Genomic DNA, 72,089 nt, shown 5'->3' with positions numbered 1-72,089 from the left:
ATGCCCGTTGTAAAACACCTATCAATGAGAGAAGCTGAATTTAGCACTATTAATAAATTTAGCTAAAAGGGAAGAAAATTCTCTCAGTATTTATGATTTTTGCTTTGGACTCCAGATTTTTTTTCTTTGAAAAATTATTTCCTACTATGTACGAATAAAATCTTGTTTTTGAAATTATTTTTTTTAATATTTTTTCAATGCGGTACATAAATTATATTGAAAGGAAAAGACTTAAAGGAATTTTGTAGAGTTAGAGATCAATCATTTTAGGAAAAAAGTTCACATCATTACTTTTTATTCATTTAGGTAGGGAAACGTATTTTTAAGAAAGTCTTTGAATGTTAACATCATTAGATTTTACAAAGTTTCTACAATAAAATTGGACTCAGTATACGGAAAATTGAATTTGTTTCTGTGCCTTTGACTTCAAATGCCACTGCACGAATACAAAAAAATACAAACACATAGTAAATTCGAGTTCGTTCATTCTACAGGTCAATGCGATCAGTTGGATTTGATGTGTTTTATACATCGGAAAGATTTCAGTAAAAACAAATGTCTTAAGAAAATAACAATTTTCAAAATATATGTTTCTTTAGAAATAGTTTTAGAGTTGATTTGCAGAGCACGAAGAAAATTTGAAGGACACATTAGTGTTTTCTGAAAGTACTTTTTTATTTTGTGGTATGCACAATAGTTAAAATATCTATACACCGAATATAAAAATTCTTGGGGGGAAAATCTGATAAATTTAAGTATTGATAAGTAAACATTTCTGTCTAAATAAACTGATAGAGTTAAAAGTATATTATCACACTAATATTTGGAATTAAAAGTTTAAAAAAATTAAACTGTCAAGCAAATTTATTTGCAGAAATCTGTAAATAACATTTAAATATTTTCAGAAGTTATCAAACATTTTCAAAATGTTTGATAACTCTTCTTACTCTTTATCTTTGTATTGTTACGAAATTTCAGGGGGGGTTCGTTTGGATAGTGGGGGTTATATGGTGTGAAGAACGCTCAATCACAAGGCGGCAGTAGAAATTAAAACAACGACGTTTATTTACACGAAGACACACAGGACATCACAAAGGCTATAACTATATACAGCACAGAAGACGATTATCTTCAGCCGAGACGTCCAGCATACAACAGTATACACAGCAGCTCTACTCCGTCGCTACTCCGCTAGTCACTGGCAGACGAGTTCTTCACCGTCGCTTTCGACTACTCTTCGACTCCACTGGTTCACGACTCAATTCACGACCGCCCGGCAGCTTCGGATGCGTCCTTTTATAGGTCTCAGGAGGCGGGGCTAGAAGCCTCTCAACCAATCAGGAACGTTCGAAGCGTATCTCCGTTCCTACTGGACGGTTCGGGAAAATTCTCGATGTTTCGGGTATAATCTATTTTGGCGCCAAAGTCGCCAAATTCGTCGCCAAATGGTCGCCAAGTTTGTCGCCAAGCTCTGGGAACCAGCTCCTATGGAACCAGCTATGCTGGGAAATCGCATCACAGGTTCGTAACAGTATCTTTGTATCTTTTATCATTCTTATTTCAAATTTTTGTAAAATTTACTTGTAACATCACCGTCAGGTGGCACTACCAGTTTATTTATATTTATTTTATTCGCACTTGTAATCAGTGAGATTATCATTCGCACTTGTAATCAGTATAAAAATTCGTACTTGTGCAAAGCGAAAAAGGCGTTTTGCTTTTCAACGATTCCCTAACTATTTTGTAATAGCACTCAGACAAATTGTACATGCTATTCAAAAATATGTAAATGTTAGTATAGATTCTTTTAACGAAGCTTCATTATATTCATTGAACTTTACTAATATATCAATATCTTTCTGAATATTCAGAAATAAAAAAACTTGTGATAGATTCAAGATATGCTTTCAACTACAGCAACATAACAATTCTTTATCTTTAAATAAATTGAACTTCACTTTCAAACTTAAAATTTCCGTTAAAAGCGAAAAAAGAGAATAATTTTCAGTACTCAATTTAAGAAATATAAAACTAAATGGATTTTAAAACACAAACTTCGTTCATAGACAAAGAAAAGATCCTTGGAACTGGTGATAAGAGTACTGTATAATTCACATGCTAATATTAATTGCTCTTTCGTAAATGATATTTAATCTTCCGAGAAATACTATTGCAGTAGAATTTGGTTGCAATATTTCATTTCTTATATTAATTGATATTCCTCCTCTCAAGCGAAATCAATGATTATAATTTTAATCAAAACTTTTTATTCGTTATATAGAAATTATTTCGATTTACAGAAATTGTTTTCCTGTTATCAATCTACAATGTGACCTTGTGCAGTTATTTGAATCTCAGCATTTTCTCCTACACTTGTTCATGTGTATCTTTCGGAAAGACACCAAGATATCAAAAAAGTAATGTAGTTCCCTTCCTGAAATAAATATACAATGCGAACTGGACAGTTTTGTCCGTTTCTTAATCAAAGAAGAAAGCGATTATTTGAAGAACAGAAAAAAATAGTAATAATACAAAAGCCATTCCAAATTTCATTTAAGTGGTTTTAAACTCTATTTTCACGGCAAATTTATTTATTTATTTAAATAACTAGTTTTCTGAATCTTTATGAGTTGCGTTTCAAAATAGATAATATATTTTAATATATGGATAATAAGTTTTAACTAAAAAATAAATTCTGTTCTTTTATAATTTCATTGCTACCTGAACTAAATGAAACATAAATGTAAAAAATATGTAACATTATTAGCACAAGATATTGTATGATATCTCTACAATGTTTTACGATATTTTAAATGCCGGCCAATGTCGAAAACATATCGCGACAATGTTGTTGAGTATTTTGTACTAACAGGGAAGGTAGAGAAGTAAAGCTCAGTATTGGTGATTCCTAAATCTTCAATATTTTTTAATAATTAGAAGGATTATGTGAAATCTAGAATTCAATCGAATCTAATTACAGTTAGCAAGACTCATTATTTAAAAGTCATGAATATTTCATAGAATTAAAGATAAATATTTTCCTTTCCTTTAATAAATTCAAACAAATTTTTGCCCCTATATAATCATATAAAGGCACAACTTACGGTTTCGTAAAATTCATTACTAGAGAAATCTCATAAAAATAGTTAGTTCGAAATTAATAAATTCTCATTTCTTGACTTTGAAACAATGTTTTTTAGAAAGCCATTGGAATCGTATAAAACTCATAAAAGTTCGATAATCTTAATATATCTGCTCTATCAAAAGGAAATATATCTATTGCCTCTAGCTTTTTAAAAGAAAAAAAAGAATGATATTCTTGTGATTTAATTAGTAAAGTGACTAATTACTTCATGAGAAACTATTCACGACAAAACATTTTTTATGTGTTCATATGATGTTTATCTCAATTACCTTAAGCCTAAATTCTTTTTAATAGAAGACAGGGATATGAAAAATTACGCTTTGTTGAAATAATGTTACCCACTTCCAGCGAAATGGCAATAATTACAACTAGAAAAATTGAAAGATCCTACCTTGGAAATAAGAAGACGTAAGAGAAAAATTACCATAACTTGGGTTCCTACGCCATCTCTAATTAGTAAGAAACTTTTATAAGTATTTTCCCACTTTGTTATTGAACATAAAAAAAATCTAGAACATCAGCTTTTAATTTCACTTTAACACACTGAAAGATTGCCTTTACGTAACAAAAATGATGAATACTCTTTTTTAAAGAAATGAATAACTGTTTCTGTTTTTCTAACGTTTTTGTTATGTCATTAGGGTTTCTGAGATCTTCATAATTCCTTTTTAATGAGTATTTCGTTTAGCTAAAGTAATTGCTTTGTATTCGATTACTTCGTATTTCATGGAAAATCGATATGGAGTGATCTCCATGAAACTTGCTTGTATACTTATTAATTAAATATACATATTATTAACTACATGCCATTGACGAATAATTGCTACGAAAGAGCCCATTAGCTAGCATTCATTTACTATTATAACTAGAATTCTGTTTGTTAACTCCTCACACAACACAACGACGGACTCATACCACATCCATTTTGTTTATTATCTCTACTATATCACTCCTAAAAATAACCACGTCATATTAGAAACACACTTTTATTACAACACAACTCAGAACAGAGAAAAATATACATCAACACATTGCTTCACATGATTACATTGAGTCACGTGATCAGGTGGGATGGAGAAAAGCGCGCGAACACTGTTATTATACAAACACCAGAAACCGAATATCTTTTTTCTGACCAATTGAAACCAAAACGTGACCCAGAATCACCAACGTAGTTTTGGAAATGCATAACCGAATTTCATATATTTCAGTCATTGAATTTTTGAGTAATCGCCTTTATATGCTTGTGCGCGTACAGACCGGTAGATGATATTTAGAACGATTTCGTTCCAAATTCGATAAACATCTACACTTTAGATGTTAATTATGTGTACCAAATTTTATGTACTTCGCTGTCTTCGTTTTATACTTATCGTGTTAAATTATATATGGGCAGCCATACAAATGAATTTACTCTGAATGCATTTCGTTCAAAATTTGTAAGAAATTTACAAATATAGTGCTAAGTTCATAAATCAAATTTCGTCCATCTAGATCAAAGCCTTTGAGTTATGCTGTTCATAGACAAATAGACCAACATAATTTCTAATTGAGGAAAGTTTGAAACGTGGGAAATCGTTTAAAACTCGAGTCCGAATTTTTTTTAAGATTATCTTAGTAGACTTTCTCTACGAGAAAGTAAAAATTATAGAAGATTTGAGCCTCTACTTTGAATGCTTGTTCAACTTTCTTTGAAAGAATGTTTCACTCAGCAAGCGGATATATATATTTTTTTTCTTTTTCGGTTTAAAAGGATGCTTTCTTAGAAAAAAATTAAAAGGAATTGGAATCGTCAATTCGAAGTCAGCAAGATAATATTTCAAGCAGGATTCATTTTCTGGCTTGATTATTTTGGCAGTTTTTTTTTTTTTTTTTGTACTATTGAATGCTTATTTCTTAATTTTTTACATCATGCAATCAAAAGGACGCAAGTCTCAAAACAATATAATATTTTTTTAATATTTAAAATTTAAAACATTTTAAAATATTAGTTTAAAAAAATTGAAAAAAATTAATATTTAGTTTTGCTTTGTAACAAAGAAAAGGTTTTGTCAAAAATTATATTTAAACGTGATTTTAAAAGTGTTATTAGTAATTGCATGCAAATTCAATTGTTATTATTGATATGCATTTTTAAAAATTATAAATAGTTTGAATGTGATAATATGTGCTGAATTTATTGGTAGAAAATATTGGAATTAATTTTCATTATTTATTATTTAATTTATCAAGAATACAATTCATGCAGTAATAAATAAAATATTTTATTGCTAACATCGTCTCAAAGTTATTTTATGATATAGGCAAGAAATCAATGTTTCAATATTCAATCAATAAATATTTCACAAATTTAATTTGTAAAAGATAAAATTATTGCTTATGTATATTTTAAGGTGTCACATTTTATAAATGAAATAAATGCAGGGATATTGCGTTATATATAAATTTTATTCTACTCCAAAAAAGAAGAAAGTGTGATTCATGAATTTCATGTCGAACTATTAACCATTTGACTATTAGCTGTTTTAAATTAAAACGCTTCACGTAAACAGCATGAGCCCGGTAGCGATCGCTGGGGACTGACCAGATAGCTTGCGCCATTCGCATGTAAGTGCCCATAGAACAAACCATGGGTTTTTGCTAGACTCAGGTATATTTCCATAGAAGTGAAAGTGCTAAAATGGTTGAATATATCAGTTTTACTTTTCACCATAAAACATTAATAAATCTTTTATGTAACCCTTTATTATAAGTACAATGGTGCAGTGTATATCTTGGACTATGCTAAGCTAAATTTAATATTAAAAAATTTTTAAATCTATATATTGAAAATATTTCGGATAATGCAAGAAACTAATCCCCCCAACTTCAAGCGTTGGTCCAACTTTACCAAGTTTTGTTTAATATGAGAACTCATGACTTCTAGATATGTCATCAATGACTACTTGTTTCTCATCGTCCACCATTTTTGAGCTAAATCCGAAAAAAATATATTATTTTATAGTATATTCTATACTGGAAATAAACATAATATAATCATAACATAATCCTTCAGTCTCAATCACAGGTCAAATTTCGACAATTCTTTCTCATACAAAATCTCAAAGCCATTAAATATATTATCAATGGTTTCCTACTCCCCTTCATTCTCCATTTTTTAAGGTATTTAAAAGCTTTGTGTGGTCCATACTCATCAAATGAGAAATTTCGATAGTTAATTTATCCTTTATGCGTATATAGCGAACCTATCAGAGTGCTCTTTGTCTATTGTTCAGGAATATTGTACATGAAAATAAAATTAATAAATTAACGTGCTAAGTCATGCATCATCGAAATTTATTGATATTATTAAACTAATACTTTTATTATAGTGGATGAATAGCTGCTCACCGAAAACAGTTAGAATAAATTAAATTACGTAAAAAACATTTAATTAAAAAATTATCATTGAATGCCATTATAACGGCGCAGTTTAAAGATTAAATCTATAATTAAACTGCTGTTTCTTTTGAAACTTTGGGTTTTTTTAATTTTAATTTAATAATTAGAAATCTTTACAAATAATGTAATTATTTTTAATTAATTATTTTAATTCATTTTAAACTTTAATTTGTTTTTAATGAAGGCCATTTCAATTAATATTTATTCTATCTCCATAAAATTACATTGATTATTGACTGTCTTGCTTTGAATCTGTGGAAATAATTAAAGAGCTTGTAGATCTATACAACGATTAGAGAATAAAAGTTATTCTCCTTGAAAACATCCTACTTCCTTTAAATATCATATATGAATAATGGAACATTTCAACCATTATATTGTTTAACATTGTCCTCATCAGAAAGAGATTAAATGAAATTAGAAAAGTAATTAAAAGAAAAATTCTTTAGAGTCTGGATGAAAGGGAATGTATAATTACTCCTCTTTCCAAAAACAAATAACCTAATGTATTTATAAAAAAGTTTAATTATAGCAAACATTTCGTAGAATAGAAAGAGTTTTTGTAGCCCAGATACAGGATTTCAACGGAATTCAACATAGTTCACTCAACAAAAACAACGCATTAAGATTCTCTTTCGTACTTGCCTTTTCTCCTCTTTTTTTGCGGTTGGTTTCTCATAGAAAATCATTTATACAGTTCTTTACACAGACATTGAGAAGCAATCAACTTAACTAATACTTTCATTGATAGTATCATCTTTTCCATTATTTATAAATAATTTCATTGAGTCTACTTTTCAATTAGATCGATGTACTAATATTTGTTTCATATCTGTTGGGAACTGAAAATTGAATAATTGTTTTCAAATATATTGGTTCAAATTCCCTCACGACGTTTTGCTGTTTCTATGTATATATGTTTTGTTGTTTTTAAATAGCTCCGTTGCCTAGCGACTGTTTCTATGTATATATGTTTTGCTGTATTTAAATAGCGCTGTTGCCTAGCGACGGAAACTGATCGATGCAATAATATGCATGTTATATCGTTACATTTGATGAATTCTGCTGTGGATAAAGAACGGGAACTTGAGGCTATAGGAAAATATGACCCATGAGAGTGCTGGAATTACTGACGGGAAAAGAAGGCAAAGTTAGGACTGTAAAGCTGAGAACTGAAAATCGGGTTTTCCTGTGCCCAATTCAGAGAATTACCCTTTAGAACTCCCAAGTAATGATTCTATTTTTCAGGCTCAAAGACTAGTAGGCATTCAAGATACTAATGTTGAGAAAGCTGCCGGTGGATTCTCACTCAATTTCCGATGTTCCTTAGCACCGAGTTGAAATTCCTTGCGCTTCTGGAGTTTCCGCTGATCTTTACTCAGTTTCTGATTCTCCAATCGGTCTACAACATTCGGCTGCATCTCCTCATGATACTGCAGTTACTAGAAGTGGTCGCCTCGTAAAGAAACCCCAGAGGTTTTGAGCCTTCCTTTGACAGCTCAAAAGGAGGAAGATGTTCGGAACTGAAATGAATTGAATAATTGTTTTCAAATAGCACCGTTGCCTAACGACGTGTTGATTTTTCTATGTATATAGGTTTTGTTGTTTTTAAATAGCGCCGTTGCCTAGCGATGTGTTACTGTTTCTACGTATATATGTCTTGTTGCTTTTAAATAAAGTTGTACTGTACTGTTCTGTTTTTTTAGCAAGTGTTGTGTATTTTAATTGAATCAACCGCCGTAAAGGCATCGGGTAGATTCAAGTGCCTCATTAAAAATGAGAAGATTTATTTAGATATATTTTATTTGCTTTGAAGATATTTTCACTTAAAAATATCAGCAACATTACATTAAATATAAACTTCTCAACAATTCTTACCAACTAAATTGATTTAAAAAAATCTAAACAATCCTGTTGTCACATTTTTATAAAAAGTAAGTCATATAACTCGTTTAAAATTGGCAAACAATTTTTTGAATTATTATAATAATAAGTAATTTCATTTGAATGTGTATGATAGGAAGCCAGAAAAATATCTGGCTTGATGGCAACATTAGCGAATATGAATTACTAGCCGTATAAAATTCGTAAGATCGGTGAATTTCCCATCAGCAAAATCGAATGAATTCATGCTTTATGAAATATCGATGAAGATCATACCCTCCGTCAGTCACGGAATTTCTATAGTAACTACATAAATCGGAAAATTTGCCATCAGCAAAATTCGAAGGCATTCATACGTTATGAAGACCATATAAATAAAGATCATACCCACCAATATTTACGGAATTTCCGTAGTAGCTACATAGATTGGTGCGCTTCCAACAGCATAATCGAAGGCATTCATGCATTATGAAGATCATATCCTCCAACAGTTACGGAATTTTCATAGTAACTACATACATTGATTGCTAAAATCAAAGGCATTCACGCCCTATCGATGAAGACCATACCCTCCAAAAGTCACGGAATTTCTGTATTTGCTAAGTAAACTAGGTGAAAAATACGGAGTTACGAATATACAGTGAAAAATTAAGGAAAATTACAAAGGCGGATATATGATGAAAATTACAAAAAACGCCGAAACTGCTCCCTTCCTCGTTCCTCGTTCACAGTGACATAAGTGGTGAAAGAATTTCCAGAATTAGAAAAACCCCAATAAGAATCTTATTTCAGAATAAATACATAAACACAGGAGTCGCAGTTCATTATAAAATATGTATTGGAATTTGTTACGCTATTAAATTAAGCAATGTTTGAAAAAGATTAAAAGTTTTTATTATTTAGTGAAAAAATTATGAATGGCTTACAAATAGTGTTAATTTATTTGATCAACAAAATTGTACTGAGTGATTTTTTTAGAAAAATTATTTCACTTATATATTTAGTTAATAATGAGTATGTAGTGATTGGATTTTGAAGCGTTAGGAAATAAACGTTCATAGATGGTGCTAGACAACTAGCGCGAATGTAATTAAAAGAGTGATGTCATTCGAGTGTTTGCTCTTGGAAAAGAAGGAGTTACTGAGCAGAGTAATTCGAACGAATCTGCAATAAATTTGTTGTTAAGTTTTCTATTTGCCTATTTATTCAAAGCACTCACGAACCAGCCACGACAGAGTATCTGCTAATTCATTTTAAAGAATGCTTGAAAATATTTGATTTAATTAATTAAAATTCTTAGGATATATCCATGCTTCAGTGATCTGTCAATACTACGTCATATGCAATATATTGTAAGAAGTGCTAGTGATGACTGAGTAAGCAATATTGGAATGGAATGATGAAGACAGCCATAGTATGTTAGACCAATCTGTGAGAAAAAATTACCATGACCATACAAAAAAAAAAACTAATCCTGAACTCATTTAATTTTCAACCGTGCATTGTCCATTAAGAAAACCATAGTATGGTTCAACGTCTTCGATGAAAGGAACTATCATAACAATGTTGTTTGATTCCTTTTTATTATTTTTTTTTTATTTTCTTATATGAAATACACAGAAACATATAATTGTAATCATTAAAAAAAATCAGCGTCAACATTTTTATGAATCTCCTTAAATGATGGAGCACATAACGTGATTCCATTTTATTCTTTTTTATCTCCTTGTACGAAATACATAGAGACAAATCACAGTAATCGTAAAAAACAATCGATTTCAAGATTTTTATGTATCGGAGTAAAACCACAGTTTTTGGAACTCTTATCTTTGCCATTTGTGAATTTGATAGCCAAAAAAGTAATAAGCTAAATTGATGAAATAAATTTTGATATATAGATATTATGTCAAAATTGCAGATGTGGACGAAATTTTTAAAAAATTTAGTGTATGCACACTCAAACGTATACATATATGAAGCCCCAAGAAGTGGAACAAGGGTTTATCGTCACAAATATTGAACCTAGATACATACATTTCGTTAAAAAATTTCAATAAATAAAAGAATAATTGTATGAATTCATATTCAGAAGATATATGGATTGATAATAAAATGCTTTAAAAATTAAATTTTTATGCAACTACCAAATTGTAAAATTAACTGTTAGTATAATGTTTATATTAGTTATCTACGCACATACAATGTTTTACATTTCAATTCACAAAATTTGCAGAGCTATGTTTATTTTTAAGTTTAGCAGGCAAATTTAGACAGAAATATTTATTTCAGAAATGCAATTTTATCCAATACAAAAGAAATAACACAGACAAATATTTCTCTATTATCATATCATTTAATGATCATGAATAAAAAGAAATTTGTTAATCACGCATAGTGTTGTTCATTTTGTTCACTAATATTTGCGCGTTTGATTTAATAAAAGAGAATTGAAATTTGTGAACTGATCGTTTAAGATATCTCAGAGAAACAATGGAATTCCGAACAAGAAAATAAAATTCTTTGCACACAGTTTTGTGCGTGCTATTAAGTTTTCCAAAAGAATGGGCTATATAAAACGTAATAAGGAAAGTTCTGAAATGCTATGGATAATCGTAATGATAGCCCAGTTATAAAAGAAAATAAACAGCATTTCCTTTTAGGTACGGTTTAGTGATTGCTAGCTATAGGATTCTTACTTTCCCGTGGAAGATGAGGTGCTACCACGTGATACAGAAATTGACATTTTGTCTTTTTCTTTCAAGTTTTCCACAAGTAAGCGCATGAACAGTCAATTGAGAACACAACATTATAAACGAAAGTGCCGCGAACACTTCTGCGTGGCATCTGCATAGTATTCGTGGAATCTATAGATAATTATAATCAGATCCTGACCAATGCTACAATTTCCAATTAGGTCGAACTTCAGAATGAATCGAGTATTTCATTCTTTAGAAATATAATCCGAACAGACAAATGTCGCTTTAATTGAGATGGAAGCATCAGTTGTCAAAACGATCACTTTTAGAACTATGGAAATTCATTCTTAATATAAGAGTTTTGTCATCATTGACAATTTTCTATTTCATTGCAGAGTGACATTATTAGAAATTTATTTTTATTTTACTCAGTAATATGTTGAATAATGCTCGATATAACAAATTTTTCATCGCTTACATTCCTGTGTATATCTCCGCCTAATCTAGATATAGCAAAACGTGGTGGAAGTATTCAGAAAAGACTGTCGTAATGTCAAAGATGAGGAACTGGAAAATATTTTATAAAAAAATAGTTCTATGTAGGAGTCGAAGATGCTTATTTCGAGCATGTTTTCATATATATATATATATATATATATATATATATATATATATATATATGTGTGTGTGTGTGTGTGTGTGTGTGTGTGTGTGTGTGTGTGTGTGTGTGTGTGTGTGTGTGTGTGTGTGTAATATTATTTTTTGTGAAGCATGATGCAGTTTGAAGACAATGAAGATACTTTTAATTTCGTGACGTCGTTTTATTTCATTTTGAAGAAGCAAGCATATGTACAAGCGACGAGCACACAGAACGACACAGAAAGGAATGAGGAAAAGCTCTTGGACATTTTATCCCTGGTCTTATATAACCTATGATTTTGATAGGGAAAATACTTCTTTACAGTGCTAATGTATTATGAGATTTCGATAGGGATTTTCGTTATACGGGTGGACAAGGTATGGGAAACACAGGGAGATTTTAAAAAAGAATTTGCTTGGTCAGCGGTATGTTATCTCTTCACGCGTAGTGTGGGAAAGTTAGATTTTAGCTGATTCAACAATTTAACAAAGCTTCTCTTGAATTAATTAAATAGAGACAGTGGAATTGGATCACGAAATAAGAGAATATTTTAGAATGAAGTTACTATGAGCTAAATTAAGATAAAATCTTGAAAATTAATTAAATTGAAATTAGAGTTAAAATATCATTACATATATATATATATATATAGTATTTTAAAAAGAAATTAATAAATAAATTGTTATTTTCCGAATTGGCCCATTTAATAACCTATTACACTACATGTATTAACTTTGAAATATACTACGAAAGACTCATTCTTACAGAGTCTCAGATATGGAAAAATATTTTTAGAAAAAAGATTTGCCTTTTAATATCTTTGCAAATTTTGAAGATAGAAACTTGAAGCTTTGTGTGATTATAGACGAATGTAAGGAAAAAATTTTGCCAATTTATATTTTTTCAATAGGGGATCCTTATAAAAATTTAATTTTGGAACTTTTTACTGTTAAACTTTGCAAAAACGGAAATGTTTGCAAACAAATTATTCCCATATTTAATACAACTTTTTGATTGTAAATATATGTTTATGTACAACACTGAGGAAGATAAACGGTTTTTCAACATTTTGGGACACCATGTATATATAAATATGTAAACTGTCTTTCATTATGATATATGCATTTACGTATCTTTTCATTAGAAGGTTATATTCTATTTAAGTGACATCTGCATTCGGAATTATGTTACAGAACACGCTTCCGTCGTTTAATATTACCAATAAAATTCTAGGCAACTTTTGTTTATTAGCTAAAAATGCATCATTTACCCATATGTGGCTTTAATTAAAACAATTCCGCATCTTCTTTATTAATGTATCTTGTTGAATTGACATTGATTGATCAAATGTGAAATTGAATCTGTGTTATAAAATTTTCACCGGAAAAAAACAATTAGACTTTGTTTAATTAAAGTTCACAAAAAATAATTTATTATTTTTTGTGAATATCTCTAAAATGTACATTCTTACGCTCCAAAGTATATGTGTAAGTTTGGTAACTCTAGGTCAAGTACTAAAAGACAGTCGTTAATTCTTGTAAAATACTAAAACTCTTACTTAACTCATGTAAAGCACTAAAACTCTTATTTAACTCATGTAAAGTATTAAAATTCTTATTTAACTCATGTAAAGTATTAAAACTCTTATTTAACTCATGTAAAGTACTAAAACTCTTATTTAACTCATGTAAAGTACTAACACTCTTATTTAACTCATGTAAAGTACTAACACTCTTACTTAATTCATGTAAAGAACTAAAAGACGCACGTTCATTTACGCATGCAGATATACATTGGCTTTTTTTATTAATCCCTTTACCTATAATCTTGATTCCGAAGACGCATATCGAAATATTGAATAGATGGTACAACACACTCTTTAATTTTAAATCTGCAATAAAGTTTTAAGTAATTTAAAATGCAAAAACCACTTAAAACGCTACAATATCTCATACGCCCTTCTATTATTATAAAAAATTTTTAAAAAATGTCATAAACAAGGTATGTCATCTAATTAGAAAATTAAGTAAAAACGTAGGTCGAGATGTCAATATAGATTGAAACAAAAGAAGCTTCAACAATACTAAATAGCATCTGAAATAATAGTATCTCAATTGTTTCAGTCTCTACAATTATAGAGATTAAAACAATTGAAATATTTAATAAACGAAGTAGATAAGAAGGTGTTTGTTCAGATCTTTCTGTGCAACAAGGAATGCCTCTTATCAATGAAGACTACTCACATTCTGAACAATGATAAATAGCTTTCCCATGGGTGCAACACAGAACTCAGAGGACACCTCAATCCCAGCGGTTATCCATCTTTCTGCCATTCTTTGAACTGTCGCAGTAAGTAACCCTAGAGGCTATGTTTATCTTCATCTGTACTCTAATGGTCCAAGTCGCACTCTAAGGCTTTAATATTTACTATATTTACTTTCTAGGGAATAGTTTTAAGTTTCAAATAATCCCCTTTTTAAATTTTTCGTCTATGAAGTATAGAAGAAGTATTGCCAGAAACAAACAATTTATATTTGAAATTTAGACTAATCTCCAGATTTCAGACCTCTCTGAATCCGAAAACCCCCTTTTTTGTATGTCTGTCTGTGAACATGATGACTCAGAAGCGCTTTGAGCTAGATGGCTGAAATGTAGTATATGGAATTATGATTAGATTTATAGATTTCTGTTAAATTTTGAACGAAATCCATTCACAGGGAGTCTGTGCCCCTGGCCCTTCAAATGCAAGTAATAACTACAAAAGTCGATAACTACAAAACTCGGAGAGGTAGGAAAATAATATTTAATACACAAGTTGAGCATCTGAAAAATAGATAGATATCAAATTTTGAACCGAATATGTCAAACAGTTGACCATCTGTCGGTCTGTTTTTCCTCTTGTATGTAAACACAATGACTAAAATCAAAGTATGTTATTTTGTGACATCAAATGTAGTTTTGTATTATTTTTTGGCGTCAGTAGGCCAACAAATGTGGCAACAAATTCATATTATCGCTAGAGATTCAGTAAAAAATACTAGATTCCTACCAGAGATCTGCATTTTGTAATTTTCGCTCACCTGACAAGAAATTCGTGGTCTCACCGAAGTCCATATTTTTATGCGGAGGAAGGGAATAAGTGATAAATTTTCGATTAGACCTTCTCGCTGGTTTTCCATGATCTCGTTTCATCATATATATATATATATATATATATATATATATATATATATATATATATATATATATATATATATATATATATATATATATATATATATATATATATATATATATATATAGAGAGAGAGAGAGAGAGAGAGAGAGAGAGAGAGAGAGAGATTTATGTATAGATAGATAGATTTATATATATGTAACATTATTTTGGTTGAAGCAGAGTGCAGGTTTGAAGACATAGACGAGACGTTGTATTTTTAATTTCGTTTTATTCTCTCTTTAATATCCATCTCGGGAAAGCAATTTATTTACAAGCAGACGCAGCGTGACATAAAAGCAGAAGTAAGAAAGAAGGGCGAAACAAAGGATCACTAGTCTTATATAACATAGGATTTCCGGCCATGTGCCGATGAAATACATATGTTGACCTTTGACAAGGGCAACGGAAGTATCACTTTCATTTGATACGTAGTACTGATGGCGCATTAGTTTTACAGAGGAATTAATTAAACAGAAAGTGGAATTGGATCAAGAAATAGGAGAATATTTTTAGAATAAAGTTACTATGGGTAAATTAAGATAAAATCTTGGAAATTAATTAAATTGAAATTAGAATTAAAATATCATTACATATATATAGATATATTTATATATATAGATAGATATAGATTCTGCCAGACTATTTTCGAAATTTAAAATTTTCTTGTTTAGGTTAGAATAGGTATATAATGAAAACTATTAATAATCCCTGTTTTTTTATAATGAATCACTCATGAAGTTACTTAGGCTCTTAAACTCATATCATGTAAAGTAGCAAAAAGGAATTTCCAAAAAATATACATTTGATTTGATTTTTTGAAAGCTGCTATACTCGAGTTCAACTTTTAGTAATTTAAGGTATGAAGGTATGAATAATTAAGGTCTATGAAAATATTATTAATGAAACAGATAACTAAAATTAGATAGATATAGAATTTCTTTTAATTTTCTGTGTAATATACTACACTCATTGTAACATTCTGTCTCTCATTAACATTGTATTTAAATCTTAAACTAATTTAAATTTTTCAGAGAGGGAACCATTTCTTTTTAACAAATTTCACAGTTACTGCTACTGTTTTGCATGAAGGTAACAATATCAACATCTCTGAAAGAATATACCAAAATATCACATAACATGCATAGCAACAAGATCATATTCAACAACGTCCAAGCACGCCTTCACTGTTCTTGCACAAAACATGATTAATAAGCATTACCTGCTCTTTAATTCAAGAAAGAAATATTAAGCAAGAAGATTATGCACCTTTTTTCATTAGTTGTTTCCACGACCAAGATCTCTTTACAAGGTGTTAGTTTTTGACGTGTTATTTTATCCTCACGGAGAAAAGACGAGAAGTTTTTTCATTAAATTAAGCTGACTCGCGATCGATGAAATTATTATACTGGGGTTGGTTTCGTGTTTTCTTCTTATTATCTTCTCGAGTTAATTAGGTAGGTTGCGGGAGAAAAAAAGGTGAATTTACTTTAAACTTTAGCTCCGTGAAGTTGATATTGTTACCTTGTATCATATATGCGATTATTTTTTTTCCTTTTATTTTTAATATCATTTTTAGTTATGTAACAAATCAAAAGTTGGGTTATAAGGCTGGAAAAGTCACAGCTACATTTTATTGCCATCCATTTTTATTTAAAGGCTAATACAATTATCTAATAGTTTATTTTATTCAATGTTTTACCAGGCAAAGCCAAAATTGAAACATGGTAACGTATTCGTTCTCCTTAAATTTGATGACCTTTGAGAACCTTGAGAGTAATTAATTTTTGAAAGTTTTTTCGAAGTTTATTGGTTTATGCAGTATTTTACACTGGAGGAAGAATATTGAAGGAACAGTCATAAAAAAGTGTTTGATTCTAATTCTATTAAGTAAAATTTAATGAAAGCTTGTTGGTACTTGTTGAAATTGAAACATGATAATATATTCACTCTCCTTAAATCTGATTACCTGTGAGAGCACTTATTATTAATTTTTGAAATTTATTTTCAACGTATATTGATTTAGTGCAACATTTTACAATGCTGAAAGAAAACTGAAGGAACAGTCATTAAAAATTATTTTACTCTAATTCTATTAAGTAAAGATTAATGAAAATTAGCTTGTTGGTACCTGAAGGTCAATGCCTTCAGGTTGATACTTAAAGATAGAACAGCATTTTATACTGGCGAGATAAAATTAAACCAACGCCATAAAAAAAGTGTTTTGTGCTAATTCTATTAAGTGAAGATTAATGAAATTAGCTTTTTGGTATCTGAAGGCCAATGCTATCTCCATAGGAATTTGTTTCATTTATGCAAAAGTGTGAAAATGTTTTCACTTGTTCTCTTGACACTTATGAAAAAGAGTGTAAATGTGTGCTTGAAATTCTATTTTCAAAGATAGTGCTAGGCATTGAAGAAAAAGAAGGCGGGACCTGTTATTGAAATTGCATTTGACGGAATATGAGAAATGGTGTGCGACGCAGATATTAGAAAAAAGTCTAAAAAGATCTAAACATTGCCAAAAAGATCAAGAGTCTGTAAATGTACTTTAGTCACTATGCAAATATTCAAAGTAAGTTGTAAACTTGCCAAAATTTACCCACAAGACTTAATCTGGTAAAAATTTTCAGTAGAAAAGGAAAACTGGCATAAGATCTTATTGTAAGCAAGTACTCTATAGTTTCAGAAACTTTATTATCTATATCATGTAGCAAGATGGGAAAAATAGATTTTTTGTACATAATGGTATTCATCCTCAAATAATAACCACAGGAAATATGTTTGGTTGTACAGGAACAGAGATAATCATTATAACAATACCACAAATGGATCCGAGTTCTCTTTATTAATACATCCACTTCCTATTAGTATAGAGTTTTAATCTGAAGGGAGCGAAAAGAAGATGCTAGCATAAAGTTTTAAAATATTATTATAGCAGACATCATTTTCAGCGGCCGTATTATTTTATGAGATATGAATGGTGAAATAATTATGAAAAAAGTGGTTATTTTAAATATTTTTGCCATCGCAGATACGAATGATGAAATATACGGAATTGAATTTCTTAACCCTTGTTTCTGGTTGTTTAGAAGTGCAACTGACAATAACTTATCCCAAACAGATGAAATTTCGAGTCTTTATCACACTGCTTCTGTGGCTAATTATTTTCAAGTAAGAGACATAAAGCGGATAAATTTGTCCACATGTTATTTGAATTTCAATCCAATAGAGTATTAGTAGACACAAAAATATATCACTAACACAGGTGGTACTCAGCATCCTCCAAGAAATTCAAGCCGTTATTTATCATGAATACATGTTATTAACGTTCGCACTCATGGACAATTTTAACACTACTCAACATCCTGCAGATTTCCAAGCAGTTATTTGTCGTGAATACAGGTTACTAATGTTCGCACTCATGGGCAATTTTAATAGTACTAAACATCCTCTTGGATATTCAAGCCGTTATTTATCGTGAATACATGTTCACATTCATGGGCAATTTTAATAGTACTCAGAACCCAACAGGAGATTCAAGCCGTTATTTATCATGAATGTATGTTATTAACATTCGCACTCATGGTCAGTTTTAACATTACTCAACATCCTCCTGGATATTCAAGCCATTATTTATCGTGAATACGTGTTATAAACATTCACACTCATCAGCAATTCTAACACCTAGCATTGAAAATTGCTGTAAAGCTTGAGCTTTAGTCAGGAGAAAATGTGTACCCAATTCATTTTTCATCATAAGAATGTAAAAAAAAATTGTAATATCTACTATTTTCTACTTGCTGAGATCCTTACACTGAACAGGTTAGTTTGGGTCAGTGAAGATGTTAAAAAATTAAATGGTAAATTTCCTTAATAATTTATTAAATATTCTGACTTTAAAAAATAACTTTGATCAGTTAGAGTTAAAATTTTAATTTTCGAAATATTCAGATTTTTTTTATCATTATAACGAAATAGAAAACTACAGATATTTTTTGTTTGGAAATGATCTGATAAGATGAATTTTTTCAGCATTTTTAGTTCACGAATTATTATACTTATTTTATTTTTGAGACAATGCATTTAAAATATTTTGGAAAAATAGAAAATATGCGTTTATTTGTGATACAAGCCATTTCAGTTAAATCTTGCCTTTAAATACTATTTAACTGATTCTGCTATTAAAGAAAAAGGAAACTGGAATAGCAAATGTGATCTTATTAGATAAAGAAAAAAAATATATGCCCAGTTTTTAACTAGTGCAATCGTTTCTTTTTATACATACTATCAATATAATATATTTTTATACATACTATCAATTAGTCATTTCTATAAAAAAAATAATTCATTAATCAGAATTACACGTGTTTATTATAGTCTTTTTATACTTATGTTTTAATTCTATATTTTATTTCTATTCTGGCATTTAACCTGCATTCATCATCTGTTAATTATCACAAAGAAGGAGTGTGAATTCGATATAAAACGATAGTTATTTACATATTTGAAAAGTATTGTCGTACAAATGTAAGATGCAAAGTTCAGTCCAATTTTTGGATCTATAACTTTTAACTTAAAATCACATTACATAAGATTTTTATGTCTTATTCATATAAAAAAGTGTAAAAAGTTTTAAAAATTATGAAATTAAAGCCGTGTGTATGAGATTATAAACTGTCACTATATGAAACAAGTGAAAGATTATATTTTTGTTAATTAATCAAAATTGAAAAGAAACTATCGTTAAATTTAACGCCTGTTTAAATTCACGACAGCATTTGTTTAGAAGCATTTATGGCGTCTAAATAAATTCTTAGTGAATCGCCTGCTATGATTTATACCATAACAATTCAACCAGCAGACTTTTAAAACCCTTTTTGAAATAAAGTACACTAAGAACAGCTCCATGATCATGCGAATAACATTTACTAAGGAATATGGAAATAACAGAAATTTAAAAAGTACATAATATGCTACAAAGTAATTCTTTGTCCCCTAATACCCACAGCACTCAAGTTTTACTTATTTTTAAAGCAAATTTAATGCATTCAAATTTTAATGAGACAGCAGAACCATAACATAAATCTCAAAATATAAAAAATACTTTTAAATTTTAGATTTGTTTTTAATATGCTGGGCCCATAAAGCGATATCCAGGCCTACTTTAATTAAAAATTCACCTGTGCATTAAAGTTTTAAAAAAAGTTTAATATCACTGAGGCTTCCAGAAATTCTTATATTAACTTAGTAAATGTTAAAGGATTCTTCATTCATTTGATCTTTAAAACGTTTTTGTTGTTGTTGTTGTTGCTGTTGCAGTTTCCAGACAATTTGATTCACAAAAAGTAATTAAGATATGCATATTAAATTATTCTTAGATTTAATTATGCGAGCAGCAAATGTTTTAATTTTCATTCAAAATGAATTAAAACAGTTAATCACGCGTGGGTAATCTTAATTCAAGCTTGCTGAACAACTTTAAGACTTTCTTGATATACAATCACTCGAGTATAAAATTCTTTGATTTTATTTTTATCATTAAAATATGAGAAAAATAATCTTTAGCATGATTAAATGTGAAAATTGAAGAAGCTTCATCTTGAGGAAAATATGCTTTCTTAGAAACCTCTCCCTTTGAAAATTCAGATTTATGTTTAAAAAAAATTTAATTAAGCATTCAGTGCGCTAAAATTGAAAGAATGATTTTATTTCATGTTTGAACTGAGATAAGAAATATATTAACTGTTAGAATTTAATTGGTAATTCATATGTTTTCGCAATAAATTTAATTAGATTTTGAACTATGAAATGTAATAAACTATTGAATTGCTAATTAATTGCTATTAAATTGAAAGACTGAGTTCTCGAATTTTACTTCTTCTCATTCGAATGTTGCAACGGATTTACTTTTCAGAAATTTTTAATAAAAAGTAAAACATTTACCATTTAACTTATTAGAAATTTAAATGGTTGTTTTGATATAGCATTTGAATAACTTCTACAATGTATTGCTTCGAGTATGGATGAAAAAAATCATTTGATTTAAACTCAATTTTGAGAAATTCGCTTGAAAAGAATCTGCGATCTGTCTATAAAAAATATTGCTGTCGACATTCCGGAGAGCTGATCCTATTTTACTTAAGCTGAAGACTGATATCTTAACTCGTAAATACTTATCATTAATTCAGGATCGAAGTGACAGACCGTTATCTCCAAGAGGAGATTGAATCACATACTATAATAAGTGCCTGAAACAATGCGGCATACTATATTGCCTGAAACAAACATGGCAAAACTTTGCAAGGTTAAAATAGTATATTCTTATTAACAGATAAGATTTTCGACTCTGAGTTTCTAGTTTAGTTTAGTTGTATGAACTAAGTTGTTAGTTTAGTTTGTTGCTTAGAAGCACCAGTCTGTTATTTTGAACAGACTGACTTCGCAGTTTTGAACCGCTGTTTTTCGGTGGAATCGGGTCTCGAATTTGGAACCTCCTGGCTCTGAATTTTACTATCAAACCACTGTGAGCCTAATCTTCTAAGGATGACCAATATTAAAGACATTTTTATTAAAAAAAAGCGTTCATCGTGCTAAAACAATTATTCTTCTGATTTGAATGATCTTTTTCTTATATATTTTTCAATATTTAAAAGGTTATGGAAAAATAAAAGTATTTACTCTTTGCCGTTTCCATCCCTTTTGAGTTAGAATACCAATCTGGATTTGGTCAGAGATTTTCATATTTCTCGCCATTACAAATTTATTCTAATTATCGTGCGTACGAAACAGCGTGGTCAGTTTCTAAAAACTTTAATTTATTGTTAAAAGCAAACACTGGGAAAACATTTAAACATTTTGGACGAGCACAAACAATTAAGATTAGAAAGAAAAAGTATTAAGGAGCCTATCCTTCACAAGTACAAATTAAATTATTAATCACAAAATAATCAAGATCGACAAGATCATCATTTGAATTTTCACCAAATGTCTTCTTTTTATATAAAATTAAATTTAATTTAAATCAAGTATATTCTTGAAATTTTGATAAGTTTCTTTAAAAAATTTAACCCTTTTAGCGTTAAGTAGAGAAAACAAAAATATTTTAGCATCAAGATATTCGAACATTATTTTTACAAATTTTCCTATTTCAGACTTCATTGACCAGAAGAGATTACTTTTGCAGTTATATGTGTTTGTCAGTCTGCACTTGAGCACAATAACTAAAAAAAACCGCCAAAATTCTCACATAAATTAGGGAAAAAATCTGTTTTCGTTATGTTTTGCTGTACATGTTCATGAGAACGCGTAAATACAAAGTCGGATCAGCTGGATATATAAAATTTGGCGTATGATTTAACTTCTGGAATTATAGAACTCTGTATCAAATTTTGGACCACAATCCTCAGAAGGCTCAGTAGTGTGATATTTTTGATTTTGATTTTGATTTGATTTATCTCAGTTAAATGGCGAATTTCAATGCATACACACCAAAACTTGACTACTATGTTTAATTTCAAACTAAATTAGTCTTCCGTGGTGCGCATTCGAAAACAAAATAAAGTAAGAAAATTAAATTTGCTATGTATCCGATCAACAAAAGAGAAGAGTTCCAAAAAACACATCAGTTTTACTTCGCTAGATTGCGAAGCTAAATGAAATACATATATAGTATGCATTAGTAGACGCATATATAGTATGCAGTAGTAGACGCATATATAGTATGCAGTAGTAGACGCATATATAGTATGCAGTAGTAGACGCATATATAGTATGCAGTAGTAGACGCATATATAGGATGCATTAGTAGACGCATATATAGTATGCAGTAGTAGACGCATATATAGTATGCATTAGTAGACGCATATATAGTATGCAGTAGTAGACGCATATATAGTTTGCAGTAGTAGTAGATGAAAAAACCCGTATACACTATGCGGTAGTAGACGCACATATAATATGCAGTAGTAGACGCATAAAAAGTATACAGTAGTAATAGATGAGAAAATGCATATATAATATGCAGTAGTATAGATGAGAAAATGCATATATAATATGCAGTAGTATAGATGAGAAAATGCATATATATTATGCAGTAGTAGACGCATATAGAGTATACAATAGTAGTAGATAAGAAAACGCATATATAGTATACAGTAGTAGATGCATATATAATATACATTAGTATACACATATATAGTATACAATAGTAGAAGCATATATAGTATGCACTAGTAATAAATGAGAAAACTCGTATATAGTATGCAGTAGAAGAGGCATATATAGTATACATTAGTAGTAAATAAAGTAGATGAGAAAATACTCCCACTAATATATTACATTCAAGTGCGCAATTTTTTTCATTTACGAAATTTTCGAAAAACATCCTTACATTTCTCCAAAATTATTAATGAAAATAAAAGGAAGCTTCAGATATAAACGCTATACCATGCATGCTGAAAAATAGATTTTTATTCATGATAATTTTTATAAGTCAAAAAAATTCTACTTTGATCATTCTTTAAAAGCCATTTGAAACGATGTGAATTCTTAAAGGAGATTTTTACGTTGTCTTTTTTTAAAGCATAATCTCAGTGACATAAATTAGTATCTTAGAAAACGAGGGCAAAAGTATCATTTATACAATGTAGAAAAAATTAAAAACGTGAAGGAAACATCAAAGGCACTGCTTGACCTATTTCTCTGTGCTCTATATTCAAATTAAAACTTTTTTTTTTTAATTCTCGTCTTATTTCCTGAAATATCAAAAATAGTATCGTAAGAAAGTCAAGATGGAAGTAAGAAAGTCAAAAAGAATTTCATTTATTTATTTTCCATTTCTACGTTTTCTTTCTTAACTCCAAGAAAGAAATTGCAAATTCTAGTATGACTAAGTAACAAATTAGCATAATTGAAAAGAGTCTTAAACTAAAACGTGACTTTCCAAAGTTATGCTGATTACTTTAATATAATGGTGGATTTTTTTTAAATTGTGAAACTTCAAATGTCACAAAAAACTTGCATATTGTCACAAACAATAACGTTAGATTAACTGGGCAATGCATAACAATTGGTCATCAAAATATTTCATTGATCAATAAATTAAAGTCAGTGTTCTAGTTTGATTCTATTTTATTTTCTTTAAGACAAAAGCTCATAATTTCTGCTATGATTAGACGAAGAAGACGATACCTGGGCTAGCACCCCAAGTTTCAAACCTTTATGCAACTTTAATGAAAAATATTACCCTAATACATTCGAAGTCATTGAAATCTACAAACTATAAATAATGCAATAAATGTATTTAAATTCCGATTGAGAAAAATAATTTAACAATAATTTATGAAGATATTAAACTTTCTAAAAGCAATTATAAATAAAAATATGTAATATCGATAGTTTAAAAATATAATACTGATATCTATATATCAAATGAATGATACCTATATAAGAATATTAAAATATTCATTTTCATTTTATATTTATTTAGTAGGAAAACTCGGTCATTCATTTGTTCATCGGAAGTAAAATAGGATTCGTCTAAATACTGTCTGCATTATAATAAAAATTTTAAAAAATAAATTTTGAATAACAATATTTTGTGTATTACTAAAATGTTATAAGGACTTCAGAAACACGTTCCTTCTGGAAATCAAATTAATTTAAATTTTAAAATCAAGGTATGCAATACAATATTTTCAAAATTTAGAAAATTACTTAGTAATTGAGTAATTACGAATATATATACAGAATCCGGCCTGAAGACTTTTTCAAGGGTCATCCACCCTCAGGCAGGGATTAAAAAAAAGGGATTTTTTCTGTGAAGGAATGCAGACTAAACAGTCTAATATCAATTCCTCGTTACCCAAAAATCCCCAGAAATAGGCCTAAGAGATATAGCATTTTAACAGTAAGGAAAATACAAAACAATAAATTAGAAGAATACATCCACTAATAAGCAAAATTACAATAATAAAAATAACATAAAATAACCATATAATAACCAGTAATCCAAACAAAAAAGAAAGTACATACCAGCAGCAGGCAAAAAAATTTTAAGTTTTCGGTTGTGTTTCCCGCTCTCAACACCTCCAAGCTAACGCATTAAAGGTAAAAATAATTGAAGGGTCTCAGCGCCATATATTGAGTTATTAATTTTGCAACGAAAAGTCTATTTTTAATTTAGGTAAAGGATTAATCCCAAATTCCCAAATCATTCCTCGTTTTATCAAAAGATTGATGTTGTAGTAGTTTCTGGGAAATTCATTATTAGTTAAATTTTTAATCAGGTTATTTTTAAAACAATTAACTAATAATGAATATATATATATATATATATATATATATATATATATATATATATATATATATATATATATATATATATATATATATATATATATATTCATTAATACAACGCGGGAAACACATCCGAAAGCTTAACATTTTTTTGCCTGCTACTGGTATGTACTTTCCTTTTTGTTTCCATTACTAGTTTGAGTGTTATTATATGGTTATTTTATGTTATTTTTGTTGTATTTTTGCTTATTAGTGGACGTATTCTTCTAATTTATTGTTTTGTATTTTCCTTTCTGTTAAAATGGTACATCTCTTAGGCCTAATTTCAGGGGATTTTCGGGTAACGAGGAATTGATATTAGACTGTTTAGTCTGCATTCCTTCACAGAAAAAAAATCCCTTCTTTTTTTCTTTTTTTTTTTTTTGAATCCCAGCCTGAGAGTGACCCTTAACAAAGTCTTCAGGCCAGATTCTTTTTTTTATTTGGTTTAATTTTGATTTTTTCCTAGTAACTTGGTTTTTATTACTATTGTCTCAATTCATCGTAGCTGTATTTGCGCTCTCTAAGTACTATGGTGCTTTTCCTGTTCCTTTTTTTTTTGTTTTAGTTTGAATAAGAAATAATTTTTAGTTGCGATTCCGAAACTATTTAGTTTTTTTTACAAAATATTTCTAACTTTAGATTGGTTACTTATATATATATATATATATATATATATATATATATATATATATATATATATATATATATATATATATATATATATAATGAAAAGAATATATTACCACATATATTTGTAAAGATTATTAAAATTCTTTACATCAGAAAATAAAATTATTAAAAAAAATAATGCTTTCGTTAATAAGCTGAAAGAATCTAGCAAAAATGCTTTGTCCTGGAGTGAACTACACTTATAAAAGAAAATATATTTCATAAGAATAGATGAAGTTTGTATAAGAAAGATCCATTGCAGTAAAGGGCAAGAAAGAGACTGGGCCCATTGTGGAGTGTGATGATGAATAAGTCATGAACTCATATGTAAATTACATTCAAGTGCTGAAAATTTGACTTTTATTAAGGCGACAGGAAATAAATTGATATCCTTCGAAGTTCTTCGGAGAAATATATAGAAAAGAATAGAACATATAGCTTGTAACAGGGTATTTTGTATTGAACGGAACAAGCCCTAAAGCTGAGAAACGAAACTTTTCATATCTATAACATATGAAATACTACTTATTCAATGAGCCTCCAAACCAACTATTATTCAACAATGAATTGCTTTATTTCTAATTTTGAGCTGACCCAGTTTCTAACTGGGTATGAGAATGGGTCAATGCTTCAGAAATTTTCCAATATACATATATTATTCAGTGACTTGCTTCTGTCCTAGAGCATGAAGAATTTCCGAATATTAAACATTTGATGCTATTATGTACTAGATTCCTTTGCGAAATTGCCTATAAAGAAGATTATTATGAAATATTTTTTTTTTGGTAGAACTAAATACTTTCTATACGTTTATTGAAAGTTGGTGTGTTTTTTTTCGAGTAAAACTACGAAAAAACAAGTTTAGTTCTTTTTTTTTCCCTCCTCTTTATTTTTTAACCATTTTACTACTTATTAATTGAACACGGTTGTGAAAGCTTTATACTTTATAATTACGAGTTTTTCATTGACATGTGGTTAATAATATCCGGAAATCGAATTTGTGTTTTAAAACATGATTTTCCTAAATGATTGAAAAAAAAAATTGACACAAAACTACATTTGTAATCACAAAATCCCATACTAAATTTTATATATTTAAACCCTTGCTTTTTTTGAGCTATCGCTTTTACATGTTTCTGAAAGTACTGACCAACAGACAGTCAAGCCCATCGTTAAAATTTAATTCGTGTCTACGTCATAGATGTGAAATAGGTTTACTGCATTTTATCTATATGGCACTCTTCGCTTTGTAGTTTCCGTGTTAACTGATATTCGAACGACAGGACAGACAAACTACCTCTGAATGAATTTTGCCAAAAATTTGCAGTGAATCTACAAAGTTAATGTACAAATCGTATGTCTGGATTTCATCTATTTGTCTCAAAGCGTTTTTGAGTTATTTTTGTCATAGATAGACAGATAGGCACACATACATAAAACAGATAGACGTTTTCCAAAAATGTGTTTTTCGGACTCATGGAAACTTACAACGTGGAGATTCTTCAAAATCTCGACAATTGCAATCTTTTTTGACAATTGCAATACTTTCTTACTAAATATATGAGAAAGTAACAAAAGAAATGTTCACCTTGATTTTTGCATATATTAACCCTTTAAAGGGCCATTTTTTTCTAGTCATATTATGCTAAAATATTTTTAGGCTTGAAATTAGAATAAGAAAAGGGTTTTAGATAAATTTAATTAGATTAATTAATTAATTTGGTTAATTAATAATTAAGTGACAAACCAAGACACATCATTTTGTGTGAGATAAAGAACTGAAGCATCTAAGTTTCTGTCTTTCTAAGAAAATTTGTGAAAACTTATGCCAACCTACATAATTTCATACAAAGATTGATAAATTTGGTGGGAAGCACACCTCCCACGGCCTTAGAAAGGGTTAACTCAATATGCCGTACTCTGAGAATTGAGCTGTGTTGTAGAATGAATAGAAATAAGTAACATTTTAGAACAGTGCTGGTTTCATAAACCAGTTAGGATCACAATTTTGTTATAAATTTATAACTTTAGAGTCAAGACCACATACCAAATTTCATTCATTTAACTCTTTGAATTTTTCAGTCATCATTACTCTACGCACAGAAAGACAGGCATGCAGTCTTCCCATTCTGATGAATCCATAGCTTTAAAAGTAGAACGAAAAAAATACATAAACAATTTTTTTAATTCATACTGCAGCTCTGTTACAAAACTAATTGATGCGTCTATAAATTAGAAGAAAAAAAAAACTTTTTGAAATTACGTTTATTTGTATCTGCAAAACGATATTTAAAAAAAAAATGGAACAAACCGGATGGATGAAATTTAATATCCAGTCTTTACTCCACCAGATAACTCAGAAGCGCAACAACTGAATTTAATTGAAGGTTTTAACACCAAAATGTTAGATTTTAATCTAATTAAACTAAGCACGGCAAGGATTTTACTGTTCATCGATCTATCTGCTCGTATACAATTAAAAAAAACTTTCCGAAATACTTAACAAAGCTGAGAGCTGAATTTTCGTACACAGTATTTATATCAAAATTGTAGATCTATGTCAACTTCTTACTGATATCGTCAAAGAGTAGATTTCTAATTCATATGTAATCAAACAAAATAACAGAAAGAACTAGGAATGAAATAAATAAAATTTAATAAGTTTCTTTAATACGATAATTGTAGATTTGAATCAATTTTTTTTTATTAAATTTGTTTTCGGAATTGATTTAAAAGGTTTTCTTAATTCTATTTCTATACTTTGAGTCCCAGAATTGGATTATTATATGTGCAATGTACACAACGGTCTGGTAATACATTTACTTTCAAGGGCGCAAGATCCTGATAATTTTTTTTTAGGAATTATATAATTATGTGCTTTTATTTAATTATTTTCATTATGTATTTAAATATATTGAAATTAAACCAAGTATTATTCAAATTTTAAAAAATTATTCTTTTTTTCTTTCTTTCAAACTAGATGACTTTTCTAACATAAATTTTGCAATTTTGTTTCAAAAAATTGAAATAAAACTTTTTAATTTAACTTTTATTGTCGCAAGATGCTACAACTAACTCTGGGGAACGCACCCTCAATGAAATGTTTCGTTATTTCAATTTGTCGTCATATATATTTAAAAAAATTATTGTTTTAAAATATGAATAGGAAAAGGGAGCCCGAATCATACATTGCCGGTTCTATTGAAATCAAATACAAGATGTCCAATATTATGTAAGTCAATCAAAAATTCAAGGGCGCCCAATGGCTCATAATAAAAGAAAACTTATTAATAACATTCACGAGTTTCATTTAAAACCTGGAAACTATACTATTTTATTTCCTTTCCTCTATGTTTAAACAAGAAACCAATATTTCGCAACTTCAGTATTTAGTTTGTTTATAATAACAGCATTTCCCATAGGAATCAAAGTTCCTCGAAGTATATATAGGCCATGTATTCACCATTTTAAACTAAAATCCTTTTGCTAGTGATCTGTTTGTACAGGGATATTTTGCATCTAAAATTGCAATTCATGTCTCATCATCATCTTTTCTAGACACAAAATTAATAAAATAATAGTTTATTTCTATTCTGAAAAGGTTTGCAATCAAACCTATTTTTGATTTCGGTCACGTATCGTGGCATCGTGATTATACTGATAACTTTTAAGCTGAAAGTAAGTATTTACCTTTTGAGATATGTTCTTCCAGAAAATCGATCCAAGTTTCAAAATCACATTTTGACGGTTCGATCTTATGCGTGCGCATGAAATATCAAACAGCTGTCGCGGTCTCTTTTCTAACGGAAAAGAGATGCAGCATGAGAGCAAATGTTTTGAATGGCAGGTACTACTAGCAAGCCGACCGGAAAGTTTACCGAAAGTTGCAGGCTTGAATTAAGTTCTTTAAAATCTCTTTTTTCAGTTACGCAACTGCATTTTCTGATGGAAGATACAGGTTTCCTGTCAAATTATTTACCTTTTATTTAAGAGAAAAATATGGATTCCGAATTGTGAAATAGTAACGCTCTAGTGAAAACACTGTTTTGCACTCCTCTGTAATTTTCAAAAAATGTCATAATATATGAGAGAAACTGAATTCATACTAATAGATGTTTAAACTTTGAAAATTGTGCATTTTGTTTTGGGAACATTGTGCACATTTATGAAGAATGTGAACGTTATATAAGAATTATATTTTTAAAAAATGGGAACGAAGAGCGGAAGGTGGAAAGGGGGCCATCTCCATAATAAGGGCCTACAGTTTGACCTACAGATGTCAAATTTGTCGTATATGCCTTGAAGGTTGGAAATGTACACCAAGGAGGCATATTTTTCAAATTTTAATTTGTATTCTAATTAAAACCTAGGCAAAATTTCGGGGTTTCCCCAGAGAACTTGAGAAAAAAAATCATTGCACAAAAATAAGTTTTATATCGTGTCAAAATTTTAAATATATCTTTTTAATTATACTAATTTAATAATCATGCAACTTTGTTGTTGTTGTTATTGACTTATAACAATTTGTGAAAAAATTTTTTTATTAATTTCCAAAAATTGTTGCCTTGAAATTCAAACCGCCTTCATCAACTATCTAATCGCGGGATTTTCTTCCATTGTTGAAAGATAAAGCAGAAGGATTTTCTTTATACCTTTGTGGGACGGTGTGATGGCTCCAGTGCCTTCTTTTTCCAAGGTCTTTTTTAAATAGACTTGTAGTTTTTCCTCCATAAAAAGCATTTTAACACAGAGGTGGCGGCAGAGATTTGCCGACGGGGGGGGCAAGACAAATCCGACAGGGGGGCAAGACAAATCCGACAGGGGGGCAAGACAAATCCGACAGGGGGGCAAGCACAATATCTTAAATATGGCCTCAAATTAACTCATCATAATTAATTTTACATTTAAAGGAAGAATGTCAAGTATTATTTAGCTACTTTTTTTTCAGATGCTGATCCTTTCCTCTAATGTTAAGAGTTTACAAAGGTATTTGTAAAAAAATGTTCTCAGTTTCTTTTACTGACTATCAAAAAGTTGTCAATATTTGAGTCTATTTATTATTTACAGAGATTTAATTTCTCTGTGATCTATTTTTAGAAAAAATACTGTAATTTTCTATTCTAGATTGTAGCATATAGATAGAAACACAGATTGCACCAGAATGGCGTGTCATGCTAAATGAACAAATGTATGCTCTTATTATTTTATATCAGAAGCTATGTAAAATGAATGTTGAAACAAAAAGTTTTATAAAAGAAAATTTTTGAGAAATCTAGAATAATAAATAAAAAATATTGGATGTTTTCTCCAAAAATCTATTTTTAAGCGTAACCCCCATCTAAAATATTTATTAAATAATTATTACAACAACGAGCAGGAATTCAGATATATTTCAAATCCGAGGAGAATAAGTGCGCGTACTCAACAAAAATTTACTATAGTGCTGACACGAACAATATAGAATTCAGAAAAGATACAATGATGCTGTTTCTTAAGAAGGCTGGAGAAAATATTTTGTTAATATATGTACAAGCTTACTATTTTATGTGAGATATGAAAAATATTTTTATAAAAAAATGGACTGCTCAAACGTTAGATCCCCCCCCAGTTTTTATTTTTCAATATATATTTAGGCTTCAAAAACCAATGAGTTTTATTAAAAAAAAATTGGATCTTGAATATGAATTCCCCTATTTTCATTTTTTTACGCATGCGTTCTTATGGTTAAGTATTTTTTTAATTCCGAGTAATTCTAAGTTAATATTCCTTCCAAAAAGTGAGTTTTATCCCCTCAATTGCAGGCATTGGTTTTTCTTAACCCATTCATATACAATGGTGAATCTGACTCGCATATGGAATTACTAAATTTTTAAGTCTGCAATTAAATGAAAATATTAAGTAATTTAAAATGCAAAAATCAATTGTAAACGCATTTCAAATGTCCTTATATTATTCTAGGGATCAAAATTATTATTTGTCCCAAATAAGATCTGCCATCAAATTAGTGAAGAAATTCGTATGTCAAGTGGTTATGTGTTATATATGAATATTCTATGAATAACTTTTTTAATCATAATTTTATCAAGACATCTTTATTAAAAGTCTATTAAAAATTTAGAAACATCTGACATTATATAGTTTTTTCGGCGAATAGTAATTGAAATTAAAAAAAAAAGATACGTTCCCCGATTACATAGTAATAATATTGAATGCAGAGTCTGAAGAATTTAAGTAGTAATTTATTTAACAAATTTAGTGCATACTTGGATACACTCTTTTAGTGTAGCTAAAAAGATACCATACCACAAATATATTTTTTTGTCATCAACTGCAGTAGGTAATATTTTTTTAGTGTAATAATTGTAGCCTGATAAATTAGATGGCAAAAGAAAACAGATATTTACTGTTAAATAAAATATCTTAATTTAAAATATACAATCTACTTACTCCAGTGATTTGTAATGAATTTTCATAATTTGGCTACAGCAAAGTAACTGCTTTGTAGCATGCATATGCACAAGAGTGTCAAAACAAAGGAGTGTTTTATTGAATTTTTTTATTTAACCATTAATTAGATTTTAATTAGACAATTCTCATAGTGAAATGAATAAAATAAATTTACCAATTCTTTACCGAGAAAGAAACAATTAAATGAAAAAGATGACGATTAATTTTAGAACTTAAATTTGAATAATGAATTATGGAAAACAACTCTATCGTCCTATTCATAAATAATATAAAAGCATCAATTTCTCTAGTAATTCTACTAGCAGGTAATCGAAGTGCTTGATGAAAACAATTTTTTTTCCAGAATCTATGAGAAAATCTTAGGCGAAGGACAAAGGTTAGTCAGGAAAAATGTGACTTCTTATTCACTTGCCAGCTTATTTGATTATTCTGTTAAATATAGCATAAATTATATGCTGAATGAATTTTATATTATTTAAATCAAATGACTGAGAATTTGGACTTAAAGTCGTCGACATCCATCGTATTGAATTCTTAACCGACTGATCAAACATTTTTGTCAGAATACGACATGACATGTCTTATTCACAAGTCACCTTGTCGGTTATGTTGCCCAAAAGTAGTTAAATTTAAAAGCTCGATGAAAAATTGAATAAAATGTCTGAGAATCTAGGAATATAGTCTTCGACATTCATTATATTCAGTTCATAGTCGGCCGACCAAAAATTGTCGGCAGAATGCGATATTCTTATTAATTTGTCGGATATATTGCCATAACTAGTGCAAATTATAAGCTAAATGAACGACATTTCAATCAAATATCTGAAAATCGAAGAAGACGAAGAAAAGACGTTAAGACTGTAGTCTTAACGTCTTCAACACTCACCGCATTGTGTTCATAGTCCTCCGACCAAAAATTGCCATCAAAATGAGCCTATCACATTGTCGTTTTCGTATTCACTTGTTACCTTGCTGGTTAAATTGCCAAAATTATTACAAATTATAAGCTGGATAAACGACATTTGAATGAGATGTCTGAAAATCTACGAAATTAACGTGTTCGACATCCACTGCATTCAGTTCTTAGTCGGTTTATCAAAAATTGTCCGCAAAATACGGCATACTATTGAGCTACTACCCTATCGATTATTTTGCCAAATATAGACAAAACACTTTAACCGTTACTTGTATATGTCGACTGTTTATAATATATTAACTTTAAGGTGGTTTTTAAATAATCATATTTGATAATGGGTAACTTTCCACAACCATCCTAAAGTGGAGAACGTTTTTGCCGATGAAACTCTCAATCTCTCACCGATGGGGGGGGGGGGGGGCAAGAGGCTGCCGACAGGGGGGCAATTGCCCCCCTGCTATCGCCGCCTCTGTTTTAACATATACTTGAGAGGGTTTTTTTTATATATATTTTTCTAAAAAAGACATAAATGTTTAAAATTATTTGAAATGTTTCAAAAGTAAATTTAATTTGTTACCATTCCAGACCATGAAATTCTTTTTTATTTGTACTGAAAGAAGTGACTTTTTAAATAAAAATTTGCTGCAAAAGAAATCTTCATGATTCAAAGAATATATTCAAAACTGCGATTTCCAGATTAATTGAAAAAGGAAGTTTAAAAGGATGAATTGAAAAGGACATGAAAAAGGAAGTATAAAATTGTCCCACCGTCTCTCAACTGTTTTTCAGTCAGTAGAGAGATGCAAGTAAATTTGTGGATCAGTTGCTTTCAGTTTTTATTGAAATTATTACTAATTTTGATTAGTGTATTCATATAATTTGTGATGAATTTCCAATAAAATCCAATTAACCAATATATGATGACATGTACAGTGAAATAAATATAAATATATATTTTATAGTACAATAAAATAAAAGTATTTTATAAAATTTAATCCTTTAAAAGTGCAGATAAAAGAAATTATGAAATTGCTACATTTTTTATATTTATATATTTTCTATCTTCCCATCATCTATAAAACTGTGTTCATAATTTTTCATTATTTTCTTTCTGAACAAAATTTATTTCGTTTTCTCAAAATATCCGAATGTTCCTTTCAGTTAACTATTTGTTGCTGCTTTTGAAAACTCACCCCTTCTTTTCCAGAACATACTGTATTGTGTATAGCATATGTGAATAGCTGAATGAAACTGGAGGAAAAGTTCATATTGGCTTTTCTTTGTTTATAATTTACAACAGCTAGAAGTGCTATTTGAAATAGTGCTTTCCGCTGAACTCAGTGTACATTAATGGGCTTTTGAATATGGCTTCTTTGTCGGAAATCAATAATTACACACATATGTATTGACGAAGAAAATTCCCTAAAGGAATTATAAGATTTTATTTCGGAATACGAGTGGTCGGATTTTTCAAAGAAAGTGATATTCATCAAGATACGACAGTAGGATGTCATTTGAGAGTTGACTGAGAGAAAAAAATCTTTCGATTACTATCATAGTAACGCTTGCTTTCCAGATATATATATAAAAAAATGGGGCAGGAAATAAGTTTCATGCTTGTAAACGCGAGATAACATGTCGTCACGAGGCACAGACAGACTTCGGTGTATGCTAAAGTCGCTTGAGGTGGGATTCAAAGTGGACTTTTTTTATAAAGGGATGCCCACCCCTTTATAATAAAACTATAGGCAAAAAAAAAAATTCTGGTGGAAAATATTTTATTGCCAGGGTATACAACCTATAGTTTTTTAAGGTGATATTTTTTTAATGTAACTTCCCGCGGAGGCTTAATATTTGTGTAGTTTACGAAATGGGTAAAACAGAGAAATTACAATATCACGGAATTTATAAAGTAGGTGAACCACACATTTACATTCTTATTGGCGTTATGATTCCATGTGACTGGTTTTCATTATAAAGTTTCAAATACACAATGAGCGGAACATAGGTAAGACAATTAAAGTAACTCATCTTTGATCACTAATTATGGATATGAAATATCTCAACGATTTAAATGAAATTAAGGATATCCCGTCCGGACCAACTAGTCGCCAAAGGTGACTAGTTATTAATGAATTCAGATTCAAAAGAGAGAAAATTTCTTTTAATATCAATACAAATATGAAATACTAATGAAAAAAATCAATGAATTATAGCTATGAATATTTTATTGCAAAAATAAAACAATTACAAAAAAAACCCACTTTTATTTGGTCATGCGTAAAATTGTTAAGGCCATCAAACTAAAAACAATATAACAATGCAGGAAAAAATATTTAATGATCTTTTAATCTCAACATTTGTTATAATGACCTTAAATATACAAACTTTCGTGAGCGGTGTTAATTTTTGACTTACTGCAGGACTGTTCTTGATACATTCACTTTGAATAGAAAATGTAAGTGACTACTACTACACTTTTCAGTTCTGAGTTGTGTAGCTGAGGATAAATGCCTACCATTTTAAATTTTCAATAGGTTTTCCCCATTATTAATCTGAATACCTTCCATATTATTAGTAAGGTTTAATAAGAAATTAGTAGTAAGAAATAAGCTTGTTCTATGAATTTGTGAACGAATTATTTATTTCAATAGAACATTTATTTCAATATACATCCCAAAAAATTCTCCATTTCAAAAATTTCATTCAGGTCATTAATAATGCCTCGAATTCATTTTTCTAATAAAAAATACAAAACTTATCAGTCACTGAATTAATTCCCTAGTCATTTCGGATCAACCATCTAAATGACATGTTGAGGCGGAAAAAATTACTAGTCCCAAATCATAACAATGATATTTATAGCTGTGAAGACAATTACAAATTCCATGTTTTTTGTAGATAAAGTAACACGCAGCACTTAGTCGTCTCTAAGCAATAATTGTCTTACAAATGTTAAGTATTGCATTTTCTTCAATTAGAAAAGGAATTTTATGGTTCTCTGTTCTTCATTGGAAATTCCAAAGTAAAATAATAGTATCTTAAATTATTTTCAAGCAATCATTTAAACCAACCATTCGTATAATTTCGTTATTGGATTTTTAAGTTGTTATTAATTTCAAAACTTTTTTTTCTATGATAAGAGAATTCTATGAAAAGAGTTTATAGTTAAGCCTCCAGCACTTTTTCTGCAATACCCATCTTTAATATTTGACAAATGTCTTAACTCAGCCCATTTCTTTTGTATTAAGCCATTTATTTATTCCTTTATTAAAATAAATCGCTATTTCACATGTTTTGTTAGTTTCTTTTCTTTTGATATTATTACAGAAGATATTGATTTTCTATCAAAACGTGACGAATATCTCAATACAAAAAAAAATTGACACTTCAATTACTTTAAAAGACTTTAATCAATAACTGTTTTCAGATTTATGAGAATCTTAGATTTATAGAAAGGACTTTAAAGTTTTTAAACAAACTGAAACATATTTTTTTTCTTTTTTAGTTGTGTACAGAAAGTTGTTTTTAAAATAAAATGACGAAATGCTTATTATTGACGTTTCTAATAAAATTTTAATTTAATAAATATATTAATCTGCCTAGAAATTTCTAAACATATATTACTTACTTCCGTTATTTATAGCTATAAATTCTACTAATAATTTGTTAATTTTTTTCTAGTAAAAAATTTCAATTCATTTTGTTCGATGTATTTTAGATTATTAAACCTATAATTATTATTATTTTTAAGAAAGCATACATATAATCGTTGGATAACATTAGGCATGCCATCAGCGCCGATCGTGTTATTCGGCAGGACACTGGCGAAAAGAGAACAAATGTGTCTTCGTTTCCTGTTCTCCCATTTGCGTGGAAAATGAACTCAATTCAAGGAATTTTGTTTGGGAGGGTCAGAATTCTTGGAAATGAGCGTCCCTTACTTTAAATCTGAAATTTTGCAGTGGTTTTTTTTTTTTTTTTTTTAATTTTCTGCAACTTGTTTTATATAATAATGTTTATTTTTTTTAATTATATATATATTACAATTTATTTTTTATTTTCAATATAACAGTAAATTTTTTGTTGTAAATTAATTATAATGAAAACTAAACTTCGGAGAGATCAACTTTTTTCCCTCCAATAGTGAATTTGAGCATGCCTTGTTGTGGTGTACATTGGATGATGACACACTTGCTAGGTATAAAGTAATTTTTTTCATTCAAATGCCAGAGATTTTACTTATTTTCGCGCTCCACTGCCATGCTCGCTTAGTCGCACTTTTCAGAGCTCTTGCTGTGCAGAGTTCTAACTGATGGTACACCACCGAAATCAAAATGATAAGTACAATAATTTATTCTGATAAGTATTACATTTATTCTGTGTACTCCTACAGACCTAAATAAGTTAAAAACACTCTTTTTTTTTTTTTTTTTCTGTCTCAATTTAAAATTTAAAACGTAGTGCACCGCAAAGGGCTAAAAGAAGATTCATTTCAGAGGAAAGGGAAGTAGTGCCATCTAGTGGTATAATGGTAAATATTTCACAGTTATATTCTTTATCAAATGGAGATTTAACTTTCATTTTAAAACTGATGTTAGATTAAGAAAAAAAAATTATTTTTATTGTGAAGATACCCTTGTAGCTTTAATTTCTAGACAAGTACATATTTTTAATATTACAAACAAAACATTAAAATACAGCATTTTATATCAGATTTGTATTTAATAAATGTCTTTTTTTTTTTTTTTGCACACATTTTTCTACTACAGCATTTTTTACATTTAAGCTGAATTACTTTGTTTAAATGTGAAATAACTTAATCAGAATAAATTAGTTAATCAATTCACTAAAAATTAAGATATTTAGCATTGCACCTTTCCCATGAAACAAATGAATCATGCTGAAAAAATGTGAAATAAAATAAAACAGTAAAGAATACGAAAAGAATTTTACTTATATTAACAACAAACTTTACTGAATTTATTTACAAAAATATACAAAGTAAAAACAGCTTCTTTTGATCAAATAAAACAGTGCTGTCATGACTTTTTTACACCTTTTGATCGCCAATCTAATAAGTCATCTTCATCAAGATCATCATCAGTATTACCAGATTCATTATTATCATCATCTTTATGAACAGTTTTCATTTTTACATCATCAGCCAGTACCTGTAAGTTTTTAACTCGTTCCCACTGATGTCTAAAAAAATAATATGTAATTTTTAAAAACTGCTGCCTTAATTCAAAAATCATAAAATTATATAAAAATAATATAAATAAATAAAAACTAGAGTTAGAGGTTGGAGCATGCTTCATTTATAAAAGCAAAAAAATATTACTAACTAGAATCAAAAGGGTGGCAAAAACTGCAGGTGTCTAAGTAAGCAATCAACAGTATATGCATTAAAGAAATAATTTAAATTATATGATTACATATCATTAAATAATCCTCATTGTACATAAATAATGTTAGCTTTGTATACAGGGTGTTTCAAAACTTTTGGTAGTTAAGTTAAGAGATAGTAGAACACAACTATATAATTTCAAATCACAATACAATGTATGTTCTGGATTCAAGCGAAGGAAATCTAGAGGACGCTTTCCAGCAATTTAATTCATGTTATCTTGCAAGCACTGTAATTGTAGTAATTTTGATTTAATTTAAATTAGAAGGCAATATGTTGTAGCAGGGATGAAAATTCAGTGGAGTCATCCAGTTCAAAGAATGGAAATGGTAAGGAGTGGAAATTTTCTTTTCACTATAATTCCCTTATTATTGAAGATAGAAAGACAATCCAAATTGAATCAAATGAGGCTTCCTTATATTAAACAATTTTCATCTTAAACATTTTTATAGCTCCAGTTCTTTAGAAGTAAGAGCAGAAAAATGATTTTGAATCCGACATTCTACTTGCCGTGTTGAATGTTCAAATCAGCTGCATTCCACCCCCCACTCCTTCTCTCATTCTCCTAAGCTCAAAATCCAATACAAATTACAGGTGTAATTGGCATATGAGAAATAAGAATATATTTTAAATTCAATCAATGAAGATCTTTTATGCAAGATTTCTATAATTTATTATGAAAAAAGAATCCCAATCACTTTTTTTCCCCACATAATTTTGAATTAACATAAGGCAAATTGCTAGTAAGCACTCTCTAGCACTTCATGCAATTTGAATTATGAACATATAGTGATTATTGATATGTGTTCCAAACTTTCACACCATAACAACATAGCAATATTTAACCACAATAGCTGATATACTGATACCAGGCATGCCTTCAGGAATTAAGATTGCAACTGTATAATTTCTATGCCAAAATCTTATCATAAGCAATGCTTCTCAGAATGGAAAATAAGTATTATATATACATATTAAATGCTAAAGAGTAAACTAATTAAAAAATTGAAGGGATTTTTCTTATATTCAAATATTGATGGAAATTTTGAAGTTTTCTCTTAAATATAGTACAAAATTTCTTTTGTAACCACATAACAATACAGATTACAATAAGTTTCAGTTTCAAATATGAACAATTTTTTTCAACCAACTCCTTTTTAGATTTTAGAGAGTGTGGTTTGAGAAGCAATTACAAAAGGAAGAAAATAATACGAAGGAAATTTCAAAAGCTCTTTCTATGCCAATGGGGAAAAGAGAGAACTAAAAAAAAAGACATTCCAATGGAGAACTATCTGCTAAATATAAACATAAGTAACTAAATAACTGAAATAAAAAGAAAATACATGCAATCAAAAGCTTTAAAAAAACTAAAAATTAAAAAAAATAGAATAATTTAACTAAAAAAAATTAAGCTCTTATTTTGAAATAAAAAAAAACCATTAATCATATATACATAATTCATGATGGTAAATATGGATCTAACTCAAAGTAGCCACAAGATCAAATCATATCTCAAGTTTTCATCTCTCCAAGTTTTAGGAAAGATGGCACGAATTCTAATTTAATTCACCATGAGAGACAAAGAAAGGATCTTCCCCACAGATGTGAAACAGTTCTAAAGCATTCAAACCATGAATACAAATAATTCTTCATTGCTGTCAAAAAATAAAATTGCTCTCAATACATGAAGGAAAATAAATTTTGAATATACACACAAGGAAAAAAAATTAACAATTTAAAATAAATAACAAAATAGGACACTTAATTGCTTTATAATAATAATAATGCTTGTATAAATATCAAATGTAAAATCAATGACAATAAATGTGCATTTTGACTGAGAAATATTTCTTTAAAAATATTATCTGTCTTCTATTTCCATATATTTGCTAATTTATATGGTTTCAGCCAAAAAATTTCTGACAATTATTGCATATGATATCTGCAATAATAAAACATGGCCTTTAAAAAATGGAATTAAATTTTAGAAGAAATATCACAAATCTACAAGAATTTTTCTTTTTTGATATTCAAGAGTTTACAGCCAATCTTAGCTATATTTGAGGCTCTGAATCTAAACATGAAATCAGTTTTTATTTATCTATTCTACTCTATTAAATCAGTATTTTTTTTAACATATGGTTCTTCACAAAAAGGGCTGTATGTTTGCCTTATTGTCACTCTACTGTCCACTTAGTTCCAGGAAAATCCACCAAATGGAATAAATATTACTTGTCCAGAAACAAAAGTGACCTTCAGCAATAGTTGAGATTAGTTAATGAGTTCTTACCACACAGGGTAAATCAAAATTGACCTTGAGTGTAATTTGTTTAGGAAAGAGTTCTTAAAAAGTTAACCTAAAATACACTGTCTTGTAGATTATTGTATCTTGAATAAGAATAAAATGAGTAAGCAAGAAATTCTGCAAATAATTTTGATATGTATTGCAAAATATGTGGTAAAACACAGTAAAAGAAAAAAGTGTTAGTGATTTTGTAAGGAGTACTTATATTGGGCACTTGGAATTAGGTTTGGTGATTATAATAAAATCTATGCTTTGCATCAAACCAATAAAACTTGTACGAATATTTACAACCATGTAAAAAAGCCTGAAATTCGATGTACCAATAGTTTCAAGAGAACAAAAACAAAACAAAAAAAATTGATTATTGTTATTATTCAATTTCAATTATTGTTTTTTCTGTCTAGTAAATACTACGGGAAATAATAAAAACAACTGCATTGCATTTAGTGTCTGTAAGATGTCCGATCTTTCACCCAAAGGAATGCTATTCCCAATATTTCATCAGCTACCAGAGATTTAAAAGAATGAGTATTGTCTCTCTATTCAACCCTCCAACATTAATGGAGTTGTAACGAATTATGAGAGGATATCATCAATTCCTCAATGTTTCATTCAGGATGAACTAAATGACCTCACCAAAGATCTCAACTTGTCAAAAGAAACTGGTGGCTTCTTATGTTGAATTGCAAAAATTTATTGAAATAAGAAGCTAAAATTACCATGCAAGGGAAAAGGGCCTGGTACTCCTTCTCTCAAGCAGACAATCTTGCATTTTGTCATGAAATTAGAGAATTCTTAAGGAAAAAAAATGGATCTTTCTGAGCATTTTTCAAATGATTGGTGCCTATCTATCAACAGCTCAAAGAGAAATTTGAAATGTATCCTACAACACAATGAAAATACTAATTATTCAATAAATGAAATGAAATAATATAACATCACAGCTTTGATCTGTTAGAAGTTAAAATGTTGTGAAGTGGGTTGTGTGGATTTTAAAAAGACATATTTTAGCTTTAGATTGCAAAGTGGACACTCAAGAAATATCCATATTACTTGTGCCTCACTAGGCAAAAGACACTACAAAGTTAGAAAAGAATGGGATGATATTGGAGAAACAATGCCACTAATGATTCGTTTGTTAAATGAGAGAAAATCATCTTTCTTCTGCTACACATCAAACTAACCTTATGAGCCAGTTTGCTAAGGCTCTTACATGCTTTGCAGATAAAGACAAAACCCAGCCTCAATTGAGTACGAAAAAAACTGATACAGAAATATTTCACAGACTGTATTAAGACAGTTTATTAAGAATCTGTCTTCATAAATTTGATGAAGAGATGATATTGAGTAAAAAGCCCAGGCTTCATTTTTTGCAGATGTCAGAAATTTTCTAGGTTTTCTGGATAAGTGCAAAGCATACTGTGTGATACCCTGAATTAAAACCGGAATATTTGATAGTCCACAAATAAGATAGTTCATTAAAGATCCTATCTTTATAAATGTGAAGAGTAAGGATGAATGGAAACCTCACATTTCCTCTGTTGCAGTTGTCAGAAAGTTATCTGGACAAATACAAAGCTGAAAACTATATTAACCTAGTTAATGATATGTTTAACAGTTTCCAATCCCTTGTGTGTAGTACGAGCATTAAAGAACACTATTTAAAGAACCACTTGGACTATTTCCCTAAAAATAGTAAGGAACAAGATGAAAGATTTGAACAGAATATTAAAAGTATGGAGGATTACATATACATATAATGACAGATTAATGCCAGAATTTAAAAAAGGGGTTGTTCCAAAATACATTCAAAACTGTGAGGGAAAAAAAACTTTCGAAGTGTTCAGTGATTAGTTGTTTCCATTGATGATCTTTTCCTTTATCTTTGTATATAATAATCAAAAATTCCTTTTTTTTAAATTTAAAATTCCAGTTTTTATTTAAAATAGTAAAATATACTTCACAAAAATATTATATTTTAGAAATATGCACAACCATACAAAAACTAATATCATAACTGAATTTAGAGCATTAAATTCATATGAAATCAGATTCAAATACATTGGCATCAAAACAAATGTTGGCCTGCGTACTTTCTATTTATACAAAAGTTTTATAAAAATGTCAAAATGAAAAAAAAATAAAAAAAAAATAGCATTATAAATTGAAGCAAGTGTAAGTCTATAATCAATTCTAAAGTAAATAATAATAAAATAATTTTCTGATTTTCATTGAATTACTATATTCTTTACAATAATTTAATAACACATACAACTAGAAAGGGCAGAGTAATATCAGCTACTGAGCAACACAAATATACTGCTATTAGAATAATAATGATAGGTAAAGAAAGTTATGAGTACAGAATATTAACATTCATATAAAACACGTATACATTATTACATCAAATATAACAATTTTTTCAATCACTTAAAAAAATATAATTAAATTTTTTATTCATAGAAAAATTAAATCAAAGTAATAACTTACATCTGTTCATCTATTTGTTCTATGTCTCTTTCTAGAACAGTTTCTTCCAAATCTACTTCAATTATTGTATTTGATACCTGCATAAACAAAATAGGCAAACAGTTAAAATATGAAAAATGATTATATAGAAATTCAACTTGAGCCAAATTTAAAATTACAGAATATACTAATATTGCTTTACAACCATTCATGATGAACAATCATTTTGAGAATTTAAAAAACAGAAAACTTTATTATGCAACTATGTTTGTAATTTAATTACCAAAACTTTTAATCAAGTAATGTCACACAAATACATTCAAATAAGAAAATATATCCTAAAAATATTTCTTACAAATTATTGAAAAATTAAGCATTTATTAATTTCAATTCTATTATTGTTATTTTTTTTAATTTCATTCTGTTATTTTTCATTATTTTCCAGCAACAAAATAACCTTACAATAAACTAATTAAATACAAATTTTAAAAACAAGAAGCTTTTTTTAAAGTTTTACAATGAATGCCATTTTTATTTCTCAGGCTTTTTTTTATTGGGAACAACAAAGAAAAATCTTTAATACTCATAAAATGTTATTTCTAAATAAAAGCACAATAAATTGATACATTTAATGTACCAATAAATTAGCACATTCTGAATCACAATATAATTTGAAATTTACCAATACACAAACTGATTTTTCTATCCTAAAACTTTTATATATAATCTTCCAGTGAATACCATGCTTTTCTTTTTCTATATAGCATATATTTTTGGGAAATACATTTGGACTGTTTTTTTTCCTCCAACTTCACTTAATACTGATGAATTCAGATTGATATTAAAAAAACTGGATGTACAATCTTATTAGTTTCCTTGTTTTTATAAAGATATGCCAAAAGTCAAGATTACACGTATTATTAAAAAATTAAGTCCTAGAGAAAAAATTTTAAAAACTAAATATTGAAAATAGATACTAATAATACATCTTGAATTTAATAGATTTCCTAAGTTTAATAGATTGCTTCAAAAAATAAAGAAAATAAAGAAAGAAATGAATTTAATATATTTACAAGAAATGTTTAGAAATCAAATAGTTTTATCACAAAAACTTACATTTGTTTCTTCAGCAATAGCTTTCTGAAATTTCTCCCATTCTTCTTCAACAGGATCCTTATACTCAATATTTCTAGCCTAATAAAATAATTGAAAAAAAAAAAGAATTTAGTATCACAAATAACAATATGGCTCATTTAGTGTTATATATTTTAAAAGAAATGATCTAAGAAAATGAAACAGCTTCAGAATATTAGTCTTTACAGATTTCATTGAAACTAGTAATATTCAAATTTGCTCTTTCTTAATTATAATTGTTTTTGGCCTAGATAGATGACCATTATAAACACTGAATCTTTTATGATGGTAGGTAAAAATTTATCAGTTTTTGGTTCATTAAAAACAATTTTAAACTTCTGCAAATAATTATGCTTCATAAGCATTTATATTGCTTCCCTTAATAATAAAGGGAATATATATTTATTTGTTAACTAAAATTAATAGCAAAATTTCAAAAAAATTGCTCCAAGAAGCACATCCCACCCTCCAATGCAAACAGATATATGTCAAATAATCTGGAACATAGAGAGACTATACATACACATAGATCCTGACTGTTACTTTTAATTTTAATAATGTGCATGTGTCTGTGTTTCTATGTTAGTGTTAATACAGCTTAAAATAAGTTTAGACCCATGTTACGAAAAAGACTGAACATTGTACCAACATTCAAATAACCTAATTTTGCAAAAGTTAAGTACGTTTTGATAGTATCAAATATCAAATACCTTAAATGTCTTAAGTTTTCAGTTTGGCAATTTGAATGACTCATTTCTGAAAAATAGATGTCTTTTAAATTTTTATTTTCATAGTTTGAAAAGGAAGTAACTTCTTCTTTAAATTAATATTTATTAAAAACTTGGAAATAGTAGTTTGAAGAATGAGTTTTTATTAAATGTTAATTTAATAAGGTTAATAAGCTTCTATTAGAGAATAAAAATCTCTCAGAGTATTATAATAGATAGTATGAATATTATAAGCAAAAGCCTCCTTAAAAAGAGATATTCTGTATAAAATGTGGACATTCTAATATGAAACTGATAATATATAACTTACACACAACTTCAAAGAAGTTAAAAATTGTTCAACTGATCTAAAATATAAATAATTTTCAACCAGTTACTTAAACAAATTTATAAAATGATGTAGTTAAAAAAAGAACATATGGTCTAAAGAATATTTATACAAAAAATAAAAACATGAAGAACATGTTAAGATATTCTATTTTCAAATTTTAAAAAGAAGAGACATTTAATTAAATGTAGCTTTATTGACAATCTAATATACCTGGAGATAATGATCTATGTATATATGACGAACTTTCAGTGATAGATATCATAAGTGAAATGTAATAATATTTGAAACAAATGCAATAACATACCAAAATAAATTTAATCAAAAATATAAACATTTTGAAAAAATTAGTAAATATTAAAAGCATGTAGAATGTATTAATCGAAAAAAGTTAAAAAGAACATGTTAAATTATTCAAAAACCAGCAATAGTTTTTACTAATAGTCAGCCACCTAGGCAAAAAAAAAAAAAAAAAAAATTAGAATATATTCAAAAAAAATAGAGAAACTTGTAAATTTATGGAGTTTTCAGATAAAATCAAATGTTTCAAAATAGAATAGCATTCAGCAGTAAATGTCCATTGATTCACAAAACACTAATTATTTTCCCAGAAATACATTAATATATCAATGATATTTAAAATTTTCATGTTTGACATACACTGAATTTAATATCTTAAACAATACTAAAAACGTTAATTATTAAAATAGTTTAACGCTTAGCTGAAATAGCAAACATGCATTATTTCATGGAAACTGATAGAATGTACAAAAGCCAACAGGAGTATTGAATTATGCTTTTAAACATTTTTAGATAATACATAATGAAATGTTAATAAAGAATTGCATTTAAAATGTTTCAACTTTAAATAATGTAATATTCCTTTGATTCACAAAGCACAAATAATAAGAAATGTTATTACTATTAATACTTATTACAAATAATTGACTTGGTCTAAATTGTTATGGAAGCTAATTAACATGCAATAATTACTAAGCATTGATAGAATTCAATGAGTTTGTGAGCTACATGTCTGTATTAAATTCTTTATAAATACTGAAATTATCAGAATTTGAAATAATTTTTAAAAATTAGAATGTTTAAAGAATCATAATATTCTTAATTAAATTTTCTAGAATCTTAACAATATGTGAAAAATTTCATACAAGAACTGGATAAATATGAACACTTGTTTCGTAAAACAAAATAAACAAATTATAAAGTCATTAATAGATACTGAGAAAATTTGCAAGTTATAAGAAAGCATTTAGCTTACAATAACTATATAGCAAGTTTTAAATTAGGAAATAATAATTTATTAAATAAATCTGACATTCATTATACAAAAGTGAAATAAAATTTTTGAAAATTAATGTCACTTACAATTTTGCTCTTTTATATATATGTATTTAAAAAAAAAACAGAGAGAAGTTTTGAAATCTCATTGATGTTAATTGAATTGCTAGTATTTATTGTAAAAAATGATTACTAAATTTTTGTTAACAAATTTTGTAAATAAATTATATTTAATAATTATTTTTTTTAAAATAAATAAACTGTTCATAAAGAAAAGTATAACCAGTCCTTCCATACGGCTATTTTTAATATGTTAATTTTCAAAAACTATTTTTTATTATATTTTTGGTGATAAAAAAAAATTAAGAGTTGCAAACATTCATATATTTCTGTTTCTGTAATAGAGTATTTTCTATAATAAAAAGAAAGATTATAAGTTATTTCTGTAAATAAAATTATTTTCCATAATACATTTAAACCACTTAAAGGTTACAGATGAAGAGTTCTAAAGTGGTGTTATATACATATAAAGTGTCAAATTATTTTATAACCTCTATTAATAATAAAAAAGAATGTCTTATCTGTTGATGCATAACAAGCTAGGCTGTCTGATCTAAAGTAAAAACCTTGATCTACATTTTGGAAGATACAAAAGTGCACCTCTACCTGATTTTTAAAAAAATCCTAATTAGAATTTTAAAAACAGGTAAAATGCTGAAGTTTTTTCTTGATAATTTCAGAAAAATAATATTTCACAAAAATAATATCTACATCATTTTAAAATTTTAAAAAAAGTTTATCCCTTGAAGATACTAATTTGTTTATTATGTAATCTTTTCCCTGATTTTTAGAATTAAAAAAAAAAGATTGTGGCATAATTTTTAACAATACTTTCATCACTGGTTGAAATTCAAACCATTTTCAATGTTCCAAACAATTAATAGAGTGATATTCTTTTGTTATTTCAAAATATTGGAAGAGAAATTGTGTTTTATTAAGTAATCAGTTAATGTTTAGGATGAAAGAGGGAAATTTTAATATATAAAAGATAATGTGTAATTACAACACAAATGATCTAGATGGGTACATTTTTAATGGCATTATAATATCTTGAAATTTCTATTTGGAAGTTTCACATATGCAATAAAAAGAATAGCTGTTAAACAAAATAGCTTGACATTAATGTCTATACAATTTGATACGTTAAAAAGTGTTGTTGAGGAGTCATGGGCACTGAGTTATGTATAAAGCATTGAACTAAAATTAAACATAATTAATAATGTTGGAAAACCAATTAGTCACCATAAAAAGATAACAAGACATAAAATAGCATAATACTCTGACAATAAATAAGTGACAGCCTTTTTTTTACCTTAGCATCTAAAACAGGATCATCAAAAAATCCTTCAGGTAGTGGTGCATCAGTGCTCTTTGCAACAGCAGTTACATTTTCCTCCATGGGTGTTTCAGATGCAGAGACTGGTGGTGTAGTTGAATTTATATTTGATGCACTGCTGTCAAAAAAATCTGCAAAATAAAATCATGATTTTGCATTATTTATGACTTTAATTTTACACTTTTTTTTGCGTTGTTGTGTTGTAACTTATGGCACTTTACAAGCCTACTGACAGATAACTGTCAGGAATTTAAGCCAAATGAGGGTCCCTTGTTTCTTCAGTGGCACCAACTAGGGCCAAGAGTACAACTTAGCTACTTCATGCGTCACATTCATTTGCACAACCCCTTTTTTTTACAGGGGGGCACATTCACACACTTAACAGATAGAACACAGAAGAAAAACAGTCATGCCAGAACCAGGACTCGAACTCAGGACGCCCAGATCACGGGGAAGACACGCTACCCCAATGCCTGGACGCCAGCTTTTTTTAGTGTTATTTTCATATATCTTTATGTTGATAAGAAAACTTTAAAAGATTGATAAATAAAAAATTTAGAAAGAAAGACTATAATTCAAGATTGAAAAACTTATGAAAGACTTAAAAATTTATTTAAAAGATATTATAAATAAAGTAACAAATTAGATTTAAAATTAATTAGTTTAAAATTATATTTTTAAATATATAATTTTTGCTATATAAGAAATTAAAATAACAGAAATGTTCTAAAAAATATTAATATTACTTGAGTGATTCATGTATTCTGGAAATAGTAAAAAAAAAATATTTTCAATTAAAACTTTCAGCTCTATAATCAACTAACCGGGTGGCAAACCATTATTTGATGAATTTTGAGATGGAACTGCATCATCTGTTGTATCCATGTCTGAATCATCAGAATCTGAATAATTTGCTAATAGTGAAGCTGCTTTCGGTGGCCTATTAAAAATAATATAAAATGGGGCATAAATAATTCAATCTATATTTTATAATACATTATTTCATATAATAGTATTTCATATACAAAACTTACTCTATTAATAAATTTATTCACTTACACAATAGAAAACTATATCTATACTTATAATAAAGCTCAATGTGTGTGTGTGTGAATGTGTGTTGGCGCTCTACAGGCCAGACCGTTCGACCAACAGCTACGAAATTTGGCACATGTATACCTTGGAGGCCGGGAATGTTCAACTCAGGGTTATTTTTTCGAATTTTTAATTAAAATTTTATTTATTTAAAAAATAAGCAAAATTTTAGCGTGTTTCTGCTATAACTTCCGAAAATATTACCGCTCAAAAAAGATTTTTACATCAAGTTAATGATCAAAAATTTATCTTTTAAATTATACCAATGTTTTAACTTTAAAATTAAATTTCTATTTTTAATTAATTTTTAAATAAATAATTTAACTATATTTTGCAACAATTTTTTTCGTACAAAATAAAAATAAAATTTAAGCTGCACGAGCACGTTTCGCATTCATGGGGAAAAAATTAGCTTTTTTCAAAGTGTTGCCATCACATTGATTAAAGCTCCATTTAAAAATAAATTAAATCTTTTTGGAAATGAAATCTGCAAAAATATGATTTTCGTCACGTGTCTGTAGGAAATAAAACAAATATGAAATATTATTTTTTTTTAAAAAATAAATTCAAGAAAAATTATTTTATGATCTTTTACACTATTTGTATTATTAATCCAATAAATCAGTTTTATTTTAAGGCAAGTTTTGTTTAATATGAACAGGATATCCATTCAAATCAGGGCCACACTGCTAATTTGTAAACCTTTAGTAATAGACACAGATCTGCTAAAATGGTCTAAATGGAAAATGATTATATTTTATGTAACTTGATCCAATAAATACTCTAATATATAACGAATTTTTGATTTTACATAAAGCTTCTGCTGTGGAAATCACGTTTAACAAAATGTTCTTGAAACACTAATATTTTAAATAAAAAGAGTTAATTTCCAATCAACTAAATCAATCACTTAAACTGACTGATTTATGAAAATTTGAATATCACTATTCAATAAAAAAGGATCATTTTAGATTTTCCATCGATCGTTGCAAAGAAAATACGCCAATCAGCGCGCAGGTTTCTCAAGATTAATTGGCCTAAGATTATGAAAATGCTGAGTTTTTCTAAATTTTTAACATTCAAAACTTCATAAATCAGTCTTAGTTAATCGTGGAAAATAGAAACATTCATTCATTTATTTAAAATTTGGTGTGTCCAGAATATTTCTCAGAATATGATACCTTACTGCATACAATTTAGACTTCATAATTTTTGAAATATATTTATAGGCCGGAACAAAATATTATTATTGATTTCATATCAATCATTTTGAAAGCAAAACTAAAAACTGAAATTTATGCTGAATCTGAGTAATTTTTATTGAATTATTCTTTGAGATATTACGCAAATTATGAAAAATATTTTGTAGCTCACATAAGACTTAAATACCGAACGATTCTGTTTGCAGTACTCATATTCAATAATAATAACAAATAAATAACAACAAAAATGATAAATAAAATAAAACGCTTGGTTTCATTAAAAAATATCTTTACATTAATTGCAATTTCAGCATTTCCACTTCAAATTAAAGTTGAAGTTTTACCGGAAATGACAACAAATTAGCAAAATATATATAGTAAATTGAACGAAACGATCTAAACAACAGTATAAGTTTGGTATGACTTTCAAAATTTGAAGATTAAAAATGTTTTGTTTGAGAAGCTATTAAAAGACAAGTTACTTAAAATATTTAATTGAAAATTGTAGCGAGCGGTAATGCTGGTTAACCGGCTGGTCGCCAAAGGCGGCTAGTAAATAAATAAAATCAAACAGTTCAAAAACTTGAATTTTTATTTTACTTTTCTAATTCTGATGATAACAGATCATTCAATATTTCTTTGTGTGTGTGTGTTTGTGTGTGATTCAGAATTGTTTTTTGTATAGTGAGAAAATACAGAAATTTTTTACATGATATAAAACTCTAAATTTTTCACTTTATTTCCCCCTAGCCGACAGAATATAATCTTGACATACAAAAAAAATGTCCTTTTTTCAATAAAGATATAGAAATTAAAAAAAGATTACTTTTAAAATGTGTCATAAGATGTTTAAAATTTTAAACTGCTTCTACTCTAACCATTCAAAAATAAAATAAAGCTATAAAAGTAATTTCCACTCATGCACCTTCTAAAAAGTTAGTTTATTAAATACAAATATTTAGAAACATTGTCATTAAAAAAGATCAGAACTATTATAAAACAAGATATAATGGGGTAAATTATATTTTAAATAATTTATGAAAGAAATGCATAAAAGCTTACTAACTCTGATTTTTCTGGAGGCTTCATATCACCTATAAATATAAAAATAACAGAAATTAATTTTTAAAAAATAAAAGAACAAATAATTTTTAAAATCTTAAGTGCAGATATTATTAAATAACTTTTGATTGCTTATTTTGTCTTCAAAAAATTATTAATGATAATTTTTTAAAAAATATTTTACACACTAACTATAAAATCTAAGAAATTCATATGCATAATATAATTCAAAGATAAATTTTCTTTTCATACATGTATCATTTCTTGTTCAACAAAAATAATTTCTAAAAGATGTTTGATAAAGAATAATATTCTTTTTTATTATATCTAAGTATCCATCATAAAAATACTTATTATCACTACTAATGTTAAAGAAGAATGTGTTGTGCCATTCTACAGAACAGATTATTACATCTCAAGCTACCAAAATTTGCACAAAGTATCTTGAATATTGGAATTTTGAGTGATTTCTTTTAAATTTTAATTAAAGTTTCAATTAATTAATCATTTCAAAAAATTCTAAAATTTCACAAACATAACTTACAAAAAATGTAATCATCTTAAAATTCAAAAAGTTCTCTCTTTTATTATTATATCAACGTGGTTCTTATAAATTTTTTTGAATACTTTTAATTAATTTTAAAGATGTTTTGGTCCCACTTCATAACAATATTTTCATTCTTGCTATCAAGATTTCATCTGGTTTCTTTCCCCTTTTTTATTAATGATCAAATTATGAAAATTCTTATTTTGCCATATTGCACAAGCTTATTTGAAGTATGTTTTTCATTTTTTTTTAAATTTATTTTAGGGGTGGTATTTATTTTTAAATAATATTCTTCATTCGTTTAACCCTTTATTTACCAAATAATTTTGCCTCAATTTTTTAGCTTTATTTTTGCACCAGTAGTTTCCTTGCAAATTAATTCCAGGGAATCAAAAAAAAAAATTATAATTAATCAAAATATTTTAATTAATTTCATTAATAATTAAATATTTTTAATTCCTACTTTTATCTCATATTAACTACCTTGCTAGCTGGATTACATTCTCCACGTTCTTTTGAATAATATCAAAAAAATAGTCATATCATGAAGATATAAGCCAGATTTAAATGGTACTTTTAAGTACAGTCAATAAATAAAGGGTTAATATAAGAATATGTATAAAAACAAATAAATACATTATTGCTATTTTAATTTGAAATTGTTTTCTTTTATAGTTGTACACTGTTTTTTTTTAACTGAATTAGAAAAGTTTTATTGAGTTATCCTCTAACATAAATCATAAAAGCTGAAAAGCTAAAAATTAAATTCTTCTTTCTGTCTATTTTTTTTTATGAATTTGTCATGCTTCAGCAATCATATCATTTCATTAATTGAAATTCAATCACTTCTTATTTAAAATTAAAATTTCTTTTTGATATGAAATATCAGTAAATTAAAAACGAATATCACAATGGACATAAGAATATCGAATCTCAAAAATATTAAGATTTACATACCTACCAAAATAAGAAGTTTAAAATACTTTTCTAACAAAGCTAGCAAGACTAAGTTATAAAAGATTACACAGAAATTTTTCGCAACCAAAAATCTTTTGGTCCAGCTAGTTAACCAAAGGAGCTCATGGCTTTTAAATGTAAATGGAATCAAAGAAATGTTAAGTACTAAATCACATATCCAATATTCTTCTTTACAAGTTACATGAACAGCAAAAATGGTTCGATGGTGAATTCACTTGTAGAGAAAGATTGCAAAAGTATATATATGTAACCATCTAATAAGATAAGAATTTTGTTTTTCTCATTTAAAAAGGGGAGGCAGAATGCAGCCACAACACATTTCTTCACAGCAAAACTCATTAAGTCATAGAAAAATCTTCACAGTAAATAAAATATTTACAATAGACATTTATAAAAAATATTAACAATAATTTTTCTAAAGAAAAGGAAATATTAAAAACTATACTAGAAATTTTAAGACAGAGAATATGTTAACAATGTAATATTAAATCAATTTTCAGCATAATTTATATTCTTATGAGAAAGTTCTGAAAGTAAAAAAATATATTTTACAATTTCACAAAGGCCACCATCTTTTTTGTGGAAGAAAGCAGAGGGATTAGAATTAACATTTGAGGATCAATATATAAAATTGAGACACTACAGTAAATTTGCAAATAGCCCAATGTCATTTCTTTAAAAATTAATTTTATATAATGTGATAATGACATAATATATACTTAACATTCTCTAGTTATTAGAGAAATTTATGAAACATACTTGCAAGATGTAATGGCATATACAGAGATTTTTTTTTTTTTTTTATCAAAAGCCAGTTAAATGCAAATTTCAATACCAATTCAGTCAACTTTTAAGTAAAAAAGTTGTTCAGAATTAGTTTTCTGTCTCTGAAAAAAATAATACCTCATTCAATATCATCTGTTTTTCATCCCAAATAAAATAAGATGTACACTGCAATACCAAACTATTAAAGATCCTTGTTCCAATTCACTTCATACCCAATTGGCCCTCTTTATACCCAATTGGTCAATCATATATTTCAGGTCTTCAATTATGGATTATGTATGTTGAGCAATAACATATGTATGTAAAAATTTTTAAATCAGTTTTTTTTTTTAATTTATTTATTTGAGATTACATTGATATTTTCATTTAAAAAATTGCACAGATAGTTTTAAACAAACAATATAAGTATATTAAGGAGTAAATTTTTCTAATTTCTACAATGCTTATAAAAGATTAACAATACATACTGAAAATTATCTCAAAAAATACGCAGATACAATATTAAAAACATTGATAAAAAACATATATATTTGGAATTTAAAAAAATACAAGAATGGGGGGAAAAACTCATGGTGAATAGCTGTGCAATATAATGACTGTAAAGAATCAATAAAAACTAAATTGAAGAAAAAAAAATCAAAAAGTTACTTTTTATTTTCTTTGTTACTTCTGGCTGATCTGTATTCCGTTTTATTCCAATAGCAACAGTATTATTAAAATCATTGCTTGGTGTTGATTTCTTCTGTTTTGTAAGATTCTGAAAAAAATGTAACATATTCAAGACTACAGTCAAACAAAGTACAGACAAGTATCCAAAAAATAGTTAACAGCAATTTTTTATATAAGATTGGTGGAAGACTTTTCAAGATAAATAAAATAATAGGGAACAATCTATTGTAAAATACATACTTTATCAAAAACAAAGTTAAATTTATTATATATATATATATATATATATATATATATATATAATGATATTTTAATTCCAATTTCAATTTAATTAATTTCCAAGGTTTTATCTTAATTTAGCCCATAGAAACTTTATTCTAAAATATTCTCTTATTTCTTGATCCAATTCCACTTTCTACATAATTCCACTTTCTACGATTCCACCACTTTCTACATAATTAATTCAAAAGCAGCAATGTAAAATTGCTGAATCGGCTAAAAGCCTAACTTTCCCACACTCCACGTGAAAGGACAGAATACTGCTGACAAGACAAATTCTTTTTTAAAACCTCCCTGTGTTTCCCTTACCTCATTGACGCGTGTAATGCAAATCCCTATCGAAATCTCATTGTATATTAGTACTATGAAGAGATATTTCCCCTATCAATTTCTCTGGTTATATAAGACCAGGGATAAAATGTTCAAGAGCTTTTTCCTCATTCTTTTCTGCGCCGTTTTGTGTGCTCATTGCTTGTACATATGCCTGCTTCTTCAAACTGAAATAAAATGTCACAAAATCAAAAGTATCTTTACTGTCTTCAAACTACATTCTGTTTCACATAAAATAATGATAATGCTTATATATACATATATATATACTCCTTTCAAATAGAAATATATATTTTGGTTTGATGAAACTTTGTACTTTACAGATGCTATCAATTATTTAAAAAGAATATGGTATAATTTCTAAAAAATTATCTATTCCAAGTACATTTAATTTAAAATTAAGTTAAAATCAAAATTAAAGATATATTAAAAGTGTTAATCTCTTAACAATGTGAACTTTATTATTTTAATTCCATTCTCAGAATAAATAAAATTTTGTTTTCAAAACCACTTATTCAATCAAAAAGTTACGCACAATTGAACACAATAGCATTCACTCAAATAACAGTAATCAAGAATGCAAGATAAATCATAAATTAATGAAATGTATTATAATTCCAGAGATACAGGAAATTATTTAAAAAATAAATAAACAACTAATGCAAACCCAAAAAGTTTGCATCATTAGACAATCTAATATATAAAATTCTCGTGTCACAGTTTTCGTTGCCATACTCCTCCGAAACGGCTTGACCGATTTTGATGAAATTTTTTGTGCTTATCCGGTATCTATGAGAATCGGCCAACATCTATTTTTCATCCCCCTAAATGTTAGGGGTAGTCAATTATTAATTAAAAACTAACTTTCCCGCCAAAAAAATCTTCCATTTTCCCCACCGCCAACTTTTCCGCCAAAAAAATCTTCAATTTTCCCCAACGCCAAATGATTTAGGCTTTAGTTCTTTTTTTCTCCCAACAGTAATGAGGCTAGGGTTAAGATTTTTCGGCGGATTATTTCAAACGATTCTGTTTATTTTCTTAATGTTTTATGCATTTAAAATTAAACATTGTTAATTAATCCATGTTTCAGATTCATTCTGAAGTACTTTTGAATTAAAATAGCACAGAATAAAGGAAATTAAAAATGTCTAATCTACATAGCGTTACCCCAACTGGCGTAGAAAAATTCACGCATTTGCGTTACGTAAAAGGCGAAGAAAATTCACGCATGCGCACTGTGTTCTGATCGTTGGCATGGCAACCATTATCAACGGACGATTTAAATTACTTTTAGGTTAGTTGTATGCTTTTGTAAGTAAATTGTATTTATGTTAGTTATATATTTTTTGTATATGCTTATAGTTTTAAGTACATCGTTTTTTAAGTAGTTTTTTTTAACCTGTTTACAATGATTTAAATTATTTTTAGGTTAGTTGCATGCTTTTGTAATTAAATTGTATTTATGTTAGTTATATATATATTTTTTATATATGCTTATAGTTTTAAGTACGTCGTTTTTTAAGTAGTTTTTTTTAACCTGTTTTCAATGATTTAAATTATTTTTAGGTTAGTTGCATGCTTTTGTAATTAAATTGTATTTATGTTAGTTATATATATATTTTTTATATATGCTTATAGTTTTAAGTACATGGTTTTTTAAGTAGTTTTTTTAAACCTGTTTTCGACCGATTATTTTAAACGATTCCTTTTATTTTCTTAGTGTTTGATGCATTTAAAATGAAACATTGTTAATGAATCGATCCATTCATGATGAATCTGAAAAAATTTTGTTGACAAATTCTTGAGATATTACATAAATTAAGAAAGATATTCTTTAGTGCCCATAAAGTTTAAACGCTCAGTGACTCTATTATCAGTAATCATATTATTAAAAATAATGCTTTGTTTCAGTAAAAAAATATTATTATATGAATTGCAGATTAATCCTTTACACTTTAATTTAAAGCATAAATTCTACGAGGGGTAACAGAAAATTAGAGAGATACATATCATGTTATGACTGAAGGCCTTTATAATATTATGAGTGAATTATATGACTATCAAAATTTGAAGTTTTAAAATATTTTGATGAAGAATAAAATATTTTGCTGAAGAAGTTGGAATTGCATAAAATATTTATTTATTAAAATTTTAACGAACACTAAGATTGGCGAACCGGCTGGTCGCCAAAGGCGGCTAGTTAAGAAATAAATTTTGCTTTGAAAAGCTACTCTACAGTGAAATAAAACAAAAATATATTATTTAGTAAAAAAATGTGCAATCATTTTTACTACTTTCAAAAAATTATAAAATGCATTTATAACAAACCTCTTTGTGAATTTTTCCAGCTATATGAGTTCCCCATAAATTACTGCTTTTTACAACGACATTGCAGATTGAACAAGTTAGCTGACCTAAACTGTCATACTTAAAAAGCAATTAAAGAAAATATGAAATTTGATCAAAAAATTTTAATATACTTATACAAAAACAATAATAATGTTAAAGTAATTCCTTATTTAATATAAAGAAATCTGTAAATATTACTTTGATGTTAAATAAAGTTCTAAACTATTATACTTAATTTTTTTTATATATAATTTGTGAAATTTAGTATTAAATATAGATATATTAAAAAATTTTAACAAACTTTCAAAATAATGCAACATACACAAACACATGTATATATATAAACTAGCAAACTTTGTGCAAAAAATAAATGAAATGCATACATGAATTTAATAATTTTATATTGAAATACCAATCAATTCATATGTCAGTATATAACCAATTATCAAAGAAAGTCTCAGCAATCCAACAAATTACTTAAATTTTGGTATTTTAAGTGTTTACGAAATAATATATAACATATAATAACATTTTAAATGCAATTCTGTTTTAATGGCAACCAAGAAGTGGTAAGAAAAAAATTTGCCAATTTGGCAAATCTAATCATATATTTTTGAATACATATCATATCGTATATTTATGTGTATTTTTATAATTGGTCAAGATTTTTTTTCTTTGGAAAAAAAGCATATTTTGGTTGCTGTTACAATCTTTTTTTTTAAAATGGCACATATTAAGTAAGCATACATTCATGCAATATGAGATAAAGTTTATAGCATGCAAACTGATTAACAAATTCATTATTTGATTTTTGTGAAAATTCATCAATCTACAAGAATAATAGTTTATTCTTAAATAAAAAAAATCCAGAAAACTTTATCAAAATTTCAAAGATTTTTGGTACTGTATATTAATGGTATGCCATTAGTAAACTTTCAGCTTAATTGTATACCATTGGCACACACACCAGAGTTATGTCATTGACGAACATATTTAATGAACTAATATAACATGTTTGACGATTAATCATTGGAATATCGTTAATACATGTGACAGATATTTATATGCACACCAAGATTTAAAGTGCAGAAAAAATTGATCACACTTTGTGCATGTAAAAAAGGATATTTGGCAAAAGGTGATTCAACTTTAATTGTTCCAAGTTTCTTTTCTCTTCTTTCTTTCATTAACTTTCTTAGATCATCTTGTTTTACTTTAAATGATGCCATTTTCATGAATGTTCAAACCAATATAAAATATATCAGTATGCTGCAATAAAAAGTAAAAGATAAATTAAAACAATTTTACATTTCAAAATACAAACTTATAATAATTAAAAAAACATATATAAAATCAGATAAATAAATATCAAATCTTCATTGTATATTATTTATCTATTTTATATCTGATTTCTGATTTCTGTAGCACAACAAATAAAAACAAATAAATTAAAGAAGTATTTAAAAATGCCACTTTTCAGCATTAAGGGTTTTTTTTTTTTTTTTCCTCTTTTGTTTGAATTTTAATAAAAACATCTCAAATAAAATGTTATAAATAAATGCTAAAAAAATAAAATTTTATAAAATACATTTCAAAACCTGATTAACTTAAATTATTTCATGCTAAAATCAAATCGTAAATTGGAATCATGTCAAACACTTCAATAAATTTGCTTTAATATTTTCTAAAGTAGAGCGATTTGAATGTCAATGCAAACATCTCAATAATCTTTCTTATTGCAATCATACATTAGACAAATGAAAAGAAATCAAAAAAATGCTGGTAAAAAATAAAAAAGTATTTTAACATTAATACCTCATTCAAAACAAATTCAAAATCGTTCAATTTGTAAACACTAACATTACTTCACTTCAGTTTTATGTTTAATGCATAGTTTCATTTCCAAAATAATGTTACGTCGGCTTCACCTGACTTTTCTAATTTAGTGCATCTCGATATTTCTATTCAAAATTAAGATCATTAAATATTCGCAATTAGATTCTAGTATTTACATTTATTGCAAACTGATAGAAAATAAGTATTTTTAGTAATAGCAGTCCTTAAATAACATAATGGTTTGCCATTATGCCCATGAAAAAATCATCTTTCAACCCTGAAAAGCATCTGTATACGCCGAATTTTATTCCAAGATTTCTTTAATTTTTTAATTTCTTCGCAGACACATTCCTTTTTATAATTTTTTATATAAAGAATAATATGACAGCATCTACATGTTGAAATGTATGCTCTGTTTTCAAAATATGTGTACTTTTTAATTATATGAGCATTTTATGCAAAATAAAAATAAAAAATTAAATATTTACACTATAAAAATTTCTTCAAATTAAAATGAACTTTCTGTAAAATTTGAACATTTTCGCCAACTACTTGTAGGCCTAGTTTACAGTATGGCATAGTGGTGCCATCTAGAATTGTTAATTGAAATTATAAATATGACATTTTAAAGTTTAGAAACGTGATAGGAATAAAGCCGATGCAACTATTGAGAGTCATTTAATTATTTATTTTACTTTAAAATTTTTGCTCAGAAACTTTTCTATACAATTTTCTAATTCACAGACATGTAGCTTGGAATATAAATTTTAAAGAAAACTGTAAGAGATTTCCTTTTAAATATGGTTTTGAAATGGAAAATTTGAATAGCGCAACGTGTTGTAGCATTGAAGTGATTGTAGACTAATAAACAATCTATATATTAAAAAATACAAAATTGCACATACAAAACATCAAATCTGAAATTTAGTTACTTCTGGAGTTGTTCAGTATGAAAAGATTTTGCAAAATTTTAATTATATTTTAAATAAAAAGAACAAAATTTTAATAATTTATTTGAATAATTTCAAAGAATATCAATAAATAAAACCTATCCTTATATAATTTTAAATAATGCGCTTTTCATTCATACCAGTTTTATTTCAGTATAATATTTTTCTCATAATAGTTATAATAAATTCATAATTCTAATAAGTAAATAATTAAAATTATTATAAATTACAATTTTTTTATTTTATGATAATACTTTTCATTAAGCATGGTGCAACGATATGATTATATTTTTGTCGCGTTTTTATGTGTGTATTATGTGCTTGTATCCACGTTATAGCTGCTATATAATTTCGAATAAATGTTAAAAATAAAATAAACATAGAGGAATCAAACCTACAACATTAAGATGTTACAATGTTTGAGATTAGAGGTCTGAATAACTTTCATTTTTTTTTTCTAATTAGTTTATATAAAAATTTGCAAAATTGCATTAGTTTTAAAAAAGTATTGCAGCATTTTTTCAACTGCTCCACATATATTTTAAGATTTATCAATATTATAAATATTATATATTTCTTTATGATGTGTTAAAATATTAAATATTATCAGATAATGCACAGAGTCTTTGAGTATAAGTTAATCTACACACAGAGTCATAAAAATTAATAATTATTATACATTATTAATTCTTATGGCTCTACTTACTTAAAACAATCAATTATGCTCATGTATAAAATGAATCTTTTATTAAATTGCCCTTATGACTGAAACTCTTCCCTTTCATATAGTCACCCAGAAAATGTGTTCGAAAAAAAAAATTACGATAAATATGGATTCAAGGTTAAACACTGGTATGTTTAAGGCTTTTTTAAAGAAAATAAGCATGGTTAATTAAGTTCTCACTTCAATGCTTTATTAAACTTACAAAAGATAAATGAATCTAATGTAAAATCTGATAATAATTAAAGAGACAAACATTACATTGTCAAACAGTAATATTTATTTATTTTAATTGTTAGATGTTGAAAGAAATATTTATTGTATTTAAGGAACATGTGAACTGCCTATTAATATACAGTTCATGAAATAATGATTATTCAACTGGAAAGAAAATAGCTAAATTAAATATGGTTTCTACATAAGAAATATAGTTTTCTTTTCTTCTTTGCAAAATTTTCTCTCTCTCACTTTTTTTTTTATCTTGATCAAAAGAGAAATATAATGTTTTTTTTTTTGTTTGTTTGTTTGTTTTGTTTTTTAATTGTCTTTTCTTATTTTGGAAATCGACAGACACAATATGAGGAAAAATAATTTTTAAAAAAAGGCATGCGTCCCCTCTTTTAAAAAAAATTGAATACGATTTTATAATGAATATCTCATGCTGCCATCTATTTGGTATATTTGCATATTCTAATAAGCGGGAGTTTAATAACCTATTAAGATATCCTTTGGAGTTTGGGAAAAGATGAGATGAATGTCATTTTTAATTTTTTTTAACAAATTGTGATTTTTTTCCCTCTCTGCCTATCTTCCTTCCCTTCAAGGTTCTTTTATCTCTCCATTGTTTTATATTTGTAATAAATTTTTCATAAATAATGCACATAAAACTGCTCTCTGGCCGCATGAGTTATAAATATTCGAGTATACCAGCTCATGAAATACTAAGTTATTAAATAAAAGGAACCTGACTATTATACAATATATAGATTCGATTACTTTTGATATTACTAGATATTTAATTTTTCGTATAATAAGCATTGCATGTTAATGCTGTCTCAGCAAATATGAGTGTCATTTTAATATTCTGTGTTGTCTATCTCTATCTCTACTAAGAATAAAGACTAATTTAATGCATGTGTGCTTGTGTGTGTGCGTTGGCGTTCTATAGGATTAATCATTAATTCTAGAACTACCAATTTTATGACAGGCATACTTTGGGAGTGGAAATGTACACTATAGAGAGATTTTTTTTAAAGTATTCATTAATAAAAAAATTAAGCGAAATTTTGATTTTTTTTTTTATTATGTCAATTTCCAAAAATATTATTGCACAAAAATAATTCTTATGTCATAAAACTTAAAAGATTGTCTTTTCAATTTAGTAGGAATATAAATTTTAACCTACTTAACTTTTAAAATAATGTAGTTTAAACATTTTTGCAACCACATATTTCGTTGTAGTAAAAAAATTGAAATCGTTTATATTGTTGCCACTAATATTTCATTCTGGATTATTCTTCCATTGTTGATGATGAAAGTATGCATTATTTTTCCACAAGTTGTGGAGTATTTTAGGCTTTAGGATATTCATTACATATTTTTATTGCTGTTTATTATTCACACACTGTTCAATTGCAATTTTAATGGTTAATATCCAGATGGTAATCCCAGCTGGTTTGTTCATAGTCAACTTATCTTACCAAGAAGTTGTGATGTCAATTTTTTCAAAAATGAAAAATGCATATCCAGTACCTTGGTTTGTTTTTGGTCTATATGCATGTATAAAGTTCGCTCTTGCGTTCCTATATTCTTCGATAAAAGGAAATTTGGTCTAGTAGATCAAAAAGTTAGGGGTGCATATAGATAATAATGTTTTGGCATTCATTTTCTACTGGGTTGAAAAATGTATTAAAAAATTGTATTTACATCTTGTTCGTGCAATTTGGATACAAATTGTTACCTGTTGAATTTGTGAGTAAAGAAATCAACGATCGATGACAACCTGTAGAGCAGTAGTTGGAGTTGCCGTGTAGACACTAGTTGTATTAAGATACAAATTAAATTAATGATACGGAATTAAATTTTGTATTATGATACAATTATTAATAAACATAATTGGTACATACTTTCTTCTTTTGAATTCAGTACATTTCTTAAGAATTAAATTAATTTTCCGCTTTAGAAATTTACTAATAAATTGAATCATTCGTTAATTAATTATAAATAATTAAATAACCCAACCTGATCCCAATTTTCCGCAACCTTCTAAATAACATTTACAAAGAAAGATTTCTCTGTTAATGAACTAATTTAAAAGAAATGATCATCAGTTCTAAGAGCTACGTCGATAAGTTTTTAAATTTGATAATATTATTGATTATATTTTTGAAAGAAGAGAGGATCTCATTTGCCACTTATCTTTCTTCACTAACAATAATGATGACCACATGTGTGTGTGTGTGTTGGGGTTCCCCAAGTCACATGATATGACCTACAGCTACCAAACGTGGTACTTACATACTTTAGAAAGTATGAATGCGTTAATTAAGAATATTTTTAAGAAGTTTAATTAATTAAAAATTAAGCCAAATGATGAAGTTTTTCCACTATAACTTCAAAAATGTTACAGAATTTTTGCACTCTTTCAAAAATTTATAAATTTTCTTTCCAATAATACTAATTTAATAAATGCGCAAATTTTCCCTGAATTTGGGCAATTTTTAAAAGATACTTTTACAAAATTTCCAACTCTAGATTACATTGTTACATTGTTGATATTCAATGCTTCTCCATTGTTTCATCAAATATTGAATCGCTTGATTTTCCTCAATTTTTCAAAGAATTCCGTTCATTATCAGCATAATTTGCAAGAAAAATAAAAGTGAAGTTACATTAACACGAAATTTAGAAGTTAGATGATTTGCGTTTTTAACCGCTCCACGATGTTTTGAAACTGTCTCCATTAGAGATGTTCATGTACATAATGCATGGATTAAGTTAGACAATTAAAATAACACAGTTTTAATGTCAAACAATTAGGTGGAATCACGGGTATGAAGATATTATTATTTTATTATTATTAGATAGTCATCTGATACGACTGGTATTATATAAATAGATAAAATCCCAATGCTATGCTCTTTTACTCTGCATGTGAAGTAAAAATGAAAAGTAGTAAAATTGTTTAGCATTACATAATTAAAAGCGAAAAATAAATAAATTTATTAAATTAAAAAATAAGAATATAAAAATAAATAAAAGGCGAAAAAAAGTTATAAATTAAGTCCTGTTAGATGATTTAGCATATTAATTAATATGCTTGCATTTTAATCTAAGCTAAGGGGAACTCTAAACAGCTATTCAGTATTGCCAGATCCTTAAATTAAAAATGGAATATTAGAATTAAATTGGAAGAAATGATGAACACATTAGCCTGAAAATGCTCCATGCGTTTCATTTGCTACTACATGTATGTCTCTTGGCTCTATGGTATTATGATATAAAGCTTTTACCTCTTTAATTTTTTGACTCACTTTGTATTTATTTCTCATGTACAGTATATAAGAAGTATAAAGTCTTTTTCAGTAAACATTTTTCCCCTTTTCTTTTTGGGCACTAGGAAGTCATAGTTTCACTTCAGAGTCAAGGGAGACGTCATGTCTGATAGAACGAGCGTTAAATATCCTGGCCAACAGTTTCCTTTTTGAGAGAGATAAATTTTGCATTGTGTTTGAAGCATGATTGAATAAATTGCTTTCACTTCAGTTAGATAGGAAATATGTACGTTTCCGTCTCTTCTTCAGCTCCTTTTACTTATATGATTTCGTTAATATATATTTCAACTAGAGTTACCAACATTCTCGAGTTTTTTAAAAAGTTTTGTATAACCCGACTTGTTTCATGCTTGTAGAATCGAATTTTGTAATCGATTTTTTTTTTTCATTCACTTCCTGATGTGCAAGAAAAACGAGATTTTAAATAATATTTTGAAAGTTCTGCGTTTCAGAACTTGATAAAAAGTTAATTTCTGCAATTAAACTAAAATTTTATTCCCCGCCAGTGGCACTAACTGATAATGAATTTTAAAAAATTAGATCACAAGATTTAACCCTTTCTAGGGCCATGGGAAGTATAATTCCCACCAAATTCAAAAATCTTTGTACGCAGTTATATCGGTTGGCATACATTCGCAAACATTTTTGATAAAATAGAAACCTAGATGCTTCAGTTTCTTATTCCACCCAAAATGATGTATCTTGATTTGTTATTTAAGTTTTAATTAACGAAATTAATTAATAAATCAAATTTTATTCATCTAATAAATTAAATGAATTCCTTTTTTTAAATCTATATCAATTCTAAAATTATTTTAATATACCATTACTAGAAAAAAATAGCCCTTTAAAGGATTAAAAGTAGAAAATAATTCAAGCGCATTTTTCTATTTAGAACATTAACAAAACCATGTTTTAAAAAGTTTTGAAATGAATTTTAATTTTTCAAATTCTTCTGAAAGATAGAAATTGAAACAATTTTGTGTCAATAACTTAGTACTTATTAATTTTAACTTTATAATAAAGAATATTTCCTGAATTCCAATGAAATTATTCATAAATTAATGGATTAAAATACTTCTATCATTTGATTTTTTTTCACCAATTCTTTCCTTTATTGCATTGTTTGCCATTTTTTAGCATCTTATTATTTTAATAAAATTACATACAAAAATTTCTTTCTAATTGGTGTATTTGTTAAATATAACTCAATGACTCACTTCCACCAATCCAGAAAGGAGGCATTTAGGGCTCATTTCTTATTAAAATATTTTTATTTAACGGCTTAAAAATGATTCTCAGTTAAAGTTTCAAAGATTCAATTGTCTAAATTTACCTATAAAATATGTTTCACTAAAATTTCTACAACCGTTCTAAATAAGCATTTCTGTATACCTTACTGAATAATCATTCAAAGATGATTGATTGAATAAATCAATCATGATTGGTTCTTGGATCAATCATGATCATGATGTTTGATTGGTTGATTTAAATCACTTTTATTTTTAGATCGGTAAACTGAAACTGCGAATGAGGTTTTGTCCATTTGTTACTTGTATTCAGATGACCCGCAATTATCTATTGATTAATTGGCAAGGGTTTAGTGTACCAAATTATCAAGTTTCAACCCAGTCAGATTAAATTTTAGATAAATCGATCGGGTGTTTTAAGAACTCTCTTTCCTTTTCACTGAGGGATTGAATTAGCTTTTATTTACTTTCATATGACTTTTAGTCGACCCAATAATGAATATATAAATATAAATTATGTATGTCTTGATGTCTTATTGCCGATTATAGATAGACAAGTGTATTTGTCGAATGAGAGGAAAGTTTGAAATGGAGAACTAGACTTGTAGAAATATAAGGATTAAAATAAATTCCATTGTGTTGAATTCTGTGTATTTTTCCCGTCTACTCAATTTTAATATAACATAGATCGAGTATTGTGAATGAATTCAAACAGATTCTACAAATTTTCATTCGTGCTAGTATTCGAATTCATCAAAATAGACTTGTCTCATATCACGCAATTTTAAAGTCAAGCCTATACTAATATTGTCTAGATGTCTACAGAATTATAAGAACGGTTGATTCACAAGGTCCATAATAATTCTATGATGCACACCAGATTCATATAAGTCACGAACTTTGGTTGTATCAGGTCTCGGACCCATGGTCATCTGATTTTGAGGCTGGAGAATTACCACTTTTTCATATGGAAGTGATTAAAGGAGAATTCCTGCTACGAAATAAAATGTTTGAACTAAACTGTTTTTACATTTACGTAATCTTAGACATAATAATACAACTGAACATTATTTTAGGGACATTATTGACAATTTATTGTTATCAAATTCAAATTTTCTCATTATTAGTTATTATTCATAAGAAATAATCAGAATTCATTTTATAGACATTTTAATTCGGAATTAAAAATAAAATATTTATAATAAAATCATCTGAAGGTAGAATAATAAAACATAGACTCGCAAAAATATTTATTAATTTAAATACCTAATTTCTAAAAAAATTATGTATTAATGAGAGATAGTTGGGTCTATTTCATGTGCAAAGAAAGAATTATGGAACTGTCCTATATGAAAGTAATTTTATTTGTTAGAAAAATATTTTATAATAATAATTACTATATCAAGGATGGTTTCAGCGAACATTTAACATTGTCAATTATTTAAAAAAATTTTAATTCACCAATTTGTTGATTTTTTTTCTTATTTACTATGACAATAAGATAAATTGTTATATATTTTAACTTAATGTTTTGAATAAATTTGCTCATATAATATATACTCTTTAAAGTGTATAAAATATAATTTCTATATGCAGATAGCATCAAATGTTTTTTTTTAATTTATATGTTTGTTACCCAAAAACTCAAAGTGAAAACCTTCTTATTATGCAACTGAAAGAGGAAGAAATTGAAGATATTTCCTTTGTCATAAAAGGAAAATCAGCTTTTAAATTTTATTGATGATATATCTGAAAAAAAATATTTTATTAATATCATCAAATGTCTAAAAAACATTTAAAACATTATTTACATTATAAAATTCCTCGGACAGTTTCCTGTCTTTGTTTCTGAAAAATTATCCATGAGTCTTCATAAAAAAAGAAGAAACTCTTTCTTATTTGTTTGTCTTTCTCTTGAGTTTACGCTTCCTGTTTTTGTTTTGAAAAACAGCTGCCGTAACACTCTTTCTTCGATCTATAAGGTGCCTGTCTGCATGTTGCTCTGGAGTGCTCCATCGTAACCTAGCAACCGCTTTCAGTCGTTGCTAGGATACGAAAGAATGAAAGGAGCGAGAGAGCTCTCGAGAGCTTTTTTTCACCACGACAATGGATCAGGTTTCTGCTTGGATTATTTATTTGTCAGTCTTCAAATATAATCAGCCACAAAAGTAGTTAGGTGCATTTAAAATGTTTAGTAATGTACTGTTATTATTATCATGGTTATTTTTAAGCCTCAAGCAGATCTTGGTGATTCATTTTCAATCATATCTTTACTTAGAAAGGTCGAAACGAAATGGGAAAAGAAAATTAAAAGATATTCGAGTCTCTAGATTGGTTTTTCTAAGCTTTGTTTTAAAAAATTATTCTTATTTATGTAACAGCGATAATGTAAAAGAGAAATGCATTTAATTTAGTAACAATGTCATTAAATACAGTAAGTAAAATAAGGCAAAGAGTCGGAATAAAATATACTTAATTTCTTACTTTTATTCTTGGTTTTTTTTTAAGCAATTAAGTTAGAGAAAGAAAAAAAAAGATTGATTTCAATGAAAACCTTATTTTTTGAATTTAAAATAGATTGTGCACCATTACATGCTTTGAAGTGATCGAGGAAAATTATAAATATTTTGATTAATTTTTAATCAAAAATTTAATTAAAATGTTTACAATTCCTTTTTTAATGAATACATACCTTCCAAGAAATAGCAACGTGTTAAATTTAGTAGATTTAGATTAAGCAATGTATATTATAGAACGTTTTAAAAAATAGATAAAATTAGAAAACGCCAGAAAGAAAAATGGCTTCTGTTTCTAATACATAAAATTTGTGCTTATATTAATACATTGACCAGAAATATCCATGAGCGCTTAAATGTGAAATGTTAAACCAATTGTCATCCTTAATAATTCATTTCTTTTTTTCACTAGGCATCTTTATTCGTCTCGAATTTTTCTTTATTGAAATAAGAATCGCTATCTTCTCACTTACGTAATTTCTAAAGAGAAAAATATCATAATTATTTTCATGTGGTCGTGATTATGATGTCACTTTCTTTTGATGTATTATACCTAAAATTTGATACGTAATTAATATTTTTGGTATAAAGACTATATACCAAATTCGGTTCATCTAGCTCGCTGCATGAATTATTTGGTATATAGTCTTTATACCAAAAATATTAATTACGTATCAAATTTTAGGTATAATACATCAAAAGAAAGTAACATTGTGTTAAAGCATGCGCAATCGAATTGTTGTACTATACAATAAACTTAAACAAAAAAATATCATACTTATAAATATTATTTTTGTATAAGTGCTGTCAATTATATTAGATAAAAAAATAATTTAAATTTTTAATGAATGTGATCATTTATTTTCTTGTTAGACAACGTTAAGTTTAGATTAATAATTTAGTAATTTGATCATCTTTTATAAATACACATTTTTCGTTATTGAAGCTCGATGTTCAACTCTACTATAAATTCTAAAGTAGGATACCTATTCATGGAAGACATGATACACAGAAAGCATGGAACCGCAAGACACCACCGACAGCCGCCGGTTGTAACCAGTTCTGTTTAACATAATTAAAATAGTTGTTTCTAGCTCAAGGTTCCGGCTTCGTTCTATGCATGATGAAATTAAGCAATCTTCATAAAGGAAATGCTAAACTTTGCAATTAATATTCATTTTGGCATGCATAATTACTTTATTAATTAAAAAGGTGAAAAAATAGAAGTAAAATAATGAAATGTGATGACCTAAAATAGCACGGCATAGGAAAATCATGAAATAAATCATTGAAGTTAACCTACAGAAATGAGTATTTCGTATGAAATAAGGTCTTTTTTCGATAAACTAAAATAAAAAATTGGATGCAAGACTATAGTTGTAGTTACAGGACGCGTAGCAAATTCCATTTCATTAAATCGTCATATTTTTCAGCTATAGCATTTACATGCGTGCGAAAATAGGAATAGTACACAACAGATAATACAATAAGAATCAATGTTGCAAAAATAGTTATTGTCATCGAAGGAGAAAAATAAACTAAAAATGAGAAGAAGGAAAAATGAGTAAATATTAAATACTTTTATAATCCAATTGCAAATTTTCTTAACTAAACGAGCGGAAGTTGTACCCACGATATTTACTCACCAACCCTCTAATAATGGTGAAATTTTCATCCCCCCCCTCATTTTCCTCACCTAAGCCCACCTAAATTTATAAACCTTCAGCAAGGTCTTGATCAGTACGAGAGCTCAGAATTTTATTTTCAGTATCCCTCACATGAGAGTATTGTGTATCATAGTGTAGTAGAGAAAACTGAATATACATTTTGGGTCCCTTTTTCAACCAACTGAAAAGAAAATTGAGCACATAATTAGAATTCATTTACAAAATCACGTAACAAGTTTCATTTAATTGAATCATTGTATTTACTAGCATTCGAAATTACAGCCTGAAAAAAATGACCACACGTTTGACAGATTGGATTCAAAAATTGGTAATGAAACTGTGAACCAAATTAATGTTTCTAAGTGGTCGCGCTTTTGATTTACCACGTTTAAATGCACGCGAAAATACAGACTCAAACTTTCTCTTTGACCGATTTAGTTCAAAATTTGACACTTTAAAAATTCCAAAAACTTCACTTCTTTGTAGATACATAATTGTTTGTTCTATTGAAATTCTTCTCCGTCATCAAGAAATATTCGCTAATTTATGGATAAATACACATCAGAGCAAAAACCATTTATCTACTTCTGCTTTCATTATGATGTGAATCAATTTTTCTGATAACAGATCATAACAAAGAAAAACAGGTGTGACTGATGACCAATAAATCGTTTTCAACTAAGCCAAATCGACCACACATCATTTAATATGACGCATTTCGCACTTCTCAGTAACAAATTCTTGCCCGACACTATGCAAACGCAAAAACAATAACAAAAAAAAAACCTCCAATCAAATTCCGAAATTATTATTTTCCCAAACAAATTCATCTAAGCAGATGTCGCCGTTCTAGTTATCGTCCAGAATGCATCGGTTTTGCAGCTGCCCGCACTAATCACTGTAAAGTGTTTTTTTTTCTGATGATAAAAAACTTCCTCTCTTATGAAGACTTCCTGAGAAATAATTAATCTTGACTGATGACGAGCGTCTTTACTCAGTGCGAATAATGCCAAAAATCCACCCTCATTCATCTAAGTAAAAGATCTGCCCTCTTTGGCAACCAGGCGGCACTCAGTCAAAAAAAGGCAGATTCAACCTGATTCATCCAGCTGCATGCAGCGACGAGATGATAGATCCTTGACAATGATTATGACCAACTCGCTATGATCATTCGGGTTTACGACCTCGTGCAAATAAGATTCATCTTATCTCGTGAAATACCGTTTCTCTTTTGATTGGGATGGAAAACAACAGAAAAGATCTACTTGTTTGGCAGTGTTTTTTAAGACGCCAATTAAGTTTTATGTGTTTACCTCTCTGACTTTCTATAAGTCGTCGCCAAATTTAGATACCAAGCCAACTTTTCATTGAAGCACTATTTTATTGTTTATTGCTTGATTGTGTTACTTATTCTTGTTAAATTAATTAATAGATGTTTGCACAGAAAAATTCTCCTGAAAATTACAGTGAATTCGGGATAACCGAAATGCTTCAGTAGAAGGAAAAAAAATCAAAAATAAATATGCAGTTCTGTTAAGTTTTTCTGGCGCAGTGTAACAATAATAATAAAATATTTTTTTTAAGAATGTATTTTTATTACAAATTAAAAGTTGAAAAATGATTGTTCTAATAAAAATCTTGTGTTTCAAGCAATTTTTTTTAAAGTTCAGTTGCATGTATTGTTTATTCAATTAAAGGCTCAGTTATATGCACTCATAAGGAAATAGAATTTTAATCACATTCATTTAATAGTTTAATTTTTAATTAATATATAGTAATTTCCCTTTTTTTTACCATATATATTGCTTGAATTTCTTG

General features: G+C 27.7%; 1 protein-coding gene across 1 annotated transcript; it reads right to left on the bottom strand.

Moving 5' to 3' along the window:
• Positions 1 to 38,350: 38,350 nt before the first annotated feature.
• On the bottom strand, positions 38,351 to 59,659 carry LOC129965380 (zinc finger protein 830-like). The gene is made up of 10 exons (XM_056079214.1): positions 59,593 to 59,659; positions 58,908 to 59,046; positions 57,757 to 57,858; positions 54,799 to 54,907; positions 51,844 to 51,871; positions 49,305 to 49,420; positions 48,457 to 48,611; positions 44,715 to 44,792; positions 43,620 to 43,696; positions 38,351 to 38,619 (listed from the first exon to the last, which is right to left on the bottom strand). The coding sequence occupies exons 2-10, from the start codon at positions 59,010 to 59,012 to the stop codon at positions 38,457 to 38,459; spliced, it is 933 nt and encodes a 310-aa protein (XP_055935189.1). The 5' UTR covers positions 59,013 to 59,046; positions 59,593 to 59,659; the 3' UTR covers positions 38,351 to 38,456.
• Positions 59,660 to 72,089: the final 12,430 nt, after the last annotated feature.

This window comes from Argiope bruennichi, chromosome 4 (assembly GCF_947563725.1).
Source record: "Argiope bruennichi chromosome 4, qqArgBrue1.1, whole genome shotgun sequence".
Taxonomy (NCBI): Eukaryota; Metazoa; Arthropoda; class Arachnida; order Araneae; family Araneidae; genus Argiope; species Argiope bruennichi.
Note: the sequence above shows the minus strand (reverse complement) of the source record. Positions and strands in the feature narration are given on the sequence as shown.

Coding starts and splice junctions, on each gene's coding strand:
- LOC129965380 (XM_056079214.1), bottom strand. CDS start 59,012: ATGAAAATGGCATCATTTAAAGTAAAACAAGATGATCTAAGAAAGTTA. Junction 44,793..48,456: donor ATCCTGTTTTAGATGCTAAG/GTAAAAAAAAGG, acceptor TTATTTTATTAG/GCTAGAAATATTGAGTATAA. Junction 38,620..43,619: donor GAACAAATAGATGAACAGAT/GTAAGTTATTAC, acceptor TTATTTTTTTAG/ACATCAGTGGGAACGAGTTA.